The 72,089-nt window shown below is 42.4% G+C and overlaps 2 protein-coding genes across 2 annotated transcripts in view; both read right to left on the bottom strand.

Annotated features, from left to right (window-relative positions):
* Positions 1 to 30,737: 30,737 nt before the first annotated feature.
* Positions 30,738 to 61,326, bottom strand: LOC308286736 (protein Wnt-7a-like; the record flags this gene model as incomplete). Its single annotated transcript, XM_080727855.1, has 5 exons — positions 30,738 to 31,028; positions 32,970 to 33,158; positions 46,748 to 47,019; positions 58,175 to 58,401; positions 61,256 to 61,326. 5 exons carry the CDS (start codon positions 61,324 to 61,326, stop codon positions 30,738 to 30,740), a joined length of 1,050 nt encoding a protein of 349 aa, XP_080583981.1.
* An 8,750-nt stretch (positions 61,327 to 70,076) lies between these two features.
* The window catches only part of LOC308286826 (inter-alpha-trypsin inhibitor heavy chain H3-like), a gene marked incomplete at both ends in the record, with an annotated part of 20,170 nt that continues 18,157 nt past the window's right edge, over positions 70,077 to 72,089 (bottom strand). Inside the window, 2 exons of the mRNA XM_080727949.1 lie at positions 70,077 to 70,215; positions 71,287 to 71,398. Coding sequence (XP_080584075.1) covers positions 70,077 to 70,215; positions 71,287 to 71,398 — 251 coding nt within the window. The remainder of the gene's footprint in view (positions 70,216 to 71,286; positions 71,399 to 72,089) is intronic.

Genomic DNA, 72,089 nt, shown 5'->3' with positions numbered 1-72,089 from the left:
TCGTAATTTAACGCCCCTTCTTCTTCTTCTTCTATCCCATAACCCTGGAGGGTCGTTGAGGCACCACAGACAATCTTTTGTCCAGCTCTCTAACGCCCCCTACATGCTCACAATACAGTGGTTGTGCAAAAGCATAAAAATCTGCCACCTTGAATCCTGAAAACTAACTGTTTTGGACATACGAGGTTTCCATCGGACAATGAACATTTGCGAGTATTGCAAACCTACATTGCAATGCTGCAATGTAGAAATACTCTGTTAGGGTGCCCTCAGACCAAAATACCTATGAGAGTGGAATCCGCGTTCCGCCAATGCATTTCAATGAGAAGGGAGCGTTTTTTGCAGAAATCCTCTGCTGGCATGAAACCGCTTCACTCTCATTGAAATGCATTGGCGGAACGCGGATTCCACTCTCATAGGTATTTTGGTCTGAGGGCACCCTTTAAGTAAAAGGGCTTGCATTGAAAATGCTATTTGGCAAAAAAGGTTATTTTGTCGGAATACACTTGCAGTATGCCTACTCGTTATATAGAGAATGTCCACTCACAATTATACGTAGAAATGGATAAATTGTTTAAAATGACTGTGGTGCTGTAACACATTTTGCTGGTGACCCCCTGGAACACCCCCAAGGACCCCTGGGGGTCCCCCAGACCCCATGTATTAAACCAGTGTTCTAATCGTTCAAACAATACATAAGGTGTTGATTTGTCCATCGTGTGTGAGTAGAGACGAAGGTCAGTGAAATGGCACAGCACGGCCTGACACGAGTGTGGAAACTTGGAGATTAGTATAAATAATAACCATTATTAGTCATTTTTTGCATGCGTTGGCATCATTACCATGATCATCATCCCAGGACGGGATCAGGTGAACTTGGAGCGGAGCTCGCCAGAGCTTTGCTTTATAGAACAACAAGTTTCAACAGGTGACAAGACATCGATTCCACTTGGAAAAGAAGGTGGTGTGCCAAGCATCCTGCTTTTGGGAAGTGGAGTGGAGGCACCACTGTGGTAAATGCAGCGTGTGAAAATTATGTATGTGCAGCTCCTACTGTATATCGTTATGTCAGCCCGAAAGCTTGTATCTCCATATTTTAACTTTTTTTGTATTATTATCTTAAACTAATGCCCTGCTCCATCATACAACTGTGTTTCATAAATTGTGAAAATAGGATTGTAGGTCAGCATTTCTTTTTTTCTTTTTTTTTGTCTTGTGGGAAGTGAAAATGGTTTGCCATACACTTAAACCCCAAAAGATCCCTATCGTGGCAAAAGCTTTCGCAGAAAATGGCATATATATAATATAGACAAGTTGTGAGCTGCTATTTTCACCTATAAAGCTTTCCCCCACAATAACAGAAAATACACTAGCATGGAGCCCTGAGGGACTCCGGTCAGCCCATATATATGGTGTGAGTGTTTAAAGGAGCAAGAAACCCTGCCTCTTTTTTTGTTTTATCAGAATTCAGAATATGAAAAGAAATCTAAAATGTAGGAGTGGTTTCTAAAATGTAGGAGTGGTTATCTGCAGTTATATATAAAACAGACGTTAATATTAATTAGATAAGCCACCTCACACCAAACTAATGGTAGGCTGAGAGCAAATATGTAATGAGTGGCGCCAAATATTTCTTTTCTACCCAGAAACTGGAAGAACACAGAAATAGCTACAGAGACAGCAGAGATGCGCGCACACACACACACACACACACGCAGGCACGCAGGCACACGCACACGCACACGCACACGCACGCGCACGCACACAGGCACACACACAAACACACAAACACACACACACACACACACACACACACACACACGCATGCACGCACACACAAACACAAGAAGGAACTACAGATGAAAACCTTTTGAAGACCCATAACACAATTATATGCAGTGGTGTTAAAAAAGTACTTACATTCTTTACAAGAGTAAAAGTATCAATACTGCAATGTAGATGTACTCTGTTACAAGTAGATGTCCTGTATTCAACATTTACTTGAGTAAAAGTACAAAAGTATTGGTATCAAAATGTACGAAAAGTACCAAAAGTAAAAGTACTTGTTGTGCAGAATGTCCCATTTAAAATTATCTAATGTATAAAAATCTTTTGAAAATAGCCGATCTACAAGCTCACAATGTGTCGCATCGCGACGCATTGTGAGCTTGTAGATCGGCTATTTTCAAATGGCAAAAATGTATATATGGCTGAAGTGGTTAATGTATGTTTTGTAACAATCAAGATCTACATAGTAACAAGTAACTGAAGTTTTGAAATAAATGTAGTGGAGTAAAAGTACAATATCAAAAGTGTACAGTACTTCAGTAAAATGTACTTAGTTAGTTTACACCACTGATTATATGCTGCCTGGGGGTGGAAGAGATGACGGGAAGGTGCTGGGCTCTGTCATTTGCAGATGGAATTTGCACACTGTATGTATGGCGACAGACCTGCCTGTGGCACACAGCAATTCAGGTAATGGAGGGGGCAGGGGCGTCAATTGGGTATGGCAGGGATATGCAGCTGCCATACCCTGGGTCCAGGGGGGGGATTATAAAAGCTACTTTTAAATATAAATGGATGAATGTCTCTTTGTCTATCTGCGCTGGTTATTATGTTGTTAAATTACAGTAAAATAACTACAAATGCAAAATGTTACAAAATGGTCACTTTATCAAGGTATTCTCCCCATTTTGACAAAATGGTATATTCCCAGGTTCCGCAGGTCAGCTGCACAGGTGCACTTCATTATTGTTAATTGTGGCACGTTTACTAACACACTTGAACAACCGTTCCAGGCTGCCATATCCAGCCCAAGAAACCGTAGAAAGGGGCGAAAATGGAATGTACTTCTTAAAATAAATGTATCATGCCTGTTGCTAAGGTATGGCAACATGACTGGTGTCTTAGACACCAGTCATGTTGCCATACCTTAGCTTTTTCTGAACTGACGCCACTGAATTCAGGTAATGTATGAGGGGGGAGGGGGGGGGGGATCAGACCGGGACCCGCCGTCACATGTGTCACATCATGTAAAGCCCTTTTTTGCTTTTATGCCTGTTGAATAGCTGATATATTCAGATTGAACATAATTACGGCGTCTATTTGAAAAGAAGATGAAAGGAGTGACAGTAAAGCCGCACGTTTGATATATCAAACAATTTTTATTTTTTTTTAAGATCTAAAGACTGTGTACGTCGCATTGTTTCGTAATGAGTGCTTGCGAGAGATGTGTGTTTGTGTGTACTCGTAAATAACAAAGTAAAATAGAACAAAGTTAATTAGGAAAGCCCCCCCCCCCACACACACACACACACACACACACCCCTGCACCTGTCAAAATCCAGAAGTTAAGCAAACAACGTTTTTGTGTTTTGTGGGAATGTAAGTTTGGAACTTGGAGGCTGTTGTGTTTATGCTGCTGCTCTTCTTTCCCAGGCCGGCCTCATGTTGCTTGTTGGTTTCCAGCCTCTGTCATTGTTTAGACAGCTTGCCCAAGCCTCTTCCAGAAAAGGAAAGTTGATATTTACGTAGAAGGCTTTTCTGTGCGAAGTCTGAATTGTAGTTTGTCACGCGCTGGTGTCGCGCGTGGGGGGAGATAGCCGATCTATATGATCTAGCTCGACGTGGCCTATTAGGCCGGCGTGACGCCGTCGTAGGAGTGACAAGGATTGATGGGATCAGAAATGACTAGTGGTTCTCAAAGTGGGGTCTAGGCAGGGACATGCTGGGCCCCTGATTCAGCCTGGGAAAAAGAGTTGGAGAGGCCCTCATTGCGCGCTATAGAGCTGCTGCTACTCAAAGATTTGCCATTTCAGATCACAAGCCAGTGGGCCAATTACATGAGTTATATTTTGTCGTTGTCGGGTGGAAACCTTGTATGTCCAAAACCGTTTGTTTTGTATTTATCGTTTTAAAAATGATTTAAACTAGTGAAAACAGCCGATCTACAAGCACACAACGTTGTGTGCTTGTAGATCTGCTGTTTTCACTACTTTTGTGCAACAGCCTTGTATGATGAAGCAGGGCTTTGCTTTGCGAAAAAAATTACAAATTTGAAACTTGGAGATACAAGGTTTCTGCCCGACAGTGATGATTTACTTTGTTGGCCGCCCAGCCCCCAAAATGGAACGGCCTGGAAAAGCCAGGAATGAACCGGCCGTTCGGGAGTTGTCCCGCTTTTCCCAATGGCCAGCACGTCCCTGGGTCTAGGGTTCCTTGAGAGTGTTCCATAGGTACCCTTACAGATCTGTAACCCTGAGAGCTTGGGTACAAATGGGTCCAGTAGTTGGTTCCATTTGTACCCTCTCAGAGTTATGGGTCCTAGAAATAAATACCAAGTTTGAGAACCACTGCATTAGAGCATTAGCCTATAGGTTAGAGGGTTTGGGGGTGAAACATGAGAGGCGAGGTTCAGATGGTTTGGAGATGTGCAGAGGAGGGATGAGGGGTACGTTGAAAGGAGAAGGATGCTGAAGATGGAGCTTCCAGGCGAGAGGAGAGGAGGAAGGTCAAAGAGGAGGACTATATGGATTCAATTCAATTCAATTTCAATTCAAAGGAACCTTATTGGCATGAGAAAACATATGTTTACATTGCCAAAGCAAATAAATAAATTGGGAACATATATACAGTTGGAGGGGGTACAGCATTGTATAAACAGAGCTATGTCGCATTGTGAAATTTTATATATACAATAATATACAGGGTATAAAGCTTTTGGAACAAATAGCAGCATTCTTTTTTTCTCAAAATGCATTTAAAGGTATCAGCTCTGTTTCATACTGTATGTGCAGTAGGTCTAGATGTCAATCCATGGTTTGTAGTCCTTAGGGTGGTTGTGTTTCTAGCCTTCTTTTGTCGCAACAGTTCACAAATCTTGCTGCTGTGTTCGCGTATTGTTGTATTTCTCCCAGTAGGTATGGGAGTTTTTCATCATTGGTCATGTTTTCAGTGAGAGATGACATACGGGTGGCTGGAGAGACCGAGAAAGACGCAGAAAACAGAACCAGACGGAAACAAATGCTGTGGTGTCACCAATGGGGATTAGCTCATGTTGCGACACTTTCTAAAACGGATAGTTCCATTCCTTGATTCTGATTGACTGGTTTCCCTTTAATTGCTGTGGTATATGAGACTATAATCCACACCTTGAATCAGTTTATATCAAACCCAGGTGCGTTATTTATTTCCACAGTGCTCACCAGTGCACCAATTATCTGCACCTGTGTTGTTGGCAAAAAAGCTGGGCACTTACTTTCTTGTAGCTGGAAACTACTTCCTTGCAGACCTTGTAGTGAATTATTAGTGAAATAGAACAGTTTTAATTGGTAGATGTCTATGATTTTTCATGTTGCCATATTGTAACGTTTTAGAATAGCAATAAGCCACGCGAGGCATGTGGTTACCTGTATTTTATAACGGCTGAGTCGGTTGGAGACACTCGGCTTCGCCTCGATCGTGTCTCACCACGCATCTCAGCCGTTATAAAATACAGTTAACCACATGCCTCTTGTGGCTTTCAGACGGACAGACATTCGGTAAATTAATCGTTAGATATATTACATTGTTGTGTCGTGTTGTATAGGCACTGGAGCATGACGTGAAGTCAGACACATGTGAAGCCTTGGGTCCATCGAACCTTGACCACGTGCCAACCAATAGGACAATGCGTTGACCCCACTTGACAGCCATTTTGCTTGTAACTTAATTTCAGTGAGCCGACACTCCAACGTATGTGAGTCAAACAAACTTACGTCGGACTACGCACACTACCACCGGCACTGTCTACAGCCCGCGAGATGACATGGGAAGCCCTCTGACTGATATTTCAGATGGTTTTGCAGAAACACACAGCGGCTACACGTTCTTCCCTGGTGACATGGGTTGTATTTCTAACAGGTGAAGCTTCCATCATGTCCGTCTCTCTCTGTCGGGCTTGTCGGGTTTGTGTCACCGCCCGGTCGCTCCGATGACGCACACTTTCCATGAAGATGTTCCGGATGCTCCAGATAATGTGTGGGTGTGCGTGCGTGTGTGTGTGTGTGTCCATCGATCTGGCAAGAGAAATTCCATCTCCGCTTAGCTCTTCAGTGTGTCGGAGCGACAGCTATAGCTCTGGCCTCGGGGGCCGGCCTCCCTCTAGCTGCCGCCCGATTGGCTGCCGGCCCCGGTTCAGAGTGAGGTCAGAGGTGTCTGTCACTGTCGGAACAACACAGCTGGCCCGCGGAGCTGCTGATGTCACGGAGAACATGCTAATTAAATAAGTGATGCTGCCCAGGCTGACTGACATGAAATTAACTGCTGCACAGGAGGACAGAGGGAAAGGACTACTGCTGAACCTGATGTGCATGCACCTTATTATCTCACATACTGTACTAACAATGTCAGTCGCCTCGATGTACACAAGTCATTTTAGAACTGTCCACAATTAAGGCCCATTCCCACTGGGACAGATAACAGATAAAAACATCTCTTTCTCCAGATATTTTTCCATTCAAAGTGGATGGTAGATATAGATAACAACAATATCTGCCACAGATATTTCTTTTATCTGTGGCAGGTATTTTTTTTTTATCTGGAGAAAGAGATTTTTTTTATCTGTTATCTGGCCCAGTGGGAATGGGCCTTTAGGCAGGCTATAGGCTAAGCCAGGGGTCTTCAACAGGGGGTCCGGGACCCCTATGGGGTCCTCAGAGTTACATCGGGGGGGCATCAAATCTTTGTGTGATAGGGATCATTATTTTCAATTAACAACTTGACCCCTCACATCCCTATCCTGAGGAGAGCTTCAGCCAAAAATAGCCCATCTACAAGCTCTCAACGCTTGGTGTAGAGAGTGAAAAGGTCAAATTAACTGAATATCTGCGATTTGGTTAACTGTCTGAAAAGAAAACCACAAATCCCACATAGACTGATGACAGTGCTTTCATGAAATCGATGAAAATCTGCAACACAATTTTATACAGTATGTACTGGGGTTCCCTGCTTTATCTCCCTCTCAGTTAAGGGGTCCTTGGCCTGAAAACGTTGAAGACCACCTGGGCTAGGCATTAAGGCAAGGCAGTTTTATTTGTATAGCACATTTCGACGATGAGGAAATTCAACACGCTTTACACAGAACAACAAGCATTTAGATGAATGGACAGACAGGCGGACGGATGAATGGACAGACGGACAGACAGACAGACAGACGGACGGACGGACGGACGGACGGACGGACGGACAGACGGACCAACACAGTCATCCATGGAGCCTTGCCACTAGTGCAGTGCAGCTACCTCAGGGTGACTTGCGACCTCAGGGTGACATGCAATTCTTGGCCATCTGGCCAGTGATGTATATGGGACCAGTTACTCATATATGGAGACCCCTTCATGATAGTTATGTTATGTCAAAACATGCCCATATATGGATATTACCAAATATGGGCATTCCCATATATGTCCTTAATATTGATAACATAATATCCTTAATAATGTCCTTAATATTGACAATATAGGAATCTCCATATGGGCATAAAACGTATGTTAATTAGTAATGCCAAGCAGGGCCTTGGTGAGTTAGGGCCTTGGTTTGATGCCTGTGGATCTCCATATATGGGCATAATGGGGTACCCTAACATTCTCATTTTCGGCCTGGGATTTATGACATCAGAAATCTCCATGTATTGGGCGCCCGCTGGCCTGGTGGTCAAGGCGCATACCACATACTAGGCTATGATGCCTGCTGGTGTCGCCGGTTCAATTCCCGATCCGGACGACCTTTGCCACATGTCATTCCCCATCTTTCTCCCCATTTCCTGTCAGTCTACTGTCCTATCAATAAAGGCATGAAAAGCCCAAAAACAAAAAACAAAAAAAAGAAATCTCCATGTATGGGCATAAAAGTTTTTTTTCTTTTCCTGGGAATGACCATATATGGACTTTTATACCCTGAGAAATCTCCCAACTATAAAATACAATAAAAAAAGCATTGCAGAAGACTATTGCAAATCATCATCATCAGAACTTGTGATGGGCACGACGAAGGGCTGCTTGTAGTTTACATTTCAGATGTCCTCTCCCTAAGCATCCATGTTGACAGATCCACTGTTAAGTGCACAGGGGTGTCGCACCAAATTCTGGGCCCTGGGTAGAAGGATTCACTTCAATTATTCTGTGCTTTAACCATTGAAAAAAAGCAGATATACAAGCTCACAGCGCGGCACCGAGTGCCGCGCTGCGAGCTTGTAGATCTGCTATTTTTGAATAATTGTGAAAATTTGTGCAAGTCTTTGAATGTTTCAAATCCTTCTAAGGTTTTTTGAAAAACATGTTTCTATGTCAGTGGCGCTCCAAATTTGCGTTACAAATGTTTGCTTAAAATATATTCAAAGATTTGCACCCATTTTCAAGACTTTTTCAAAAATAGCAGATCTACAAGCTCGCAGCACGGCACTCGGTGCTGCGCTGTGAGCTTGTATATCTGCTATTTTTCAATAGCAAAAGTAATGAAATAATGACGCCTTGTGACGCCCCTGTAAGTGGATCTGTCGAGTGTTTTTGATTCGTCATCCCAAAGCGGTTTTATCATTGCAGGACCGTTGATACGGTGTTGTGTAAGTCTGTCGTCAAGCTCTTCATTTATTGCTCACACTCACTTCAGTATGACTCCCTCAAACTGCCAGCCATGTTTTACCCACTCGTCTGTGAGTGGATGCGTCGCATTCCTAAACCCAAAGCAACTGGAAACGTTGCCTGCTGATGAAACAGACGAGAATAAGAGAACTTTGTGAGGTTTCATGCGTCGTCAAAATATCTCCTTGTTTCTCATTCTTTTTGTTCTTTGAAAACTATCAACAAGAACTTGTGACTAAAGATAACTACAATGGATGCATATTACGCAGGCTTTTTTTCTTTCTTTTTTCAGTTTTCTGAAAAGTAAAGGGGGTTCCAGACGGTACGCGGTCACCGTCTCCTAGTAATTCATTTTCAATGGGAGGCGGGCGGCTATTTCGGCCGCGTGGAGAAGTTTAGAGGCGGCGAGGCGAGCAGGCGCAGTACCGTGAAATCCTCACGAGCGTGCTCGTTCATGCATGCGCACGCGGGCGGCGAGAGACGGATTGTGTTCATCTTTGTGAAATACCGCACAGCGTTTACTCACTGAGCGAGTGTGTTTGTGTCACGGCAGCGCGGCCGCCGCTGATCCTAGCGGGAGGCCCTGCGGCAACCGCTGCTCTTCTGAAGGGCCCTTAACAGTTTTGGACATGCTAAGATCTCCACCCAACAGTGACAATGTAATGTATAGCACCTTTATCACAATGTGTGTTACATTCACCAACTCACACAGAACCATCACACAGCTCATTGGGAGCAGTTAGCGGTTGGCAGGGACATGCTGGGCCCCTGATTCAGCCCGGGAAAAAGAGTTGGAGAGGCCCTCATTGCGCGCTATAGAGAGAGAGAGATAGCTATAGCGCTGCTGCTGCTATTCAAAGATTTGCCATTTCAGATCATGACAAGTGACAAGCCAGTGGGCCAATTACATGAGTTATATTTTGTCGTAGTCGGGTGGAAACCTTGTATGTCCAAAACTGTTTGTTTTGTATTTATCATTTTAAGAATGATTTAAACTAGTGAAAACAGCCGATCTACAAGCACTGCTTGTAGATCTGCTGTTTTCACTACTTTTGTGAGACGGCCTTGTATGATGAAGCAGGGCTTTGCTTTGCGAAAGAATCTACAAATTTGAAACTTGGAGATACGAGAATGGAACGAAGGCCGACATTTTATTTTTTATTTTTTCCTAATGGCTGGCCTGGACCGGCCAGGAATGAACCGGCCGTTCGGGAGTTGTCCCGCTTTTCCCAATGGCCAGCACGTCCCTGGGTGTATTGCTCAAGGACACTTCGGTACAAACCCAGGGGAAACCATTTGATTCCCAAGCAGCCGCTATACCCTATCAGGGTCTGACCAGTGTTCATTTCGTAGACTAAAACTATGAAAAAATTGTTTGCAACTACCTTTTTTCACTGATGAAAACAACATAAAAACGAAGCTATGATGACTAAAACTATCGATTCCAATGTTAGGGAGGGTGGAGACGAGATCCAGTAGAACTAAGACAAGTCATTTAATGCTTGTGCAGGTGTCGGTGTTGCAGGTGTCGTGTGCTTAGCCAATCTACAAGCTCACAACACAGTCGACTAAAACCTTGATTAAAATATGATTGAAACTAAATGGAATTTTATTTAAAACACTAAAACTCATTCCAGATTTGCTGTCAAAATGAACACTGCCTGTCAGCCCCTGTCATCCTCTCGAGGGCTGACTCAAAGCTTTCATCCGACAGAACTGTTGATTATCGCTCGTTCAAATCGACCTCAGCGCCCGCATGCATGCATGCAGGCCGCTCCAGGCTCCAGAAATGGGAGTTCTAAGCCCTCGAGCTCCATGAATTCTGAGAGGATTTACATCTCTTGTATTTTTAATTATAGCTTGCAGAGCGCGCGCAGTGCGGGAAGTTGTTTGCATGGCTGATAGATTGACTACGAGGTTCCTTTGTTTTTTTTGGCCACAGGGACATATACCTCCCGTGTGCTCTCTGTGTGTGTGTGTGTGTGTGTGTGTGTGTGTGTGTGTGTGTGTGTGTGTGTGTGTGTGTGTGTGTGTGTGTGTGTGTGTGTGTGTGTGTGTGTGTGTGTGTGTGTGTTTGTGTGTGTGTGTGTGTGTGTGTGTGTGTGTGTGTGTGCGCGCATGCTCGTGTGTGTGTGTATTACTAGGATGAGGACCATTTTACTGGTCCTCGCAAATGGTGGTTTTATGGTTGAAAAAAATGATTTTTAGAGATACGTTTACAATTAGGAAGATATTCAGGTTGGAACTTGGGGTTACGGGCCTATAGGATTAAACATTTAGAAGTTAGGTTTTGGGGTTGGAATTAAGAGTAAAACATGATTTATACCTATAGTTGCGTGTCTGTCACGCACTGAAGAATAGCTTGTAGCTCCTTTGCATTCAAATCGCTGTCCTAAAACGTTAACGTCCTCACAAGTTTAGTAATACAAACATGCATGCGTGCATGCGTACGTGCGTGCGCGTGTGTGTGTGCGTGCGTGCATGCGTGTATCATTACCACATTCTTCGCACACTTTTACAGCCATGAAGGTGCAGCGTCTGATGTAAGCCCCTTAGAGACACCTTACCTTTTTTCTGCCGGGGTGGGGGCTGCAGTAAACCAGTGGTTCCAAACCTTTCTGACAAACAGACAATTAAGGCGTGGTGAAGTCCCGCCCTCCTTGTGATCTTTTTTCCGTCCCCTAAAGCTGTGGTTCTCAACCTGTGGGGGTCCACAAATTATTTTAGGGGATCCTCAGATGATTATTTTAATGTGAAACATTTGTTTTCTCACTCAACAGTAAACAAACAAACATAATGTTTGAGTGTACAGAGGGTATATATGCACGTTTCTAAAGTAACAATTTAAGCACTTTTTAATACCGCTAAAATGACAAATTAAACATTGGCCAAATTGTCAAATGTTAGAGGCAGAAATTGTGAAAATAGCAGATCTACATGTACACAACGCCTCGCAGCATGAGGCGTTGTGAGCATGTAGACCTGCTATTTTCACAATAGAACCGTGTTATACAAAATGTTATGCCTCAACTCTTGGGTTAGTGCTCGTCAGGGTGGGGGGTCCCCAGTTAAAATATGATTATTTTGGGGGTCACGGCCTGAAAAGGTTGAGAACAACCTCCTAAAGAAGAGGGGTCCGCGTCCCCACTAGGTTGGAAAACACTCGCTGTATAAAGCTCTAATGACAGCAGCGTGACACTCTAAACTATTCCACAAATCGGTATGAATTGCAAGATAACACAAGTTGGGTGTGCGCACGCGCGCGTGTGTGTGTGTGTGCGTGTGCATGTGTGTGTGTGCGTGCGCGCGCGCGCGTGTGTGTGTGTGCATGCATGTGCGTGTGCATGTGCGTGTCCGTGTGTGTGTGTGAGCGTCTCTCCATACATGGAGTGTAATTTCAGATACATGCCACACATGTGGTAGGTCGGCGCTGGCAGGAGGAACAGAGTGTAATTAAGTGCGTGGCGATGCTGCTCCCCTGGGCTTCACGGGGATTTAGAAGAGCCTGTCAGTCATTCTGGAGAAGGAGACAAAAGGCTGTTTTTCTCCTCCTGTGTGGCTGCTGGGTGTCACCATGCAGGACCATGTCTCACAGTCAGCTTTATTGTCACATCACAGGTTTACTGGTGTTAAGAGAGAGAGAGAGAGGAAAAAACATGTTTTTGTGCGCACAAGAATGTTGAGGTGGGGGTTGGGGGACGGTTGGCGACTTGGCGGCGCAAGGGAGGGGAAAAAAGCTAATCGACAAAAGATATCTACATCCTCAGTTTGAGGTCACGAAGGACCAATCCATTATGGTGGCAACCTACCCTACTTTATCATACTACAGCGTTCAAGCCTTTTTGATCATTTAGAGCAGGGGTCTTCAACAGGGGGTCCGGGACCCCTTGGGGGTCCTCAGAGTTACAACAGGGGGTCCTCCAAATCTTTGTGTGATAGAAACCTTTTTTTCCCCTCTTTTTTATATTAACCGCTTGAACCCTATGGCGTCCATATTCGGTGAACTTTAGCCAAAAATAGCAGATCTACAAGCTCACAACGCTTCGCGGTGCGAGGCGTTGTGAGCTTGTAGATCGGCTATTTTTGGCAGATTAATTACAGAGTGAAAGGTCAAGTTGATCAACTACTGACGGTTCAAGTGGTTAAATATCTGAAAACACAAATTGACATGAATCCAAAATACACTGACGATTGTGCTGTCAAACGATGAAACTACATGGAATCTATGAAAAGGTCGTGGGCGTGGGGGTCCCTGCTTCATCTCTCTCTAAACTAAGGGGTCCTTGGCCTGAAAACATTGAGGACCCCTGATTTAGAATTTGAATCCTGGAAAGTCACAGTTTTGGCCATTATGAGGTTGGGTTTCCACCAGACAGAGACGATATCCGGTAGATGAGGTTAGACGTAAGGTTCATTGACATAGTAGCAAATATATACTGTACATGATATTACACATTAAGGTGCACAATTATATTAGCCAGCGAGTTGAGTATGAGATTAAGGTGCAGAGAGTGTCTGTGCAATGTTAGGTTCAAACATCATAGTCCATCAAAAGTAACTTTCACGGGTACAATCCACATGGTAGAGGTGGGACAAAGTTGCTGTTTTGCAACTACAAGTAGCCTACTGGTATATAAGACTAAGTCTCAAGTCTACAGGCTCTCAAGTCCTGACTCAAGTCCCAGGTCAAGACAGGCAAGTCCCGAATCTTGTTTTCTTTGTCTTTGTTTCGAGTCCCAAAAAAGTCCTTGTCTCAAGTCAGTCTCAATCCAGTCAACAATCTTCTAATGCAACACAGAGTCTGTAACTATGCCTCCTGAAAGCCACGCATAGACAAGAAGCTGTGATCAGGTACGCAATTTCCGTTGAATATTTTTTCTTTGATTTCCATTCCTGCTAAGTAAGTAGCAAGCTAGATAATGCTTTGATACATTTGATTTACAGCAGGAGTTATTACTGCATAGGCGGAACGAGGGGATCACATCCGCTTCATTTTCAACACATTTTTAGCACTGAAAACAAGTAGGACTATAAAATGTTTAGATTTGTTTTCAAATGCCAAAGCATTGGAGTGATACTCCGCTTCGCCCCCTGTACCTGCCTGGATAGATACGCGGGGTCGCACTGTGCTCCTCATGTGAATAGACACACAGTTCAAGTTTTGACATGGGCGTGTGCGTGAGACTTCTATAGACGAGCAATGGGTCAAGTATGTCTTGCTTAGGGGCATTTCTGGCACATAGATCGGGGCTGGGAGGCAAACAGGTGATCTTCCCGAATACTTTTAATCTGATTACCTTCTGATTAAATGGCATTTATTCTCAACCAACACTAACGGTGTCTCACATGCATATTCACACAGATGCAAGTGACATGTTGCAAAACATTTTATGCACTTTAATCTTATTTTATACTTTGGGTAATATATTAGAAACATTTGGAAATATTTGGAACGATTTTTGACAGAAATGAACGCCTCAAATCTTCTCTTATATGAGGTCCATTTGTCTTTTCAGATTGGGGTCCCCAGCCAAATACATATACATTTGGGGGTGCTTGACCTGAAAATGTTTGAGAACCACATGGGACTTTGCAAAAAGGAGCATGTTAACAGACGGGGGAATAAAAAACATCCTTGTTTTGGGCCAAAGAAGCAGTTTTCTCGCATGGGTGCAACACCAAAAGCCCACATAATCTCATAAATATAGAGTCCAATTGGGTATTTACATAAAGTGCTCAGTCATGACAGCCCATGTGAAAGAATGCACCCTGCACACAGCTATGTGCCTCTGGCTCAGGTGAGATTAGCAATGAAACCATCCAAAAATGTGTGTGTGTGTGTGTGTGTGTATGTGTGTGTGTGTGTGCGTGCGTGCGTGCGTGTGTGTGCGTGCGTGCGTGCGTGCGTGCTTGCGTGCGTGCTTGCTTGCTTGCGTGCGTGAATGTGAAACAAATGACATAATTTTCTTTATTCCTATTTTTTTTTATTTTTTTTTATACCGATAATTATGTACTTAAAAGTATACTATGTAAGGGGGCACGGTGCTGCCGTCGGTAGCACTGTCGCCTCACAGCTAGAAGGTCCTGGGTTCGATTCCCACTGGGTGGCGTGTTCTCTCCTCCGCGTCAGCAGTGCTTACAGCTGAGGTGGGGTTGGCGAAAGGGCATGGATGTTCTTCCTGAGTCCCCTAGAGTAGGTACCCTTAAGGTGCATTCAAATCTGGATAGTTCGAACGTTGCGATTGCAAAGACGAGCCAACGCAGAACCGGATGTGGTGTGAATGAGCCAAATGGGGCGATGTGAACGGTCGCCTCGGTATCTTCGCTCCATCTGGAAAAATCCAACTGAAGCCAGTATGTTTGAAAATGGGTGGCATACTTCTACCAACACTGCATGTTTGTTCAGAATAAGGGACGTGCAGAGAATGTTAGAGAGGCAGGGGCTGACATTTCTAAAAGGGCCTTTTGGTGAAAATATAGAAAAGAGCAGACCTCCAAGCTCTCGACGCGCCGCGCTACAACGCATTGTGAGCTTGGAGGTCGGCTATTTTAAGGCTATACTAAGCATAAAAAAGGCAATACTGGAGATGCTGGGCTCTATTATGATCCAGGTCTTATGCCTTATGCCTTAACTTTTTTTTACTATTTTGAAAAACATTTTTAAATACTTCAAATGCTGATCTACATCTGCACGTTGTAAGCCTGCAGATCAGCTATTTGAAATATTTTAAAAAATGTGTAGTAAAAAAAGGCAAAGAAGTTAAGGCATAAGGCATAAGACCTGGATCATAATAGAGTCCGTGGTGTCAGCATAAGACGCCACATTAGATGCTGCATTCAAGTTCAATAGAGTTTGGACAAGGCAATTCTCTTGAATGTTGCCTTCAGGTATGGCATGGAAAGAGGGCATTTGCATTTATTTTACAATAGTAAAAAACTGCATTCATGGTCTTGAGAGGACACCTTTTTACAGATGGATAAAAGGGCAGGGGCTCGCCGCTCAAGCGTCTGTGTGCACAACACGTGTCTGTTCATATGGCGCAAGCAGCTTGCAGCTATGTTATCGTCTCTATCGGGTGGAAACCTCATATAGACTATCCAAAAATATTTCAGGATTCAAATAAAAAAATAGCAGATCGACAAGCTGAAAGTGAGTCGCTTAGTTGGCGTCGCATTTCAAGCTTGTGGATCTGCTACTTTTTTATGCTTATGTGTGATGCTGTAGAGCAGGGTTCCCCAGTTAGTTTTCCCCAAGGGCCGAATCATGTCTAGGGTACCAAGCCGAGGGCCACAACATTGCAGGGGACGACGGTGGCGTTCCCACTACTCCAGTGACAGTTCGGATATCGTCGTTGTCGGGTGAAAATCTTTTATGTCCAAAACCGTTCGTTTTGCATTTATCATTTTAAATGATTTAAACTAGTGAAAACAGCCGATCTACAAGCACACAACGCCTCGCACCGCGAGGCGTTGTGTGCTTGTAGATCAGCTGTTTTCACTACTTTTGTAAGACGGCCTTGAATGATGAAGCAGGGCTTTACTTTGCGAAAGAACGTACAAATTTGAAGATACAAGGTTTCCACCTGACAACGACGATATACTAGTGTTGTTGCTGCTCTTATACCACCTTTTTTACTGGGGTTGGTTGGGGCCTGACAGTAGCAAATGGCCCGCGGGCCGCCTATTGGGGAACCCTGCTGTAACGTGATCAAGTAGGAAAAAACAAACACAAACAGTTAGAATTATGGAGATAAGAGGTTGGACAGAAACCCTGATCGTTATGTAAAATAAGATGGAAAAGTTGAGCTCAGGGGGAAAGGGTTGTTATTATCTGACATGCTCAAACCATGGAATCATTTAATCAAACAAATCACACGTACAACAACAACCATTATTCAATCACTTCAGAGCCAGAAACAAAATATATTATGGATGCGCTATAAAACAGGGGGAGTAAAAGTAGCAATTCCAGAGTATAAAATACTCTGTTACCAGTGAAAAGGCCTCTGTTATTAAATTGCCAAAAAAGTGCCATAAGTGGTTAATGCATGTTTTGTATTAATAAAATAAATATGACAAAAATACATTTAAGCTGTCAAATAATTGCAGTGGAGTAAAAAGTATCAGTTCAGTATCCTGGCGTCTGTATGGTCCGGGTGACGGTGTCCTGGTGTCAGTTTCCTGGTCAGTATCCTGGTATCAGTAGCCTGGTTTCAGTATCTTAGTGTCAGTATCCTTGTGTCAATATCCTAGTGCAGGGGTCTTCAACGTTTTCAGGCCAAGGACCCCTTAGTTGAGAGAGAGATGAAGCAGGGACCCCCACAACCTTTTCATAGATTCCATATAGTTTCATCGTTTGACAGCACAATCATCAGTATATTCTGGATTCATGTCAATTTGTGTTTTCAGATATTTAACCACTTGAACCGTGAATACTCAATAAACTTGCTCTTTTCCCCCTTAACACCAAACCTCTTTGTTTTATCAAAACCTCCACCGGCTATCAGTCTGTCTGTCTGTCTGTCTGTCTGTCTGTCAGTCTGTCAGTCAGTCTGTCAGTCTGTCAGTCACACGTCACACATCACACTTTTGCCCTACGCATATCTCCACCACAGTTGCCCCTATCCATGCCAAACTCTGCACACACTCCTTGGCTGCAAAACCACAACCTCATTTCTCACATGGCCCTCTTCTAGCGCCACCATGAGGCTGATTCTTGCAAAACACATTTTTGGACACTGCTCCTACGGATTTTGCCCTGAAATCACGCAAAGCGCAACACAGTATCTCTAAAGTCATGTTATCAACATGGATCTGTCCCATTTCCCATATTGCCTCCTGATTGCCTACCATTGCCTTCTAAAGTTTGCGTATGCAACCTGACGGTCCGTATTCTGATGTCAGTATCCAAGTAATTCAATAGAACCTCAAAATACTACATACAGTAAGTCCAGTACTTGAGTAAACACACTTAGTTACTTTCCACCACTGGAAAAAAGAATGACGATAAATGTTTGATTTACGAGTGCTTCAATTTGAATAAACCTTTGTGAGTGCCTTCAGGTGTAGTAAAGTATGTGCTGGTTGTTCGCGGCTCATTCCTGCGTTATCACGTCACTGCTCCCAGGGTTGTAGAACGCCATTGGCCCTTCATTTAACCCTGCTTGTGAAGGTGCAGGAATAATGATAGTTATTAAGCCTGCTCCGTCTTGAACGGTCCAACCTGGGACAGACAACTTCATTTTGAACGATGCCGCTTACGTGTTTACGCTCAATTTCCATGAGACAGTTAAAGGTGATGTAAGTGATATTATTTAGATTTTCTTTTTTTTTCTTTTTTTTAAGAGAATGCTGTATCGTTCTGACAGTAATCATTGTTATAGAGTCGTTTCTGGATCAGGACCCACTGGTAAATCTCAAGAGTTCACAGCCCACCTATCTGACCACTAAACAAGTGTCAGAAGAAATATTATTCTATACAGTATATTATATATGGACATCTACAAAGCCCAACTGACATCACTACAGTGCCCAAATTTGGAGATGACATGACAGACTGGCCTGGACACGGAACACCATATATGGGCATAAAAGAGTGCCAGCCAGACGGATACAACGGGATATTGCACAACTGGATATGGATGACTATTCTGCCTAATGGGCACCGGTCTGGTTTCTCCAAGAAAGATTACTTCTGAGACTCTAACATTCAATCCCTCATCGCACCCCCCCGGGCACAGGACTAGTTATATATAAATGCACCATTTACTCTCAGAATATGGAACCATCTAACACAGCTGTAGCTCAGCAGGTAGAGCAGGTTGACCAATGATTCATGGGTTGGAGGTTCAGTAACTCCTGTCTACATGTCGAAGTGTCCTTGGGCAAGACACTGAACCCTGAGTTGCTCCCGGTGAGCTGGTTGGTGCCTTGCATGGTTTCCACCTCCACGGCGGGTGAATGGGTGAATGTAATGCACATTGTAAAGTGCTTTGGATGAAAGTGCTATATAAATGCACCATTTAACAACAACAAAACTTAAAGGCCAGACCGCACCAATGCAACTAGTCGCAACTCCTTGCAACAAAACAGTTTTAAGGCCTGTCCATGCCAATGTAACTCCTTGCAACTGCTATTGGGGATAATGGTTGCAGGTAGTTGCAAGTAGTTACTGTAAGTACACAGGTAGTTGTGGTTGCATTGGCGTGGACTGGCCTTTAGACCACGTTTAATATAAACTATTAAATGTGTGTCTAGATGAGGGGTTTTCAAACTTTTTTGACTCAGGGCACCCCTGTAAATAACTTTTTCATCCATGGCACCCCTGAATTACACTGTTCATTTTTAGAATCTTACATTGGAGAAATATCCGTTTCCATCAGAACTGACTGAAAATAAAGTTTATACTTGACGTTTAACCACTTGATCCCCAGCATCCCTATTCTGGGGGGAAGGTAAAATCACTGGAAGCTACGTTATTTCACATTTGTTGGCATCTTCTTAAAAAGCAAACTTTCCTTTCCCTTTGTGCCATGCAGGTTCTCAAACATTTTCACATCAAGGACCCACAAATGAACATGTGTTTGTCCGCGGACCCCCATCTGAAAACATTGTGTGCCAGGAACCTCCAATGATTTTTGAAGCCTTTCGTCTTTCCCTTCACGCCGTCCTTCTATTGAAGCAGCGTTTAGCCTCCGGAAGGTTTTGTGTCGATTCTTCTGGGTTGTTAAGACCTTCTTCATCGCTGTGCACATTTAAATCCGTCTTGACATCATCCCTGACCCCCCGTCTCTCTCTCTCTCACACACACACACACACACACACACACACACACACACACACACACGCAGGGGCGTCGCACCAATTTCTGGGCCCTGGGTACAAGGATTCACTGCGGGCCCCCGATGAATGTTCTTCACAGGGGGAGGGGTTTAACCCATTTAGACTGGGAACGCATTATTACGCATTATTTTGTGCTTTAGCTATTGAAAAATAGCAGATATACAAGCTCACATGTGGCACCAAGTGCCATGCTGCGAGCTTGTAGGCCTAGATCTGCTATTTTTGAAAAATCTTGAAAATGTGTCAAATCCTTCTAAGGTTTGTTTGTAAGGTTTCTATGTCAGTGGTGCTCAAGTGGTGTGAAGGACCCCCAAAATGACATGTATTTGGCCACGGACCCCCATCTGAAAATATTTAGTTCCAGGGACCCACCCAGAATCAAAAAGTTCGCTTAAAAAAAAAAAAAGATTTGCACACATTTTCACGACTTCTCAAAAATAGCTGATCTACTAGCTTGCACTGTGAGCTTGTAGATCTGCTATTTTTCAATAGCTAAAGAATAAAATAATTAAGGCCCCCTCCACCTTGGGCTCTAGTAACTCAGTCCCACTCCCCCCCCCCTTGTGACACCCCTGCTCACACACACGCTGCACACCCCTCCCTTCCTGTTTGCTCTTGGCACTAAATAAATAGCAGCCCAACACAAGTGATGTGGGCCTGGCATGCATGGTAACCGACGGTTACCGTCCCGCTAATGGGGCAGCCTGGCCTCCTCTCGGAGACCGGCGAGCATTTCTGGGGGGCACAAGTGTGGTCGCTGTGGCAACGGAGCCAAAGCAGTGAATGAGGCAGATGTCAAAGTCATCCATCAAGACCGACCGACCGCGCGACTCCAACTCCCTCCACTCCTCCTCCCCCCAGAGCATCGCTGTCGTCGGCCAGAAACCTCCTATGTTCATCTTTCAACCTTTTTTTGGTAAATTAATTCCCTACTTTGTTGAACAAGTCCAGGGGCGTCAATTGGGTATGGCAGGGGTATGCAGCTGCCATACCCTGGGTCCAGGGGGGGAAATAAAACCTTTAAATATAAATCCATGAGTGTCTCTTTGTCTATCTGTATTGTTGTTAAATTGCAGTAAAATAACTAAAAAATGTAACAAAATGGTCACTTTAACAAGGTATTGTGGCACGTTTAACATGCCAAGTTTAGCTGCACTTGAACGACCATTCCAGGCTGCCATATCCAGCCCAAGAAACCGTAGAGACAGGGGGAAATAGAATGTACTTCTTAAAGGTGATACACCATGCATTTAAAAAGTATTTATGTCATATTGTTTATGTCCCAAAAACGTTTTTCAAAAGGTTTGAGGCTAAATTACCACTCCTGAATAGAGAGCCTCTCTCATTTTGAAGCCTCTCTCATTTTGAATGGCTCTCAGAGCATTTTCAGCTGCAGTACCACCTTTGGTACTATCAGCGGTTTCATTTAATTTTAATAATTGAAGACCATGATACAAATGAACAGAGTACAGAGGGGGATTATTAATCCTCCATGGTGCCCGGTGCAACGTCCCGTATCGACCCCCAAATTGTCAGTGGGGGAGCGTCTTGTCTGCAGTGAGAAATAGTGTAGTGGTCTTGAGGGCAGTCTATCAGTTCAGAGATTCTATTTTCAAATCCCAGTTCTCACACAATTTCTGGAGTGCTTTGACATTTTCAAGGCTAAAATACAAGAGAAAAACTCAAAAGCACTGGAAACTATTGGCTGTGAGAGATGATGCAGTGGTTTAGAGATCAGACTCTCAGCTCAGAGGTTCCATGTTCAAATCCCAGTCCACCTATACAGTTTATTGCTGGAGTATTTTGACCTTTTCAAGGCTAAAATACAAGAGAACAACTCAAAAACACCAGGAGGTACATGTTGAGGGCAGGTGCCTTGGTTAAATGATGTGGTGAGCTTGATCGTCTGCCTCTGCTACAGACAGATCGCAGGTTCAAGTCACATGCCATCAAGGTACGTGGAGCACCATCGGGGGGACCTTGTCCCTCCCCTATTTCCTGAGAGGTAAAGGTGCAGGGCTTATGTCTGAAAAAACTCTGCACAGCTGAAAATGTACAGGTAGAAATTCAGAGATGAAGAAAATGTTCCAAGTTTTCAACAATGGCATGTACTTCCCAGCTGTAATTTTACAGCAAGATGTACTCAAAAGCGCTATGATTCTGAATTTCTACCTATTTATCTACAGTGTGACATGGTGTAGTGGTCTACAGATCAGACTCTCAGTTCAGAAGTTCCATGTTCAAATCCCAGTCCTCCTACAGCTCAAGGCTGTATTTCTTTGACATTTTCAAGGCTAAAATACAAGAGAACAACTCAAAAGCACAAGGAGATACCTGTTGAGTTGAGGGCCCAAAGGTGCCTTGGCTAAATGGTGTGGTGCGCTTGATCGGTTGGCCCGGTCCTCGGTTTCAGACAGGTTCAAGTCTGAACCCAAGGTACACGGAGGAACATCGGGAGGGGTGTCCCTCCCCCTGTTTCCTGAGAAGTAAAGGTGTAGGGTTATATCTGAAAGGACTCTGTCCAGTTATACTTTTACAGGAAGAAGTTTTAAATGTAGAAATTCAACTGACCTTTTCTGGATTCCAAGAATTGACAGTCACATGAAAAAATCCATTGAATTTCACCAGTGGTCCTCCGTGTACCTTGACAGCATGGGACTTGAACCTGCAATCTGTCTGTAGCAGAGGCAACCGATCAAGCGCACCACACCATTGAGCCACGGCACCTTTGGGCCCTCAACAGGTATCCTGGTGCTTTTGAGTTGTTCATTTGTATTTTAGCCTTGAAAATGTCAAAGTACTCCTGCATCAAATTATAGGAGGACTGAGATTTGAACATGGAACCTCTACACTGAGGGTCTGATCTTCAGACCACTACACTATCTCTGACTGCAGGTGTTTTCTAGAGCTTTTGTGTATTCCTTTAAATTTGTAAGATAACCTTGAAAATGTCAAAGTATTATTGCAATGTAGGAGGACTGAGATTTAAAAACAGGATATCTGCAATGAGAGTCTTATTTAGACCACTGCACCATCTCTCACTGCAGGTTTGTTCTGGTGCTTTTGAGTAATTCATTTGTATTTTAACCTTGAAAATGTCAAAGTACTAGAACAAGTCAGGAGGACTGAGGTTTGAAAAGAGTCAGACCTTCAGACCACTACACAATCTCTCACTGCAGGTTTCTGCTGGTGCTTTTGAGTAAATCTTTAGTTTAACCTTGAAGATGACAAAGCACTAGAGCCATGTTTTGTAGGAGGACTTAGATTTGAATCATCTCTCACTGCAAGTGTCAGCATCAAAGGCCGGAGTGCAGTTCAGGAAGTGACCTCACAAATTGTCACATAAAAGCACAGATAGGTGTCATTTCCATCCTGAATGAGAAGCATTATATCAATATAAGTCTCACAGCCTCTATTTGCTACTCATCTGGATACAGCCTCTGTCTGCCACCCATCTGCATGGCGTATTATGTTCGTCATTCGACTCTCAGTCTGATCATGTTCCCGCTAGTTTGCCGGTTCAAATTTCACTTAGGGTAGCCAAATTCCAATTTAACTTCTCCTTTTATTTTATAATTTTTTTTATACATTTTCTCCTGTAGTATCCCTCTTTAAAAAAACGACCTGTCCCTTATTGGTACCGGTTATTGTCAGTTGGATCCACTTTGATCTTTAGACAGAGTGGTTCTCAACCTTTTCAGGCTGTGACCCCCCCAACATAATGATATTTGAACTGAGGATCCCCCAAAATAAAGCTATTTAAACTGGGGACCCCTCCACCCTCACAAGCATTACATTTAGTTTGACTCGGTTTCACAGATATAGGCCTACATATTGTGAAAATCTTTCTAGCATTTGAAATGTTTTATGTGGTATAGTTTGTTGATTATTTCTGATGCAGTAATGGTATTTATTTTCTATTTAATTCAATGTTTTTTCACCCCCTTTTTAAGATATTAGGTATTAAAAGCCCTAAATGACACTTAAGTGTCATCTTTGATTAGACGGCAGTCTGTTATTGAATTCAGCGGCTATTATTCAACAACAACACACAGATGAATTCAGCGATTGGCCAATCAGAATCAAACATTCAACCAAACCGTGTAATAAATTGTACTCGTACTCCACACACATTGGTTAAAATGACCTTTTATTCATTCAAATTACGTTCCAGAATGCAGCTCTTAAATGAAAACTCAGGGTTTTACAGTGCAGTAGTAGCGATAAAAACTTGACATGAGAAAATCCCAAAATTTGAACGCTATAAGTCTGTGGATTGCCGAAACATTGTGTCTGAAAACATGGAGCTCTTTTCCACTACGACGAGGAACACAGAAACCTGTGAATAGGTTTAATGTTGGAAAGACATTGGGCCTCCTACCCTTCCTTCACCAATGACTAATGAAGGCACTGATCCGTTCTGGTCCAACTGTTCCAACAGAGTCAGGGTGCTGACATTGTGCATGCTGGCTTATTGTGAACACTACTCTGCCACACCAGTGGGTCTCAGAGTGTGGTGTACCCTTCGTGGTTCATTGAGGGGGTTCCAAATTCGTTCCATTTGTACACTCTAGGGCATTCACGAATAGTGATTTTTAGTATTCGAATTATTCTACCTCAAAGTATTCGAATAGTCGAATATTCGACAGGACTGGCCAAACTGTCAAATATTAAGTAAGCAAGAGGCGAACGTTGTGAAAATAGCCGATCTACATGCTCAAACGCCTCGCAGCGCGAGGCGTTGTGAGCATGATAGATCTGCTATTTTCACAATATTTATCTGCGGAACAGTCACATTAAATGTAATACCTAGAATTCCAAGTGCTTGTCAGGGTTCTTATGACTTCCTATCTAGCCAAGCTTTATAAACCATGAAGAAATATATATATTTTTTTTTAAAGACAAAACAATAAAATAATAAAAATAAGCGAATATTCGACTTCGGTGAACAAAGTCGAATAGTGACTTTGATTTTCGAATATTCAAATAGTCGAATATTTGGTGAATAACCTAGCTCATTGTGACACTACTCTGCCACACCAGTGGGTCTCAGAGTGTGGTATACAGGGACCTTCGTGGTTCCTTGAGGGGGTTTCCAAATTCGTTCCATTCGTACACTCTTAGTTATGGAGGTCATTGAAATTAAAAAAAGTGTGAGAACCACTTTGCAGCACTAAATGGAACAGAGCCTTCATTAGTATCATTGGTAACACCTGTGAGGGAATTAAGGACTAATTTCAAATTGCCAAAGTGTGTGTGCATACATACAGTATATATATATATATATATATATATATATATATATATATATATATATATATTATATAAGTCTGAAGTGGTTTTAATAATAATAAAAATCTACGAAGTAACAAGTAACTGACATTTTCAAATCATTATAGTGGAGTAAAAGTACAATATCTGCCTCTGAGATGTAGTAAAATTGGAAATGCTCAAGTAAAAAATACCTAACAATTGTTCTCAAGTACAGTACTTAGTTACTTTCCACCACTGGTAGAAATACATTTGATATAACATTGTTCTTGTCAGTAGAAAAGAGCTACAAGTCTCCAACCAAAATGCAGCTGTTTTGTCAGCGCTGCGTTCCGTAATACAATGCAACACATTGTAGGATAACAATGCATTCTCTGGGATACTTTATATTTATATTTCCCTTACATAGACCAGTGGTTCTCAACGTGGGGTTCGGGGACCACCAGGGGTACCTGAGGGGGTTCCAGGGCGGTCCCCCAGCTAAGTGATTGATCAGTTGGGGAACAAAATAGACAGGTGGTTCCCCAACTTTTTAGCTCAAGACCAAATTTTGAGAGAAATCGTATGTTTGCCCGGCTCCCAAACTAGTGAAAATGGCTGCTATTTTCACTACTTCTTAACTACTTCCTGGAAGGGAAAAAAACAGAAACAAAAGCATAACAAATGGGGGTCCGTCGTGACCTTAATGCATTTCAGACTGGTTGAGAATCACTGCTCTAGAACTCAACTACTGCATACACTTAGTCAAGCTAACAGAATATCTTCGGAAAAAAATTGAAATAAAAAATAAATAAAATATTCTTATAAAAATAATCTCTTATAAAATATATTCTATCAATGAATATTAAGGGATTCTCTCTTTTTTTCTGTCTTTTTTATTTTTCGTCTGGATGCTCAGTCCAGCAAGAGCCGCTGATACAAACGACCTACGGCCTGGTCGCGACTTAGGCCACGACTTGGAGGTCGTAGGTCCCGGTTCTGGAGGTTTTGCGCGATCTCGGTCGTAATTCAGCGACCTGGGAAGTCCGCGATCGAAACTCTACGCTTGCTAAGGGAAGGGACGCGAGTTTAGAAACTCTACGCTTGCTAAGGGAAGGAGCGCCGCGATCGAAACTCTACGCTTGCTAAGGGAAGGGACGCGAGTTTAGAAACTCTACGCTTGCTAAGGGAAGGAGCGCTCGTTTTCAACAGCGTCGGCAGGTTAGCTACTCAGTGTCGGCAGGTTAGGGTTAGGGTTAGGGTTAGGGTTAGGGTTAGGGTTAGAGTTGGGGTTAGGGTTAAGGTTAGGGTTAGAGTTAGAGTTGGGGTTAGGGTTAAGGATAGGTTTTGGTGCACCTCGCGCGGTCCAAGTGACTACAATGGAGCGCTTCCTACCTCCGGTTCAGCCAATCACAAGCTTCAAAAGGTTGAATAGCGCTGCTGCTCTAGAATATTCTGCAAAAAGACGGCCCGGGGACGACCGAGGTGGCGCAACCACGGCCGGGGGTCGCGAAACTAGACCGGCCGCGACCTAACAAGTATGTACCGCGAACTACGACCTCCAGAACCGGGACCTACGACCTCCAGGTCGTGGCCTAGGTCGCGACCAGGCCGTAGGTCGTTCGTATCAGCGGCTGTCTCTCGCTCAGTCTTGTTTCCCAGTTCGCTCAGGGTCACAACCGACCCCGGGCGTGGTTTTTCCAGACAACATAGCAGCAAACTGGAGGGGAAGGGAATAGAAGCCAGTATGAAATAATAATAATAATAATAATACACCCAACCCCCACGTTTCAGTAGTTCAACGTTCTGATAAGACACTCTAAAGCCTCGGTCCACATCAAAGATTCGCAACGTGTCGAAAACAGTTGCAGGACCTCGCAGAGACACCGCCGCAGCCGTCTGGATGACCCCGTTGCAGGCTGGCTTATTGTGTCGCAAAATGCACAGATAGCATGAGCCAGTGGGAGAAAAGAAAGGAAAGCGTGTCATATCGTCGCTGTCGGGCAGAAACCTCTTATCTCCCTATCTTTCGTACATTTACACCCTGCTTGATCACACTACGGCCTCACACAAAGGCATTTCCAGCTTGCGGATCATCCACTTTTGAAAAGTAACAGTTTCCACATGACAGAGATGATATTTTTGAGTAGGTTATATACAGTATTGTAGTGCTAATATTGTGCCCTGGGATGCTGGGATCGAATCGGGACCTCCAGACAGTTTTGATTTTGACAGGACATTTTTATTTGATTGTTATTCTAGTTTGTATTTGTTGAAATTGTCAATGTTTAGTCTTAGTCATAGTTTGTGAAAAAAAGATAATAGTTTTAGTCGACGAAATTAACACTACTGGGATCGAATCTCGACCTCCGGCTCACCTTCACGCAACGGGAAATGCCAACGGGCAATGCCAACGGGCAATGCCAACGGGCAACGCCACAGGGCAACGCCAAGAGAGCTATACAGTAGCTCCTTTGGGGAAGCGAGTAACAGCCAGCTCTTTTGTGGTGGTCGCTACAATATTACAAATATTACAAGTTTTTGAAAAACTGAGAAAATTTGGGCAAATCTTTGAATATGTACATTCTTTTAAAGCATTTACATTTTTAACTTGCTTCTGGGGGGTCCCTGGAACAAAATATTTTGAGATGGGGGTCCTTGACATTAAAACATTTGAGCACCACTGACATAGAAACATGATTTTTTCAGAAAACTGGAAATCTTACAAAAGACATTTGTAAGATTTGGCCTCAGGTAAATTGGGTAAATAGGCTGGTGGTATGGAAACGGTAAACTATCACTGCTGCCTTGTCTTGATGTTAACTGTCAACGTCTGTCACTGTCCAGCTAAGGGTCTGTTGCAACGATGACGTCATTGAACGCGTGCCGGAGCGTAAAAACAGTATTTCGTATAAAAGGAAAACACAAAAGGCTCGAGTCAAAACGGACAGGGCTGACAGCTCGAAGGAGTTTTTCTCGCCCTTGTTACAAGCGGTATTTGTGTTGCGGAGAGAGAAGGGAGTGGAGTGTAAACGGTAAAAACAGTATTTCGTATAAAAGCAAAACACAAAAGGCTCGGGTCAAAACGGACAGGGCTGACAGCTCGAAGGAGTTTTTCTCGCCCTTGTTACAAGCGGTATTTGTGTTGCGGAGAGAGAAAGGTGTGGAGTGGAAACGGTGAAAGGAAAACACGATTGATTGACGCCTCACATGCGTCATCGGAGCGCTGGAATATGAGTTGAAGCCAGCTCAACTTTGGGTCAGGCGTCAGCGCGTGTTTTCACGGTCGCTTTGTCCAGGGCCGTCAATTGGGTATGGCAGGGGTATGCATAGGGATGGGTATTGTTCACCTTTGAATCGATACGATACCTTTTTCGATACCTGGGAATCGATACGATACCCTTTTCGATACCATTTTCGATACTTTTTATTTAGCAGAGGTGATGATGATGATGATCACACAGTGTGGCAGAGCGGAGTATAGACGTTGGATAATCATCATAATAATAAACATTATAGGCTATTGTCGGCTATTTTCCACAGTAACGAGTGTAGCCTACTAAAGCAGTCATTAAACTCTCAGTAGCCCAACTGTTACAGATGCGACCGGCCAGGGGTGCGTTCCAGAGTATCGAAACGAGGTATTGTTCGTTTTTACGTGAGCCGATACCCGATAGTATCGACGTCATGCAATCGATACCATTAAAAGTATCGCAGACGATACCCATCCCTAGGTATGCAGCAGCCATATCCTAGGTCCAGGGGTGAACATAAAAGTTACTTTTAAATATAAATCCATGAATGTCTCTTTGTCTATCTGTACTGGTTATTATGTTGTTAAATTACAGTAAAATAATTACAAATGCAAAATTTTCACTTTAACAAGGTATTATAATTATATTCTCCACACTTGTATTCTCCCAATCTTGACAAAATGGTACAGGTGCAATTCATTATTGTTAATTGTGGCACATTTACTATAGCTTATGCCAAGTTTAGCTGCACTTGAACAACCGTTCCGTTTGCCATATCCAGCCCAAGAAACCGTAGAAACGGGGGGAAAAAATGTTATGTACTTCTTAAAATAAATGTATCATGCCCGTTGCTAAGGTATGGCAACATGACTGGTGTCTTGCACGCTCGCACACCAGTCATGTTGCCATACCTTAGCTTTTCCTGAACTGACGCCACTGGGTTTGTCACCGCCAGTGTGAGCGCAGCACAGGGCACAAAGTTGCATTGTGCAAAATGCGTTGTTCGTTTGGTAATTAAAGGAGTAGTTCACCCAAACTATTACCGATTTTCTGAAGCCTTGAATTTGCGGAGATGTATTTATGGCATTCCTAAACGAATTATCTGATGACGATTTTCACTACTTTTGTGCGGCACTCCTGTACGATGAAAGCAGGACATTAATGTACGAAGAAAAATGATCTGGCGATCCAAGGCTTCTGCCTGACGCCGACGATGAACTACAGTATATATATATATAGCTGTACACACATCTCCAGTGTTTAAGCTGTGTCTGTTACAAGAAGAACACATCAGCAACATTTCACTCTCACACACACACACACACACACACACACACACGCCGCACACACGCATGCACACACATACACACGCACACACTCACACTCATACAAAACATAGATTACTACACCAGATTTGCTCACCAGAATTCAAACAAATACAGAAAAAAGAAAAGAAAAAAAAGAAACAATCAGTAGTTTCCTCGTTACTAAGTTTCAGTGTAAATGACCAGAGAATCAAACAGTTTGGTAACACTTTCTAAGACGCCTATCATTATAATAATGCACCATTAATAATTATCAACCGTTATTATTGTTATTCCACAGTGACAACTTATGAGTGCTTATAACTGTAATTATACAGTGTTAAAAGCAGATTACAAAGCCTTTATAATTGACCTCGTGAGTCAATACAAAATGCTTTATAATGGGCAATGATTGTTATGAAGCATCAGGAGTATTTATAAGTGCTTATAAGTATAATCATTAATTTAATTATACGGCGTCATAAAGAATATAATGCATTAATAAACATGGGCTTAATAGACAGTGTTACCAGCATTTTTATTAACGTTTGAGCCGATTCCAGGACTTCCATTAAATAAGTCCAAAAAAGTCAAAGAACGACTTCAATGATTTCAATTTCAACGATGGAGACACGACTCGATCGAGATGCCAGAGACAGGAACCACTTTTAACCCGGTGTCTCCGTTGTATGCTAGGAATGCAGTGTTAGTATGTTGGAAATATAATTAAGAGCAAAAAAATAGCCAATCCTCAATGTCATAGATTGGCGATCGGGCGATCTCGTAGATTGGCAACTTTCACGCCGCGACAACGCCGTGCAACAAAGTATCACGTAAGACTCAAGTGCTTTCACACTCCTGAACGTCTTCCCAGACGTTAAGCCTTGTCAAGTACCGTGTGACATTATCCACTGACATCAGTGTCATCAACGCACAACCGCGTTGGACCCTCGGCCCAATATAGTCCACTTGGTCCACTTGCTCACTAGACGACTAGTGCACTAATCCCCTTGCCCGCTGGTCCATTAGTGCACTAGTGCACTAATCCACTTGTCCATTAGTCCACTAGTGCACTAATCCACTTGTCCATTAGTCCACTAGTGCACTAATCCATCTGTCCATTAGTCCACTAGCGCACTAATCCACTTGTCCACAGGATCCACGAGTGCACTAGCCTAACTTGGTCCACTATTCCACTAAATGCACGAGTGCACTGGTCCAGGCTGTAACCGTTCAAAGCAGGTCTCAGGGTGGAGGCTGGTTGTGGATGGAGACCTCCATACATGGGGTGTTTTTTTGTCTTCCTCCACCCTCTCCATTATCCGTCAGGCCAACATAACCCTGTTTACTCAAAAGATGTGCACAGCAACACACACACGCACACCGATCCGCCATGCCCCCGGCGGTCGCGCGCGTGTGTGTATAAATAAAGCATCCAATAAAAATAAAAATAAAATCCCTTTTTTTCACTTGCAAGTGTAAACCTCGGTCCGCTCGCTGCAGGTGTTGCACTTGACGTAGCAGCACCACAGGAACTTGCAGTTGCACTGCCAGACGCGCGAGTACTGGTGCGTGTTGTAGCCGCGGTCGCAGCACATCATGTTGCAGCTGTTGGGCTGCGCCGCCGTCTTGTTGCACAGGCGGCCCTGCGTGCCCATGCTGCCCGTCAGCGGGTTGGCCTCGCAGTAGTTGGGAGACTTCTCCAGGTACACCAGGTCCGTGTCCTTGGGCTTGCGGTACGACTGCGGGTCCTTCACCTGCAATGGGACAGGGGGCAGTGGATGGAGAAAAGAAGCAGTGGTGGGAAAAAGAAGTGGTTTTCAGCAGGGAAAAGAATCCGGGATGAATCCAATAACCTGGAAGTGATTATATTTGGAAAAATACATTTATCTCGGATTCTTTTCCCAGGTTGTGTCTTTGGTCAAAATTCAAAACTTTTTTTTTCCCTTTTTCTTTTCTTTTCAGACCCTAACTAAGGAAAGCATCATCTGCGATACAGTTTTTTTATTATGAAAAAAAACTAAAATAAATCATGGTGGTGCGTTCCTGAAAATAAGGTAAAAACACTGAAAAACCTGGCAGTTCAAAAGCTCAAAGAATAGGGTTTTACCTGTGACGTCATGACATACTTTTTATTTTTGTTTTTTCTATTCATTTGGTCATTAAGGTACACAGAATGAGAGGCCCGCTCTGCCGGAAACTCTGCGAAAAAAAGTTATGGCCATTTGTATATTCACTCCATCGACAGGAAATAAACACACCAAAGAAAATATGCTTTAAGTAGCATGTGAGGGGTCAAACTAGGGGTTCTTGATGATTCTGAATCCATTGCAAGCATTTGTTTTGCATGAAAAACATTCCTTGGGCTAGAAAACGGACCAAAATAACGGTGAAAAGTGATGACTCATCACTTTCACAGGTTTGAGAGGCTGAAATCTAGCCTAAGGAATGTTTTTCATGCAAAACAAATGCTTGCAATGGATTCAGAATCATGAAGAACCCTTAGTTTGACCCCTCACATGCTACTTCTTTTGGTGTGTTTTTTTCCAGTATAGTGAAGTCAATGGGAAACTTCTTTTCGCAGTGTTTCCGGCAGAGCAGGCCTCTCATTCTGTGTACCTTATTGACCAAATTAATAGGAAAAACTAAAATTTGGAGTATGTCATGACATCACAGGTCTTCTCTCATTTTGGCACAGTGGCTCCCTGGCTAGTATCCATAACACAATTTAGAAATACTCTGTTACAAGTGAAAATCTGTTAATGTACCCGAGTAGTAAGTATTGGCATCAAAATACACTTGAAGTACCAAAAGTAAAAGTACTCATTGTGCAGAATGTATATAAGGCTGAAGTGGTTAGTGTTGTGTAATAATCATCAAAATATACAAACCAGTAACTAAAGCTTTCATATTATTGTAGTGGAGTAAAGGTAAGTAAGTAAAAGTACATTTTCCTCTGAAATGTAATGGGGCAGAAGAAAATTGTAAATACCGAAGAAAGTAAAAATACCTACAAATTATACTTAAAGGGGCACTCCACCACTTTTCAACCTATGTTCATATAATTGGTCCTCACTCAAAAATAGCTTTCTTTTTTTCTTTTTTCTTTTTTCTCAAAGGAGGGCTGTGGGCAGGTCAGAAACCCATCGTCTTGTGACATCATCGATTGCCATTCCATCTTATAGAAACTGCAGGCTTTCTATTCCTGAAAAGTTGCAATTTTAAAGTGGAAGCCATTGTTCTCGCGATAATAAAAATCTAAATATTTTTTTCAAAAATATTTATAAATATTTTTTTTTGTGTGAAAATGATGATGTCACAAGACGATGGATTCTGAACTTCCCACAGCTCTCCTAGGAGACTTGGACCGAGTAGAAAAAAATTGTGATGTTTTATCATGAACATTAGTGAGGACCTATTATATGAAGCCAGGTTGAAAAGTGGTGAACTACTCCTTTAAGTACAGTACTTAATTTTTTTTTATAGAGGGTATGCGCGTGACATCATCATCATACCCGGAAGTTATGCGGGAACGCCTACCGAGTGGCAAAAACTTTCTGGCCTTGACAGCCCATACATCCAAAAAGTAAAGTCCTATCTGATTGCATTAAACGACGTTAAACTCACTTTGCCACGCGATTTGCCATTCACTTTTTTGCATGCGCATACTCTATACTTGGTTCCTTCCCAGCACTGACCTTGAGGAACTTGGGCCTCTTGTTGCGGCTGGCGCGGACCGGCTCCACGTGCATGGCCTGGTTGTAGCGCTCCTTCAGCATGAAGCCCAGCTGGCGGAACTTGGGCAGCGTGGTCCAGCACGTCTTGGTGGTGCAGGAGCCCGACACGCCATGGCACTTACACTCCAGACGCATGTTCTTCTCCAGGACCTGGGGAGTCAAGTGTGGACAGTCAAAGATTTTCACCATAAAAAAAGAAAATCCCACCCAAGTGGGAGTGAGCGGTAGGCCTAGAATTATTGAATGCTTTAACTATTGAAAAATAGCAGATATACAAGCTGCGAGCTTGTAGATCTGCTATTTTTGAAAAAGTTGTGAAAATGTGTGCAAATCTTTGAATATAGTATGTATTTTTAAAGCGAACGTTGGTAACCTTTTCTTTGACGATGGCTGGCCAGATTGCTGACATAGAAACGTAGGTTTTTCAAAAAATCCTTAGAAGGATTCAAAAGACACTTATAGAATCGGGTCAAAATTCTAATTTTCACAATTTTTCAAAAATAGCAGATCTACAAGCTCGCAGCGCGGCACTCGGTGCCGCGCTGTGAGCTTGTATATCTGCTATTTTTCAATAGTTAAAGCATAAAATAATAATACACATTAATGTGTACCCGTTCTAAATGGGTTCATTTAAGCCAGGGGTCTTCAACAGGAGTCCGGGACCCCTAGGGGGTCCACAGAGTTACTACAGGGGGGCCACCAAAATCCTTGTGTGATAGGATAGTTCTTGAACCATCGCATCCCTATTCCGAGGAGGACTTTAGCCAAAAATTGCAGATCTACAAGCTCTCAACGCCTCGCAGCTTGTAGATCGGCTATTTTTGGCAAATAGGTTTGTAGAAGTAAAAAGGGAGCAGACCAATTACATAGTGAAAGGTCAAGTTTACAAAATATCGACGATTTAAGTGGTTAAATGTCTGAAAATACACATTAACGTGAATCCAACATAGACTGATGACAGTGCTGTCAAACGAGTCTATGAATCTATCTATGAAATCGATGAAAATCTGCTTCATCTTTCTCTCAGCTAAGGGGTCCTTGGCTTGAAAACGTTGAAGACCCCTGGCTTAAGCCTCGAACAGAGTCGGGTCCGCGGTGGAGTGCGGTGTAGTCTTTTTGAGCGTTAACGTTGTAGTTTTATGACTCAAAAAGACTACACTGCACTACACCGCGGTGGATAGCCTTCCACCGCGGACCCGACTCTGTTTGAGGCTTTAGGCTACTCAACAGCGCCACTTGAAGGTAGGTCACCCAGCGGTATTGCAGCTGTTGAGGCCGTACTCATACATACATAGGGAAAGACATACACACTCGGTCAAACGTTGGAGCGGTAGGCGCAGCTCATAACATAGCAAGATATATAAGCTTGTATATCTGCATTTTTTTGTATTGTATTATACATTACTTGTATGTATTAAAATATAGTTAAAGTGGTTGAAATGATTGTGAAGCTGTATCAACTAATCTTTCTGGGTGACGTCTTGGTAGCATTTTCAACAACATGTTTATTTTAACGATCAATCGGTCGATTGTGTTTCCGGCCTGGATGAATGGAATCAATGTAGTATGTACTTTATTTGTCTGTATCATTTTTTTCTTTTCTTTTATCCCAATACAACAGAAAACAGCTGTGTACCGTTAAGATTTTAGCTATTCAAAGTTATTCATTGCTATATTTTCACATTTAGAGAAAAAAAAAGTTTTTGAGGGTCCTTGGTACGAAAATAGAAGGCATTTGTAGAATCGGCCTCAGGCCTTAATGTTTTAAAGAAGAAGAAAAAATACCATGAGTATATTACTAGCTCATTTGCTGCCAAAAACGAGGAACCCGAGAATTTCGCGATGTACCTCCCTGCCATGCCCGAGGAACCCGAGAATTTTGAAAAAATAAAAAAAATAAAAAAAATAAAAATTAAAAAAAAAATTTGACCCCAAAAACTATAGTAGGCATGATAGCGATCGCGAAATCGCATGTTTAACCCCCATAGCAACCCCATCTTTCAAGCATGGCAGCCATTTTTGTTTACATATTAGGAAAACATAGTGGCTGTTAACTCATGAATGCCTGAACGGATTTCCATTCTGACTTTTTTGTTTGAAAGCTGTGAGCAATCTGCACACACGTGGTGCATGATCTAGGCATGGGTGTGCATGATCCGTGCACATTGAATTACATGGAAGTCTATGGAGATTTATGGCAGGATTGGAGTACGAAGGTATTGTTAAATGGCAGCAAATGAGTTCATCGCTAAACTTTTGTGTTTTGCCAATTATTTGGGGTCCCACTTGCTAATATCCTCGCGGCTCGCCAGTGGGCCCTCTGCCCGCATGTTGGCGAAGCGCTGCTGTAAGTAACCCATATTCCTGGGAATGCTGGCATTAATAATCTGTGGGCACGATCCTGTTTGATATAGAAAGCTTCTATTGAGAAATTAGAGTCAGGGAGACAAGCAAGAAATCCCCGAGTGCAGGCTAGACCCTCGCCTGGAGCAAGAGATGTCACATCTGATATGAGACACACACACACACAGGGAGCAGGGGTGTCACAAGGTGGGGGGCGAAAGTTGGACTGAGTTACCAGGGCCCCAAGGTGGAGGGGCCTTCAGTATTTTATACTTTAGCTATTGAAAAATAGCAGATCTACAAGCTCACAGCGCGGCACTGAGTGCCGCGCTGCGAGCTTGTATTTTTTGAAAAGTCGTGAAAATGTGAGGAAATCTTTGAATATATGTATTTTTTAAGCGAACATTCATTTTGTAACTCAAATTTTGCTTCTGTGGGGTGCCTGGAACTAAATATTTTGAGATGGGGGTCCGTGGCCAAATACATATCATTTTGGGGGTCCTTCACATGAAAAGGTTTGATCACCACTGACATAGAAACATAGGTTTTTCAAAAAACCTTAGAAGGATTTGAAATATTCTAAGACTTGCACAAATGTTCACAAATTTTCAAAAATAGCAGATCTACAAGCTTGCAGCGCGGCACTCGGTGCTGCGCTGTGAGCTTGCAGATCTGCTATATTTCAATAGTTAAAGCACAAAATAATGCGTAATAATGCGTTCCCAGTCTAAATGGTTTAAACCCCCTCCCCCTATGAAGAACATTGATGGGGGGCCCGCAGTGAATCCTTGTACCCGGGGCCCAGAATGTGGTGCGACACCCCTGCAGGGAGGGAGACAAAAAACACACAATGGCAGATCCTGCATTCTCAAATGATGCACCCAAACTAAAAGGAAAACAAACTTCCTAAAGACATCAGAGAGAACTGAAACGTTCTACCACTTAAAACTGGTGGTGGGGAGACGAACATCCTGCGAAATACACCATCTATGAGCTCACATTACATACGTAAATCCATCAGTCCGTGAATACTGTACATAGATAGAAAGGGACACACACACACGAACATGCAAACACACACGCACGAACACACGCGCACACGCGCGCACAAACGTGTCATGCACACACACACACACACACACACACACACACACACACACACACACACACACACACACACACACACACACACACACACACACACACTAATGATAAACTTTAGGTATTGTGGGACATACACACAGACGTTATCCTCAATCCTATGTCTCACAGTGTACTGCAGTGTCTCACAGTGTACTGCAGGGGTCTTCAACGTTTTCTGGCCAAGGACCCCTTAGTTGAGAGAGAGATGAAGCAGGGACCCCCACAACCTGTTCATAGATTCCATATAGTTTCATCATTTGACAGCACAATCAGTGTATTTTAGATTCATGTAAATATGTGTTTTCAGATATTTAACCACTTGAACCGTCAATACGTATATAAACTTGACCTTTCACTCTGTACTTTTTCCCCTCTACACTAAACCCCTTCGCCTAAAATAGCCGATCTACAAGCTCACAACGCAAGTTCTCAGGAAAAAAGAAATATTTCTATCACACAAAGATTTGGAGGACCCCCTGTAGTAACTCCGAGGACCCCCTAGGGGTCCCGGACCCCCTGTTGAAGACCCTTGGTGTACTGTGTATACCGACATACAGTCTGTGTTGTAATGCTTATGTGGACATCGTGTAAACATACAATGTCTGTGTTTAGCAGACGCTCTTATCCAGAGCGACTTTGTTTACCTGTGATCCTAGATTACTATTTCCATGCGTTTGATGTATTACTGTACCTGCTTACTGTAAGTCACCCAGGTTTAAGAGTGTCTACTAAATTGAATTGTAAATGTATTTACAATAAGCCAGGTAAACACTTACATCAAAGCAGAGAGACAGTGTAGTCCCTCAGTAAACCACGATACCAGCTAAACCGAGCACCTAATGTCAGTCTAAACAATACTATCGAAAATAATAATCAGTACTTTGAAACTTTAGGATACCAGGTAGTCAATGCTTTAACCAGTGAAAAATAGCAGATATACAAGCTCACAGCGCGGCACCGAGTGCCGCGCTGCGAGCTTGTAGATCTGCTATCTTTTTTTAAGTCGTGAAAATTTGTGCAAATCTTTGAATATATGTATTTTCAAAGCGAACGGTTGTAACTCAAATTTTGCTTCTGGGTGGTCCCTGGAACTAAATATTTTGAGATGGGGGTCCGTGGCCAAATAAATATAATTTTGGGGGTCCTTCACATGAAAAGGTTTGAGGTCTGACATAGTAGTCCCTCAAGAACAAACTAACTGACCTCCAGTTATGTGAAAAGGACCTTTTCTTTGACGATGGCTGGCCAGATTGCTGACATAGAAACATAGGTTTTTTTTTTTAAACCTTAGAAGGATTCAAAAGACACTTATAGAATCGGGTCAAATTCTAATTTTCACGACTATAATGTGTACCCGTTCTGAATGGGTTAGCCTAGCATCTGTACAATAAAAACATCTCAATTAAATTTTAACCTTGTGGTAAAAAAAGGAACTAGCCTAAAGTAGCATTCCACTAGCTCTCATGTTGCTCTCAGACATCGAGGAGTCTTCTCTGGAGGTAATTGTCAGAAAGCATGGATGCCTAACAGCTTAGTGCGGTCATGCCCTCCTCCCCCAGCCCCCACAAATCTTTAATTTATCCACTTCATTCAAGTCAAATGGCCACTGTTTGCTCAGCAGAGCCCGATTGTCTCCACCAGGCCGAAGACTATGTTATCGCCCCGTCCATCGATCCGTGTCTGTCCGTATGTACGTACGTACCTAAGTCTCTTGACAGGAAAGCGCCGTTGGACCAATCGCTGAGAAACTGTGTACACACAGAGGCCACAGCAGAACTAGCCTGTTCGGCACATCGGCCTGTTATAGCGCCACCGCCGGGCCGATTCTTGCCAAACACATTTTCGCTATTACTCCCACAGATTACACATCATCTCTATAGTCATGTGATCAAGACAGATCCGTCGGATTTTTCATATGGAGACCTGCCCCGTTTTGAACAATGCCTCAAAATCAAGAACACAGCGTGTGATGGCCATGAAACTTTGCATGCACATTCACTGTCTTTTTATAGTGCCACCAGGATAAATTGTATTAGTCCTATACATTTTGTGCAAACATCACGCAAATCTGTAAACATGATCTCTATAGTCATGTGATCAATGCGGATCTGTCCGATTGTTCATATTCCAGCCTGATTGGCTAAGATGGGCATCTAAAGTTTGCATGTCTGTGCAATAACTTCATCAACATTAATCCCTCAACTTCTACAGATTTCACTCCCCCTATAATGACTGAATTGCCAACATTGCTAGCCCACAATGACCTACTGTACCAGACCTGGGGAGACCTGTGCTCTTTTTCTAGTTCATATCTTGTCTTTACCACGGTGTCAAGCGCCGAAAACAGCCCACGTACAAGCTCATAACAGGCCTCGTCCGCGGCGCGCTGTGAGCTTGTAGGTCGGCAATTTTTGCATGTGACACCGTTATACAACAGAGTAGAAATTAGGCTTAAGCCAACCAACCAACCCACCCATCCCGCCACCCATGGCACCTTGTACATTCCACGTTTACTCCTGTCAAGAAAATGCCAGGGTTGGTGCTTCAAAAACATTGAGACATCATTTTGAAATCCTACATGAAAGGCATACTACGATAATTACAGTGAGATCTCCTTCAGGGAGCCTAGTTAAGATATCCTCAAACAGCACCTGAGCAACGCAATTTGGCTGACACCAAATTGCCCCTGAAGAAAAGTCAATAAGAACAGCCTGTTTTATAGTCCGTAGTACGATGGTGTCACTCGCAGACAAGCATTTACATTCAATGCAATATATAAATGACGGCAGCACTCTGTAACTTACAACTTACAACTTACAATTTCGCTGTACAATTTGGGTATTTAGCAGACACTCTTATCCAGACCAACTTACTTAAGTGGGAGATGGGAATAATCAGAGTAAACATAAACCTTAAATCAGGGTTATTCAACGTTTTCAGGCCAAGGACCCCTTAGTTGAGAGAGAGATGAAGCAGGGACCCCCACAACCCAGAGATATCATATAATTTCATCGCTTGACGGCACAATCATCAGTGTATTTTGGATTCATGTCAATTTGTGTTTTCAGATATTTAACCACTTGAACCGTCAATACTTAATAAACTTGACCTTTCACTCTGTACTTGGTCTGCCCTTTTTCCCCTCTACACCAAACCTCTTTGCCGTAAATAGGCAATCTGCAAGACATTGTGAGCTTGTAGTTGTTTTTGGCTAAAGTTCTTAGAATATGGACTCTATAGGTTTCAAGTGGTTAATATAAAAAAGGAGGAAAAAAAAAAAAGTTTCTATCACAAAAGGATTTGGAGGACCCCCTGTAGTAACTCTGAGGACCCCCTGTTGAAGACCCTTGCTCTAAATCAATAAACAACAAGGTAAAGAGTGCAGAGAGAACAGTTTAGTGCCTCAAAAAATGAACCTAGCATCTGTCTAAACAACATGTTCTAAATCCTTTTATAATTTTTTTATATATTTGTGTTTGATAAAAAACTAATCTAAGAAACAAAAACATGAGAATTAGTGACCAGGATATGTCAGAATGGTAGCCAATCTAGCCATATCATAAATTGAGAGTGAATCTGCAGCTCTGACAGCAAATGAGGAGTTTATTCCACAGTTTGGGAGCCAGGGAGAAGAGTCTGGGACACGTGGAACGTTGTCCCGGGTGTTTTAGGGAAGGTTCCTACAGCAAGCGTTCCTATCTGTGTTAGCGAATACCAATTGTTTCGCCCGCCTGGCCGTTCGCCCAGTGCGTCTATCCGCCGTAATGTTAAAATGTAACATTAAAACCTACGCTTTTAAATAAATGTAGTGGAGTGAAAGTACAATATTTGGATCTGAGTAGAAGTGAAAGTAAATACCTAAAAATTGTACTTTTGAACAGTTAAGTACAGTACAGCCCCACCGAGCGGTCAGCGCGGTGAGCGTGAGACCGGCGGAAAAGATTTGGGCGAACGGCCAAACGGGCGAAAGGATCTGTTACCGTGTTAGGTGATCTGAATGAATTTTAGGATCAGGCTTTGACGGTATGGAGGTGCCATGCCTTTTGCATGGGTGTTTTGTACTCGGTGTGGGCAGCAAGCGGGAGCCTGTGAAGGGAGCGGAAAGGGGAGAGAGACCTGTGAAACCTTTGGCTGGTTCAGGACCAGGTGTGTTGCATTCTGCACCGTTCGGAGGGGCTTATAAGCGCACATGGCGGGAGGCCAGTAAGGAGGGAGTTCCGGTAGTCAAGCTTTGAGATGACTGAGGCCTGGATAAGGAGCTGGGCTCAGTGGGATGACTCCTGCCTGGGTGATAATCCTTCACATGTTATAAAGTGTAAACTTCCAGGAGGAGCGAGTGACCCGCTGCGTTGTGTGCCTTGAAGGACAGCTGGCTGTCCAGGACAACAGCCAGGCTCTTGGCAGTTGGAACAGAAGCCACCAGGGAGTTTGTCTATGGAAACAGTCAAACCCTGCATGGGGCACAACTTTCATGTCCTACCCTGGATCTGAACCCAGGCTCCCCGCTCTAACAGAGAACACATTTGGGAATTTATGTATTACTTGCGCCAGCAGAGCACACAAGTAGAGTGATGATAGCTGTCTGTGGGTGTATACTGTATGTGGCTGCTCCCTCATTAGCTAATGAGGGAGCAGCTTTCTTGGTGATATCACCACCAGCTATCATCACTTCATCATACTTCCCAGCAGCAGATGAAATTGGACGATGAGGATGGAGATGGATCGGGCACACGCTGTGCGAACCAGTGTAAAACACCACCAGACAGGCTCTGACTTGGAAAAAGTCTTCTATGTTTTTTTTTTCTATGTCAGTGGTGCTCAAACCTTTTCTTGTGAAGGACCACCAAAATGATATGTATTTGGCCACAGATCCCCATCTCAAAATATTTAGTTCCAGGGACCCCCAGAAGCAAGATTTTATTTACAAATGTTCGCTTGAAAAATACATATATTCTAAGATTTGCACACATTTTCATGACTTTTCAAAAACAGCAGATCTACAAGCTCGCAGCTTGTGAGCTTGTATATCTGCTATTTTTCATTAGCTAAAGTATAAAATCATTAAGGCCCCTCCACCCCGGGCCCTAGTAACTCAGTCCCACTTTTTCCCTCCTTGTCATGCCCCTGGTCACAGACAGAAAAGAACGCCATTGACCGAGAACTCTGGGGGTCCCTTGTCGACGGCCTATACCCTAGTAGGGGTGGAAGAAGTAAGTAAAAGCCTGAACGCACAACACAACTTTGTATTCTCTTTCACAACCTACCATGTAAGACTATGCAATTGTAGTGGAATAAACCCTTGCCGTTTTTTTGTCTGGAGATTGGCCACTCTACAAGATCAATCCTCGTTTTCCATGACATTGTGAGAGATTTGGGAAGCAGTCATACATATTGTGCATGTAGTGCACATGCATAGGATATCATAGAATCATATAGAAAGTGCACTGCCAGGGTCAAGTGTATGATGCAATTATTTAGCAAAATAATGTTCTGATTGGAAGAAATCTTCATATTTTATAAAAGTATGGGCTATTTTTGGGCTTTATAAAAAAAGATTATGCACAAAAGTGTGATGCGGTAAACATAGAACTCACATGACGATCGATTTTGCAGTAATTAATATTTGTATTAGAATTAGTATTATAAGTTGGCCTATTATCAGTTTGAAAACATTTCCATATCAAACCATTTGATCAAACACGTTTTCCAGAACGCGTGCATACGCCTGCATTTCAATTAGGAATACCAAATAATAAATTCAGATGATAGAATTAATGAATGCCACTGTATGTTCATGGCCATGTTCTAGTATAGCCAGATACTAACAGTAGTATAAACGGATAGCCTACTAGAAGGGTGGGCACTCATCCAAGATGCCCAGAATTCCCTTTAGTGCCCACAGTGTTCTATGTGTGCGTGCGTGCGTGCGTGCGTGCGTGCGTGCGTGCGTGCGTGCGTGGGTGCGTGCGTGCGTGCGTGCGTGCGTGCGTGTGTGTGTGCGAGCGTGCGTGCACCCGCGCGTGCATGTGTGTGTGTGTGCATGTCACTCACTTGGATGTCTCGGAATAATGAAGTCGAACCAAACGAGATCCACATGGAAAACGTTTTAAAAACGCCTCAATAAGAATCCAAACAGCCTACAGCGTGTCAGTAAGTTAAGTATCAATAAGTTAACAGAGTCCCCCCGGCCCCCGACCGAACAGGAAAATAAAAATAAACGCCCCTCATGTGAATGAATTGATGAGCCCTGACCCTGTGAGTAATAACTCTGGCATTTGGCATTCATCAGCTGTATTCCAGAAATAGGCCTACAGTATCCATATCAAATGGGATCGCACGATATGAGCCATCAAACAATTCAGGTCTCATAGACATGAAATTGTATATCTCTAGTTCAGGGGTTCCCAAACTTTTTTGTGTCACTAGTTTTGTGCGACAGTCTTGTATGATGAAGCAGGGCTTTGCTTTGCCAAAAGACGTACGCATTTGAAACTTGGAGATACAAGGTTTCTGCCCGACAGTGACGATATTTTAGTGATTAAGTTGCCAGGAAAACGTTGAGATAATAGCCATTTTGGTTAGAACTGACTGAAAATAACTTATCTCGCGGCACCCCTGGACTGCCGTCGCGGCACCCCAGGGTACCCGTCACCCACTTTGAAAACCCCTGCTCTAGTTCCCCCTTGCAACAGGTGTTGTTTCCATGTCAACCAATGGATCCATAATCAATAAGGTCACCCAACCACGGACAAAAAATATCAAAGAAACAACATCAGGGATGTAACACATAAAGGACGCAGCATTATAAATTAATCACTTTAAACCGTAATGCTTTGGTTGTATAATAAAGTTAATAATATGACTGGCATGTTCATTTGGCATGGGCAGGGCGGCTGAGGGCGCACTGGAGATTCTATGGTATCATTTGATCAACAGCAATGAAAGGGTCACAGGATATGTCACACTAGGCGAGGAAATAACCCCCAAAATGTACAATGTGTTGTCGTGGCCGAATGCTGGTCTTCTGACATAAAAAAACTACAATTATTTAAAATCTTTAGTCACTAGTTACTTTGTAGATTTTGATAATTATTACAAAACATACATTATCTACTTCAGGCCTGTCTAAAAATTGGTATTTTGGTATATAAAACATATTATGTTTGTTGTGAAGTTGTGAAATGGGACATTCTGCATAATGAGTACTTTTACTTTTGATACTTTAGGTATATTTTGATGCCAATACTTTTGTACTTTTACTTAAAAACAGTTAAGGACTGCAGCTGCAAGCTTAGCGCAACAACCTCCTCTTCCCTGCAGAACCATACTGTAACTGATCCTCAACGAAAACAGAGATGTCTCAATATAATATTTATCTCAAGTATGCTTCACTTGAAAATGATGTACAGTAGTTATACGCGAGCCAGGAAACTCTGAAACAGACAAATGTGTGTGTGTGGCACTCATGGAATTAGAAGGGGAAAAAGAAAAAACGTTTGAAATTATAAGAGGACAGGAGGCGTACGTGAGCCGTGTACGAACCTGAATCCTACGCAGTAATTCCCAACCTGTGCCTCACGGCCCACCGGTGGGCTGTGAGGGTATTGCAAGTGGGGCCCCAAATCATTGGCAAAACACTATTCTAATGACAATATAACATGAATTAATATTCATGTTAAAAATAAATTGCAATGTCTTTAAAACCTTGAAAAGTTAGTTTTCATTGTGATACTGATAAATAGTAACTTAAAGTACATATTATGTTAAACCCTCAAATTGTTATGTAACAGAGAAGATTTGTGTTAAAATTATTCAGAATCCTTTGCACTTTTTTAGAATTTTCTAAATGTTTTTAAAATAGCCAATCTACAAGGTCGACTAGGTGTCTATTTTCAAATATCAAGGACCCCTGGGGGGTCCCCAGACCCCACTTTGAGAAGCAGTGCTCTAGACCAGTGGTTCCCAAACGTTTTAGCTCAAGACCTAAAAGGGAAATTAGACGTGTAGTGATGCGTTGTGATGCGTTGTGAGCTTGTAGATCTGCTGTTTTCACTAGTTTGGGTCCCTGGCAAACGTCTAACGCCTAACGAATTTCGGTTCGGCACTGGCCAGACCCAAATATGGGTCGTCGTTCCCGGTTCGGGGAGGCGTCAACCGACTAAACTCGGCTCCGCGGTGCTGGCGAAATGTTGTGACCTCCCGACTTAATTTCGGTACTCAGCGGTGTCTTCTCATTCATTCAGCCCGGCTTCACATTCATATTCTCGGCTGTGAATCCAAGGAAACACCGGTCGTTTGGGAGGGAGACACGCCGACTTCCAAATGATTGTGGACGCCGTGTATTGAGTGTTTCATAGCGAATACAGACAGTGCAGCTGGGTCTCGCTCCAAAGTCCAAAGTTATTTGGACACTTGAAAAAATATTTAGTATTGAAGTTCAAAGTTATTTTCAGTCAGTTCTAACCAAAATGGCTATTATCTCAACGTTTTCCTCGCAACATAATCACTAAAATATCGTCACTGTCGGGCAGAAACCTCGTATCTCCAAGCTTCAAATGTGTACGTCTTTTGGTAAAGCAAAGCCCTGCTTCATCATACAAGACTGTCACACAAAACTAGTGAAAACAGGCGATCTACAAGCACACAACGCCTCGCATCGCGAGGCGTTGTGTGCTTGTAGATCGGCTGTTTTCACTAGTTTAGTACATTTTATAGATGATAAATACAAAACAAACGGTTTTGGACATACAAGGTTTCCACCCGACGACGACGATATGCTACAAATATAAGCTGCTGGGAGTGAAAATTATTATGCCTCGGATTAAAAAAGAATATTTATGGGGTGCCCTGAGACAAAAAAGTTTGGGAACCCCTGCTCTAGACGGCAGGGCCTCTGCAGGTAAGGACACGGGGTCAGATAAGGAGGCTTGGAACACAACGGGGCCAATATGGTGCATTGAACACATTGAACAGGCCCCATTGTAAAGTCTGTACAAAAAGACGCATTTTCACAACAGCTCCTGTTACAGTAGCCTTGTGAACCAGACCAGCCAGCTCCTCACCAGGGTACAGTTACACTGTCTCTGATACAGTACTCTGTTTTTTCTTTTTTTCTTTTCTTTTTTTTCTTTTTTAACTTAATAATAGCACAATGTAGAAATACTCTGTGTAAATGTCCTGTTCTCAGACTTCTACTCGAGCAAAAGTGCAATAGTATTGGCATCCGACTATACTTACAGTATACCGAAGTAAAAATAATCAATTTTTCAGAAAATAGCGGATCTACAGTACACGCAGATCTAGAAGCTCAAAACACGTAGTGAGTTTGTAGATCTGCTATTTTCGAAGGATTTTCTTTTTTTCTGCCTTTAGTGATAGGGGTATAGTGGAGGTAGAAAGGAGACAGGGAGAGAGAGAGCTGGGGAGTGACACACAGCAAAGGTTGTCGGGAACGGGATTCGAACCTGCGACACGCTGTCAGGCTGCACGGAGCCTACAGTATATGTGGTATGCGCTTGGACCACTAGGCCAGCCGGCGCCCCTCGAAGGATTTCTTTAAATACATTTTAGACATACTGTATGATAACTTGAGAAACATTCTGCATAATGAGTGCTTCTTGCAGAGGAGAGAACACGCCACCAGCACCCATAGCGCCCCCAGCTGGAACCGTGAGGTCGACAGCGCTACCGACTACGCCACCGTGCCTCTACACTCATTGGCGTTGCACCAAATTCTGGGCCCTGGGTACAAGGATTCACTGCTGGCCCCCCATGAATGTTCTTCATAGGGGGAGGGGGTTTAACCCATTTAGACTGGGAACGCATTATTACGCATTATTTTGTGCTTTAACTAGTGAAGAATAGCAGATATATAATCTCACAGCGTGGCACAGAGTGCACATTGAACATTTTGTGCAAGTCTTTGAATATTTCAAATCCTTGTGTCAGTGCTGGTTCTGAAACTTTTTCATGTGAAGGACCCCCAAAATGATATGTATTTGGCCACAGACCCCCATCTCAAAATATTTAGTTCCAGGGACCCCCCTGGAACAGATCTACAAGCTCACAGCGCGGCACTTGGTAGCTTGTAGATCTGCTATTTTTCAATAGTTAAAGTATAAAATAATTAAGGCCCCTCCACCTTGGGCCCTAGTAACTCAGTCCAAAATTTTCCCCCCCTTGTGACGCCCCTGTTGTTACTTTTACTTAAGTAAAAAAACTTGAGTACTTTTTCCCCACCACCGGGTACATACCCTGCGTCCGACCTCGTTGTTGTGCAGGTTCATGAGCGTGCGGGCGTTCTGCTTGATCTCGCGCGCGTCCACGAACACCTTGGAGAAGCCCAGGCCGTAGCGCACGTCGGCCGAGCAGCCGCCCCACTTCCAGCCCTCCTCCTGGTTGTAGAAGCCCTGCTTGTCCTTGTCGCAGCCGCAGCCGCTCAGGCTGCCCTGCGTGCACGCCGCCGTGATGGCGTGGGCCACGCCCGCCGCGATGATGGCGTAGGTGAACGCCGCCTCCTTGCTGCCTGAGAGAGAGACAGAGAGAGAGAGAGAGATTTGTGAGCTGCTGTGATAGGAGAAAGATATCACATGGAACACAACCTCCATAGGGATATCCCTTTGGCGTAATGGTTAAGATATTGGGCTTTCGCGTGGGAGACCCGGGTTCAAACCCGGTGGGGAGGTTCGGATCACCTCTGTTACATTGGTGCCGTGACCCAGATCCGGGCTTCCCCGTGGAGGGAGGTCAAAGGGGGTCACCCCTTGCGGAGAGAGTGGCGGAGAGAGTCGCAGCCCCAGCCTGAAGCCTCAAAAGTCTAGTATCTGCTCTCGTTCCATAGGGATACCCCTTTGGAAGATATTGGACTTTCACATGGGAGACCCGGGTTCGAAGCCGGGTAGGGAGGTTCGGATCAACTCTGTTACATAAACATCCCCTCACTGTCTGCATTGAGTAATCTCCATACATGAAAACTGCTCCACCCCTTTCAATTGTACATATTATTTTGATTGTATTATATTGGATTGTATTGTACTGTGTACTTCTGCCTTGGCAATGTAAACGCATGTTTTCTCATGCCAATAAAGCCCTATGAATTGAATTGAATTGAATTGAATTGAATTGAATTGAATTGAATTGAATTGAGAGAGAGAGAGAGAGAGAGAGAGAGAGAGAGAGAGAGAGAGAGAGAGAGAGAGAGAGAAAGAGAGAGAGAGAGAGAGAGAGAGAGAGAGAGAGAGAGAGAGAGAGAGAAGGAAGGTGAAGACATTTTAAAACACCTTTGCTGACATAATAATACAGCAGTGTGGTTCTCAAACATTTTGATCTCAAGGACACGAGGACCCCTATCTGATTCTTTTTTTTTCCTTTTTTTTGTGCCAGGGACCCCCAGAAGAGAAGATTTGTGTTTTCTTTTTTGTGCAATGCTTCTACTTTTGTAATTTATACGCCCCAAAAAATACCAGATACCTTTGCCACAGTATCAGTCTGGTAAGCCATTCAGTAAAAGAATATGCTGGGGGGGGCACGACCAGCTCCTTAACCGGACACTCGGGTTTGTCTCCTCCCCCTTTTTGAGCCGTGCTAACCGCTCCTACATCTGGCTTTGTGTGTATGTATGTCCGTCCATATGTTCCGCACAGCTTGGCATTGGCCAAGCTTCGGGGAAGTTTTGAGCATGTATATCAGGGTTCCCCAATAGGCGGCCCGCAGGCCATTTGCGGCCCGCGGGGGGCTACTGTCTGGCCCCCACCAACCCCAGTAATAATGGTGGTATAAGAGCAACAACAAGACTAGTATATCGTCATTGTTGGGTGGAAACCTCGTATCTCAAAATGTGTACGTTCTTTCACAAAGTAAAGCCCTGCTTCATGATACGAGGCCGTCGCACAAAAGTAGTGAAAACAGCCGATCTACAAGCACACAACGCCTCGCACCGCGAGGCGTTGTGTGCTTGTAGATCTGCTGTTTTCACTAGTTAAAATTGTTTTTAAAATGATAAAATGCAAAACGAACGTTTTTGAACATACAAGATTTTCACCCGACAACGACGATATCTGAACTGTCGCTGGAGTAGCGGGAGCGCCACCGTCGCACCCTGCAATGTTGTGGCCCTCGGCTTGGTACCCTAGACATAATTCGGCCCTTGGGGAAAACTAATCGGGGAACCCTGATGTATATAAAGGCACCGCTCACTTCACACTGGGTGTGATTTTCTTTACTCCACCTACACGTCCCCCTACACTCAGGAACCAATGCCACTTACAGCCCTCTTTGTGTATACATGTCACCTGACGGTCGCTTATCTCCCGATTAGGGAGTCTTACTGGTTATAACTCTATAACCCACTAAGGCGGTAGAGCGTCTATTCCTTTAACAACAACAACATTACATGTTCATGGCAGTGGTGCTGCTGACAGATCTCGAGAGATTACCACGGTATAAACATGTGATAAAGTGGCTAAACTTTTTGATAACGCATTAACTCCTTTTTGTCGAAGGATCCCCCCCTGGAAACCCCCTTCGAGGGGCCTCCCGGGGGTCCCCGGGCCGCGCGTTGAGAAGCAGCGATATAAAGAACTCCTTTGCCAAGCCTCCTTACATACCTGGCATAACTGCTTCCAAGCCAGTCATAAAAATAGTCCAGATGAGCCAAGTGTGACTGATTCATCACGCTTTCTCTCAGAGGGATTAAGGCTGACAGGTAGAGGAGCAGCGCTAGGTGATAGTTCTACCAATAAGGCTGGATTAAAGCCGCTATACAATGTAACGTATAAAGTCAATATAAAGTCATATAAAAGTCAAGCTCATTCATTCACGTTATGAGGAAATGCACTGCTAAGGCAGATACGTTGAGAGAGCAAACAAATGTATTTTATTTAATCACTTGAACCCTATACTTTGTAGGCTGGAGTCCCCCAGGGGCCTAGACAAAGCCCTCCTCCTTTTTTCCCTCTGCAATGCATACCAAATCTCACTTTTCGCCAAAGCTTTGCTCCAGAAAACAGACGCTTGGGATTCCTGTGGTGAAGTTATAAGGGAATGTTTATGCAATGAAAATGCAAATAGAAAACTGAATAGAAAACAGAATAAAATATTATTATTACTTTTTTGAATCTGTTTTCTATTTAAAGGTATAGGCAGAGGCCTTGTATACATCCTTCACTTTCTACTTTTTTTAGTATACCATGTGTATTTCTGTATGGTATTGTAAAACGCTGCAAATTAAAACATAAAATATAGGAGGGTCATTCTACTGGGAGACCTCTAACGTCCCAAGGTGTGCGCAGTATTCCAGTGAGCCGGTGCATGTGCATGGGGGCGGAGGAGGGGTGGAGGGAGGGGTGGAGGGAGCGCTTTGTCTATGTTTAGACATCAGTCTGGCTCTTGTCCCAGCTTCCGTCACAACGGCGGATCCACCCAGCATGCACCCTGCCCGGGGAGAGGTGAACCCCGCTGGAACGCACCCATCCTCCCCTGCAAACCCAGGCCCACTAGATAGATACAGCTGATCTGGAACGCACCCATCGTCGCCGTCGGGGGAAGAAAACTCGTATCGTCGTATTTAGATCCGTTAAGACCTGAGGCTGATTTTTACAAATGTCTTCTGAACCCTAACAGTTTTCTGAAACGGAGACGAAACTCAGTTTCTGAGACGTATGTTGCTATCAGTGTTATTTTTTTCAGCAATTTTTCATTTAGTCTAAAGGCTCATCCCCACCGGACGCGATAAAGATAACGATATGTCAGCGTTAATCAATTATGACGGCTTTATCCATCCACTTCAATTGAAAACGATATCTTTTTTTATCAATTATTGCGCCCAGTGGGAAAGGGCCGTTAGTCTTAAATAACACACCATTTAGTCCTAACCCTGTCTAAGGCCCATTCCCACTGGGCCAGATAACAGATAAACAAATCTCTTTCTCCAGATATTTTTCCATTCAAAGTGGATGGTAGATACAGATAAAAAGAAAATATCTGCCACAGATAAAAGAAATATCTGTGGCAGTTATTATCCACTTTGAATGGAAAAATATCTGGAGAAAGAGATTTTTGTATCTGTTATCTGGCCCAGTGGGAATGGGCCTTTAGTCTTTTGAAATTGTTTTAGTCTAGTCTTAGTCTTAGTCGACTAAATATCAAATTAGTCGTTTAGGCTAAATATAACGACATAACTCAAGTCATTGTCTTTTACTGTCTGTTACTTGGTCAAAAACAAATAGTTACAAAAAATACAGTGCAATACTGTGTTCTCAAAAAAAAGAATAAACAAAACACATGCCTTGTGTATGTCATAGTGCCACTGCCAGGTACAAAATCTCTGCTCTGCAAATAATATAGTAACAGTATCAATCACATCTGACACTGTCTGCTACTCTCTGTGCAAAACCAACAAGACTTGAAAAGAACAGATGAGTGCCATTCTCAATTTCTCAATTTCATTGCAGTTAGAAACCAGTGTTAATTTTTACAGCCATTAGTCTTAGACTTAGATTTAGTCTTTTGAATAACAAACATAGTGTCTTAGTCTTCTGAAATAGTTTTAGTCTAGTCTAGTTTTTATAAAAATATATAAAAAAAAAAAAATCAAAATCTTGTAGTCTTTTAGTCTTTAGTCTTAGTCGACAAAATTAACACTGGTTGCTATGTCAGTGTTGCTCAAACTTTTTCATGTCAAGGACCCCTAAAATGATATGTATTTGGCCACGGACGCCCATCTCAAAATATGTTGTTCCAGGGACCATCCCCCAGAAGTAAAGAACTTGTGAGCTTGTAGATCGCCTATTTTCGCTATTTAAAAATGCTCTACATAATGATAATAAAAAAGGAAGGGTTTAGGACATACAAGGTTTTCCGACCCCCCGACAGTGACGATATATCCTCCCCGCACCATGCACACTGATACTAGCTGATCTACGCTCTATAAATCAGCTGCTTCGGGTCAAACGGTGTTCTTCATTAAAAAGAGAAATGGAGATAAGTCTGCAATAGGAGGAAACAATATAACAAAATGTATAAAAGCTAGCAGCTGGGCCTGATTATGACCATCGGTGCGTTGAGTTTTAGCAGGTTTCCATTCACGGTACCCGTGCTCTTGTTGTTTTTAATGCTATTTACTTGTCTAAGTATGTTGAAATTGCGTGAATGATATATTCATTATTGATTCGATTTTTCGGTCTCTGTTCTCTCCACAGAGAACTTGCAAGGTGCAAAGTTGCCTTAGGAGTGCCGAAGGAGTTGCACCCAGAACAGTTATTGGTGGCATTTAAATGGCACAAACCCAACCTGTTGATATAAGGCAAAGATTGGGATTCAGCTGGAGTGGAGTGGGGCTGAGGAGGATCCTAGTATACAGGCAGTGTGTGGTCTGTGGTGAAATTCTTCTTAGCACTGAATGCATGAAAACAGGCCGTCTGAGATGGCATCTTACAACCAAACGTGAAGTGCTGAAAGACAAACCACTTGATTTCTCAACGAGAAAAACGGAATCAGGCCATGTTGTCCATGATTAAAAACTCTGTTACACCTGTGGCTAATTAAAGCAAATATCATGCGAACGGCATGTTTGAGCGTCCACATTGCAAAAGCCGGTGAAGTTCAACTTCACATTGGCTGTGTGTGGCTGTGTGTGTGTGTGTGTCTGTGTCTGTGTCTGTGTCTGTGTCTGTGTGTGTGTGTGTGTGTGTGTGTGTGTGTGTGTGTGTGTGTGTGTGTGTGTGTGTGTGTGTGTGTGTGTGTGTGTGTGTGTGCGTGTGTGTGTGTGTGTGTGTGCGCTAATGTATTTTAACATCAGTCATAATGTTGGTGCTTGGAGAGACGTTTTCTGACGTGGTACAGTATCAAAACATATCTATATTGTGAATAATATTCACAATATAGATAACCTTATCAGAGCAAATGTTTATGTTTTGATCAACAAAAATATCAATTATAAATTCCCCCTTGGGATAATAAAGGTATCTATCTTGTGTTCCAGTTAAATAGTGTGTCCGCTCATTTCTTTGCGTCATCATCACTTCCAATTTCACTGGTTTATCCTGTATCCTGTACGAGTTCTCCCACCTGATTGGATACATTTGGTATCCTGACCCTGAAGATGTGTTTTCTGTTTGTCTACTTAATTAAGAGCCTGGAGAGACAGAGAAGACTCGTTACTGAACAAACACATCGCGTCTATAGCGATGATTACAATCGGAAAATTTCACACTTATTTCATGAAGCTTGACAACTGGCTATTTTCTTTTCTTTTTTCTTTTTCTTTTTGTGTGGGGAAAGCTTTGTTCTGCCTAAGCTTACCTCACAATACGGATGCTGGGGTTTAAGTGGTTAACTGTGATTCCTCATTAGAAAAGCTTCCCCTGCCAAAGCTGCAGCGACAGACAGGAGCTACATTTATAAAGCAGCGAGCTACCATGCTGCCTGTCTGGACATGAAGCATTTCTGCTTTTAGGGGGGAAAGTATTTTATGAACACATGAAGGAGCTTTTCACTGAACTTACTAGGATCTTTGACAAGATCAAAAAATATATATATATCGTTGCTGTCGGGTAGAAACCTCTTATCTCCATATTCATAGTCTACAGATGGGGTCTTCAACGTTTTCAGGCCAAGGACCCTTTAGTTGAGAAAAAGATGAAGCAGGGACCCCCGCACAACCTTTTCAGAAATGCCATATCGTTTCATCGTTTGACAGCACAATCATCAGTGTATTTTGGATTCATGTCAATTTGTGTATTCACATATTTAACCACTTGAACTGTCAATACTTAAAAGTTGGCCTTTCACTGTGTACTTAGTCTGCTCTTTTTCCCCTCTACATCAAACATCTTTGCCAAAAATAGACGATCTACAAGCTCACAACGCCTCGCACTGGCTACATTTCTCATAATAAGGACACTAGGGTTCAAATGGTTAATATAAAAAAGGAAAAGTTTCTATCACACAAAGATTTGGAAGACCCCCTATAGTAACTCTGAGGATCTCCTAGGGTTCCCGGACCTCCTGTTGAAGACCCTTGGTCTACAGCATCAGACGAAAGCATCAATAGCACATCTGCAAGCTTTGTGCAGTGTTTTGAGCTTGTAGATCTGCTACTTTAGCTATTTTTGAATTTGAAGTGCAACAGTTTTGGACATAATGGTTTGAGAGACGATATCAACATTATGGTGAGAAAGCCACGGTATGAATGGGAGGCCTGTTTAAAAGGACTAGTCCTGAAACACAATGATGAGATATTGAAATAATACCATTAGGATTACTCAATTACCTTTTAGGTGAACTTGAACCTAGATTTACAGTAGTTGCCAGAAGTGCCCCAGGGCTATATACTAGGACCACTCCTGTTTTCACTGTACTTTGTTGAAAATAGAGCTGATCTACAAAACACAACGTGTTGTGAGCTTGTAGATTGGATTATTCACGCTGAATGTTAGCCCCAGGAAACACCCAGGAGCAAATAAAACAAGACAAATAAAACATGGCTTACAACCACTAAACAAAGCAGATACGTTGCTTGTGTAACATCAACTTGTTGACTGTACTCGCTACTCGCACATCTTACAAACATGAGATTTAAGTCGATGTAAGTGCATGGTTCTGGCAATGTGAGATCAACAAATATAAATTATTAAGTCAAACAAGCCGCGACCCCCTAAACTAATCATATTTTAAGTGGGAACCCCCCCTGACAAGCACTTGGAATTGTAAGAGTTGAGGCATTAAATTTAGTTTGACTCGGTTCCACAGATAAACATTGTGAAAAATACTGTGAAAAAAAAAAACAGGGGTCCCGACGCACAGTTTGAGAAACCGTGCACTAGAGCAGTGGTTCTCAACCATTTCAGGCCATGACCCCCAAAATAATCATATATTAACTGGAGACCCCCCCCCCCCACCCTGACGAGCACTAAGAGCTGAGGCATTACATTATGTATAACACGGTTCTATTGTGAAAATAGCAGATCTACATGTTCACAACGTCTCGCAACGCGAGACGTTGTGAGCATGAAGATCGTCTATTTTCACAATTTCTGCCTCTAATACTTGACAATTTGACCAATGTTTAATTTGTCATTTTAGAGGTATTAAAAGATCGTCACTTTAGAAATGTGCAGATACCCTCTATACACTTAAACTTTGCGTTGGTTTGTATACTGTTGAGGGAGAAAACTATGTTGCACATTAAGTTAATCATCTGGGGACCCCCACCAGAAATCATTTGGGGATCCCTTTGGGGGTCCCGACCCGCAGTTTGAGAACCTGTGCACTAGAGGTTCAGTAAGTGTGTGGAATGTAGGGATGGGACGATATGAACATTTCATATCACGATTATTGTGACAAAAGAAATCGCGATTTACGATATTATCGCGATAATCAAAATCCATTATCCTGGGGCGCGCGTAACATTTGCCAAATAAATAGCTGATCTACAAGCTCACAACACGACGTGTTGTGAGCTTGTAGATCAGCTATTTTTTTGGCAAAGACATTTGATAGAGAGTGATAAAAAGAACATATATTATAAGTACCTTTGAACAATAATTATAGAGGGTTTAAGTGGTACCAGATATGCAGATATGCAGCTCGGCAAATAAAAGGTGAATTGATCCTAGTGAATGACGGAGGACGATATCACGATAAATGAAATCTCCGCGATACGATTATCGTGAGTGTTTTTTTTTATCACAATAAACGATAATATAGCGTATCGTCCCATCCCTAGTGGAATGGTAAAGTATTAAAAAGTTTGAGAAACTAGTGGTACAGTACAGTACAGTACAGTACAGTACAGTACAGTACAGTACAGTAAGTGTGTGGAATGGATGTGCTGCAGGTAAAGTATGATCTGTGATCATTCATTGTGTCAGTGGAGTATCCATGGCCTCCAGCTTAATTCCACTCTCAGTGCAGGATGTCTCTGTCTCATTCATCACCAACAACACCTTCAGTCAATGTCAAAATCCTGATTAAACCCGTTTAGAACGGGTACACATTATTGTGTATCATTATTTTATGCTTTAACTATTGAAAAATAGCAGATATACAAGCTCACAGCACGGCACCGAGTGCCGCGCTGCGAGCTTGTAGATCTGCTATTTTTGAAAAATCGTGAAAATTTGAATTTTGACCCGATTCTATAAGTGTCTTTTGAATCCTTCTAAGGTTTTCAGAAAAACCTATGTTTCTATGTCAGCAATTTGGCCAGCCATCGTTAAAGAAAAGGTCCTTTTCACTTAAATGGAGCTCAGTTGGTCTGTTCTTGAGAGACTACTATGTCAGTGGTTCTCAAACCTTTTCATGTGAAGGACCCCCAAAATGATATTTATTTGGCCACGGACCCCCATCTCAAAATATTTAGTTCCAGGGACCACCCAGAAGCAAAATTTGAGTTACAAAACGTTCGCTTTGAAAATACATATTTTCAAAGATTTGCACACATTTTTACGACTTTTTCAAAAATAGCAGATCTACAAGCTCGCAGCGCGGCACTCGGTGCCGCGCTGTAGCTTGTATATCTGCTATTTTTCACTGGTTAAAGCATTCAATAATTCTAGGCCTAAATGGGTTAAAAAAAAAACTAAAAAAAATAAAAAGAATTATTCAATAGCAATTCTTTTCCAGTAAAAGTTTACCCTACTTTAAGCTATAGCCTTATACATCGCCGAACGAGGAAGAGCTAAAATTGTACATCTACAAGCTCCACACAGTGTCACGATGTGAAGACACTGTGAGCTTATTGATTCTCTTCTATTTGTGACTATTTTGGACCATTTTCAACACCTTTGCCCACATTGACATGACCAAAATAACCTGGGTTTAGGATTCAGTCTGAGAATAGTATGAATCATGTTTCACTGTCTCAATATGAGCACAAACACATCATACATACTGTAGTATGCACAGTAATATGCAATAGCGTTGCAACAATGTTGATAAAACCTTATCATATCAGATATCAGAATAGAAAGATTATACACTGTTGCAGAAGGAATCATAGTATCAAGGTTTGCAATTCTCAGGAACTATACATGGGAAAAGGGGGGAACCACCCAAATAGAAGGAACTTGCTTCACTTAAAACAAATCTACATTATGACATCTTATCTTAGTATGATGGCCAAGCTGTCAACAACTTTATGATGGAAGACAGTGGTTCTCAAACCTCCCCCCAATCATCATATTTTAACTGGAGACCCCTCAACCACCCTGACAAGAATGGTAGGAGTTGAGGTATGAAATGTTGTTACTCGGTTCCACAGATACATATTGTGAAAGGTTTATACTGTATTAATAATCAAAATATAAAAGTAACTAGTAGTGACTAAAGCAACAAACAGTTGCAGTAAAATTTACAATATCTGTGTCTGATATGATGGTGGAGTAGGAGCATAAATTGCAACAAAAATCAAAAAGGGAAACAAAAAAAGATAATAATCCAAGTAAAGTAAGAGCACCTCAGAATGTTCTTAAGTACAGTACTTGGGTAAATATACAACGTTACTTTCAACCACTGGCGGGATTAGTGTCCAAAATTGAGGAACCGGAATCGGTATTCGGTATTCGGTTCATGTGAAGGACCCCCAAAATGATATTTATTTGGCCACGGACCCCCATCTCAAAATATGTAGTTCCAGAGACCACCCAGAGACCACATTTGGAACTGTTTCCGGAACCGGTTTTATCACACTGTCAGAGCTAGACATGTGGACTAATCAATTCTGAATTCTGAATCAATTCATTGTCAGTGGAAACATTCTGAACTGGTTCAAAGTTAGGCAGAGAAAAAGCCCTGTGGAAAAGGGGCCAGACTGTAACCTGTAAGGGTCCATTTGGTTCCATGCGTAGGCACTCTCAGGGTTACACACCTGTAAGGATCCATTTGGAACCCCTTCAAGTAATCAAGAGGCCTGGACCTGACTTTGAGAACCACTACAACAATATGCACGCAATAGTGTGTGCATGGTTGAATTTGTGTTTATCAAAAAATGATAATGACGGCCAAAATCATATATATTTCTCCCAAAATACATTAAAACCTATTTAGAACGGGTACACATTATTGTGTATCATTATTTTATGCTTTTACTATTGAAAAATTGCAGATATACAAGCTCTCAGCGCGGCACCGAGTGCCGCGCTGCGAGCTTGTAGATCTGCTATTTTTGAAAAATCGTGAAAATTAGAATTTCGACCCGATTCTATAAGTGTCTTTTAAATCCTTCTAAGGTTTTTTGAAAGACCTATGTTTCTATGTCAGCAATCTGGCCAGCAATGGTCAAAGAAAAGGTCCTTTTCACTTAACTGGAGCTCAGTTGGTCTGTTCTTGAGTGACTACTATGTCAGTGGTTCTCAAACCTTGTTGATGTGAAGGACCCCCAAAATTATATTTATTTGTCCACGGACCCCCATTCAACATATCTAGTTCCAGGGACCACCCAGAAGCAAAATTTGAGTTACAAACGTTCGCTTTGAAAATACACATATTCAAAGATTTGCACACGATCTACAAGCACAGATCTACAAGCTCGCAGCACGGCACTCTGTGCCGCGCTGCAAGCTTGTATATCTGCTATTTTTCACCGGTTAAAGCATTCAATAATTCTAGGCCCTAAATGGGTCGTTAAACCCCATATATACGGGATCATATAAACTAGAACGGAGCATTGTTTTGTGACATACCCACTTTCAGTTCTTTCCCGAAGACGGTCCTCTCGCCCAGCGCCGAGCAGTTCCAGCGGCCGTGCTTGAACTGGAACTGGCACTCGTTGATGGCCATCTGCGCTCCCTCCCCGATCACGATGATGGCGTCCGGGCGGCTCTGACAGATGGTCCTCTGGCGCGGCGCCAGCCCCGGGATCTTGTTGCAGATGATACTGGCTCCCAACGCCACCACGGACGACAGACCCCTGGCAGGGTGGACCGGCGTCCACGGAATGAAGCAAAAGAATTAAAATTAAATCTCACGAATGATGAACCATTTTTGTTAGGCCACGTCCTAATGTGTGATTTGTGAAAGGAGCCTGTTCACTTAAAGCGGCACTATGTAACCTTTTTTGGATTAATACATTTTTATTTTGTCCAGTCTGTATGGGATGCAGGGATCTTCAACGTTTGCAGGCCAAGGACCCCTTAGTTGAGAGAGAGATGAAGGGACCCCGACAAACCTTCTCATAGATTCCATATAGGCCTACTGTAGTTTCATTGTTTGACAGCACAATCATCAGTGTATTTTGGACTCATGTCAATTTGTGTTTTCAGATATTTAAGTTAAATATCTGAAAACACAAAACAATTGGTTAAATAATGTAACCATGTGAACCGTCAATACTTAATAAACATGACCTTTCACTCTGTACTTAGTCTGCGCTTTTTTCCCTTCTACACCAAACCTATTTGCCAAAAATAGACGATCTACAGATTGTCTATTTTTGGCTTAGGTTCTCAGAATATGGACAATAGGGTTCAAGCGGTTCATATAAAAAAAGGAGAAAACAAGTTTATATCACAAAGAAATTTGGAGGACGCCCTGTAGTAATTCTGATGGCCCCCTAGGGGTCCCGGTCCCCCTGTTGAAGACCCTTGTGGTAAAGTATTGGGGGGGTTGTATTTTGTCTCCCTGCTCTTCTATTGAGACATTTAGATTGTGTCAAATGTCATGTCTCACCTAGACACAGGATCTGACCTGTTGGTCAAGCTTCAATTTATCCCCTGAGCAAGCAGGCAGGCTCAGTAGTAAAGATTTTAGCGCTTGCGCAGGAAACCGGGTTCAAAACCGGCATAGTAGAAGATGAAAGTTACATCTTACTGCTTTAACAATTAACACAATATATATAAGATAATAGCTACCTAACTTATCCCATGGGGGAACTTCAGTTTTCAGCTTAACGCAGCAGAGGAGCAATTAGGGGTTTTAGGTGACACTTCAACACATTGCTGTGAGCTGGAATCGTACCCGAGACCTCCGGGACCTACAGGCGGGCTCACTAACCACTCAGCAATGGCCTCCTCAAAAATGATGCTGTCTAAGTATCATCTTCTTTTTCTTTTTTTAAAGATAATGTTTTTGAGCTTTTATTGATAGGACAGTAGACTGACAGGAAATGTGGAGAGAGATGGGGAGTGATACGCAAAGGTAGTCGCGGTCGGGACTCGAACCAGGGACAAGCTGTCAGACTACACTGAGCCTAAGTGGCACATGCCCTGACCGGTAGGCCAGCAGGCACCCCATATCATTCTTGTTTTTGGTAAAGTACACACTATCACACACATTTAAACATCATCACTAACACACACACACACACACACACACACACACACACACACACACACACACACACACACACACACACACACACACACACACACACACACACACACACACACACCCTTGGACTAGCTTAGTTTTCAAAAGGAAAAAAATATAAATAAATCAAATAAACATTAAATGAAAAACAAAACACGTTGTTTAAGCATCATCATTCTAAAGCTATGTTATCTGGCTCAACTCAGTTGTGGGGACTGAGAACTTTAAACCATAGGGATGAACTCCATGTTATTGTCAACCTTTAGCATTCCAAGGACCCCCAGTTTGTTAGGCATCAGGGCGTGGACCCCCATCTGACACGATTACCCCCAATCTACACTGAAAATGGGCATGTATTTAACTCTGAACCAAATGGACCTGTGAGGGTCCATTTGTACACCTGCATCAGCATGGATGAAGAGAAAACATTGGTGCTGAAACTATCAATTATTGTCTGTTACGATTAATCGAATAATCGAGAACTTTTCTGCAATTTATTTTTACTTTTCACTTCCCAAAATCCCCAAAACAGTGATTATTGTAAAAACTTTTTTTTTTAGATAAGGTTTATGTTCAATTTTCACATAACCCCAGCCCTATAGCCTTACAATTAAGAAATTAAGTGATCAATTATACATTTTACACAATTAATGAATTTAGCAATTAATTAACAATACCTAGGCTATTACTTTACCAGAGCAACTTTCACTTAGTGTTTAGTAATATTTGATCAGGAGGAGTATTTATAGTCTACTTTAATTCAAGTAGGCTTACTGGAGCCTATATGCCCATCACTGACTATTACATCTAGGCTATGCCATGATGGATGGTATAGGGGTTCTCAAAGTGACAAAAGAAGCAAAAATAGATAGAAATAAAATAAATTACATTTGCCAAAATGTGTTAATATACAGCATCAACTTAAATCAACCACTTTAACCCTACATCAGCTAAGCGATCTTGCACTCATTGAGCTTGTAGATCAGCAACTTCAAAATGAAAAATTATTATAAAGAAAATCCACAAAATGTTTTTGAATTTTTTTTACACAAATCTTCTCTTACTGTGGGTCCCTGATTTTTTTCCCCCTTGCAGATAGGTGTCCACGCATCTACATATTAATTATGGGGGTCCTTGACCTTGATATGGACAAGACATATATTTGTTGCGCACAATGCTCATCATCCCTGTTTTACATGATCAATTGGCAAAGGAAAAAAGGACCAATCGGGTCATAGAATCGTGATTGTTCATTGTGGTTCCATGCTTAAGAAATACATTAATAGTCAGATATAATAGGCCGAGTTTCAATTAGTTGTTTTAACAATATATAGGCCTACAAAATAATAATAATGGATAACGTCACATTTGAGTTTTACAGCAATTTATCATTATTATTTTTTTAAGAAAAAATGTGGATGGCTTATGGGTCTATTATTACGCCGTCAACAACTTACCCGATTTTCAAATATACAATTCCAAGGCAAAGGAAGAAATGGAAAATCCACCGTCGCGTCTTCCTACTCATGGTTGAAGTGCGCGCTTAGTAAACGGCTCTGCTTTGATCAAACTAGGAGATGTTGCCGGACTCTGTGCCCTGCTGCGGGTCACTGTAGAAGCAGCTGGTCCAGGTGTTTCCAGATGAGAAGATGGTGAAGATGAAGATGATGTCCCCAGGACAAAACTGCAAAGTTTGCCTCAATCTCATTGGATCTGTTTCGTCGGCAGAATAAATCCGTCTGGTGCAGTATCATTAGGAAGGCTTTGCTGTTGTTTTCTCAGGTATCTTCCCTGGGGTGTTTTTCTTTTCCTTTTTTTTCCTATACCCTTTTTCTTTTCTACCAGGGCGTGTTCCAAAAAAAAGGTGAAAAAAAGACAAATTCACCCTAAAGGTAGAATACTCGGAACATACAAAACAAGCGCATCAAAAGGTGTTTTAGTGATTGAAATGCATGCACTTTGCAGCGCAACCCGCAATCAGACCAACACACTACAAGTAAAGATCGGTTCCCATTAATAATCCCTTCTTTCTTTCCTTTTTCTCCGGCAGATCATCTCTTTCAGAGCTCCAGTGTTGATGTGTTGAAGAAGAGTGCGATCCGTTCCGTTAATAAACAGTAGCAGTGCAGCTATCATGTGCAACACACAGCCTACCTACCGCCAGGTTTTATGTTCTCCACTAGTAATGCTCCTCCCACGGGGAGAGAAGATAGCCTAGAACTCTGAGATGGGGGACAGCATGTAACCAAATGGACCCTAAATGGTCCATTTGGTCGAATGTTCTACGCTCCCCGAGTTAAGTTTAAAAATGGATAAATTCCTATCACAGGATTAATAGGCTATAAAAAAGTTAAGCACCCCCTCAGATATGCATTTGTAAATTCGATGCACAAAATATTGCCATCGCATTCCTCAATGAAGAGGTTGGTTTTAAGATTCGCGTATTTGTTTGAAAGGTTGCGTTAATTAACATCAATTATGGACAATTGTGCAATAATTGACGCTGGTTTGAGATTAAATCCAAGAGTCTTGCTTCAAGACAGCTGTCATGATGCCTGTCAAATGGCGCCATCTCCTGGTGAAGTTGTCACTACCATGGTAAAGGCTTTTAATGTGAATATAGAATTGCATGATTATAAATCAACTTCTTGAAATTCCAAACTGAAACAAGTTGACAATTACGAAATGGATATATCTAACCATTTAGGCAAAACTGCAATTTGCCCATGATTTGAAGAGAGAATACGCATACATTATAGCCAAGCTCAAATGTATTTACACTTGGTTTCAAATGAAGACACACACAAACAAATGCCATAGAAATGTATTTTATTATCTAGTTTGACAATCATAACTGATAAACAACATGAATACACAACACTTTAAACGTGCAGCTACAATTTAATGAAACAAGACTTTTAAATGAAGCAGTAACCAAGGAGCCATCATCACATGAAAATGTGCTCAACAAAACCCATACCACCTTTTTAGGCAGTATACTGATTGTTAATATGGAAATCAATCACGAGGTCATAAGCTTTTACAAAACATTTCTGCCAAAATAGTGACTGGCACAAATAGGGCATTAATTTACAAAAAAAAAAAAGAAATATATATATATATATATATCATATTAAGTAAAAAGGCAATTACAGTCATGTTTCGACCAGAAGCTGGCCATCATCAGGGCATATAAGGAGTGACTATATACTGTATATATTTGTGTGAGTGACCAGGGTACCTAGTTGGACTGTGAAAGATGACATGTAGTGACATGTGACATCCTTAAATAAAATATTGACACTTTTGATTACCAGTGTGTGGCTGCATTCTTGTCTTTCAAAGACTGCCATTGATTTATTCTGCCATTGGCCGGCACCACTACAAGGACTTCTTGTGCGTAGCATTCTCACGCACAACGTAGTGACATGGAAACAAGTGGTTGGCTTCAAACATCAGCCAAGCTGCATCATCTAGGCACAACGAGATGGTTATTCTTGACAGGGACTGCTGTCCCTCAAACCACATTTTGACAAGAAAACCTCAGTCAACTCACAAGTAATCATCAATTAAAGATTAGTCTCGCGTGGCCAGACTGTTGACTCCGCGATTTGCAAATGCTCCCGCCATACAGTCTGGGGTAACGTAAGAAGAATGATGAGTACCCGGTTAAAGCGGAAGTGAAGCCTCCTCCTCACTTCCGTTTCCGTCTCACATCGCGCACATTTATCATTATATAAATACAAATCATCTAAGCATATTTAGCTTGCTGCTTAGCAGAAATGACATTTTAAAATATATTTTCTTGAACGGAAATGCCAGCTTGCATTACTCGCCGTTCAGGAGGTGTAGTTCCAGACTATATAGCATTCGAAGTCTTGTGGAATAGTTGTCTGGCTACGCGAGACTAATTAACTAAAACCCCTTTTCAAGAGGATATGTATACAAACACATACAAATCCCTAAAACGGTGACCAAGCTCTCTGTCACACTTAGTAGGAAGTATTGCTACAAGTAGAAACTTCTTGACTCCTCTTTTGGTTCACACTGGGACCCAGGGCTGCATTTTTTTAAAACCAACATTACATTTCAGATCAATTAGTTGCTGTAGAACTCCACAGGGAAGGCAATAGATTGTATAGTTATCTTCAGAACAGGGCAAAATCACTACCCCACAACTATACAAACTACTACCTCACACCGCATGAGCACATTTCATAGTACGCTCAGAAAGCGGTAGGTACGTATGACACTCTTCCATCTCACCACAACGCAACAACGTGGTTCATGGGTCATTGTATGGAGCGTGTTTCATCAAAACCCCATTATGAGAATAAAATGTTTGGAACTATACAGCAGTGCTTGGAACAATTTCACGATTTAATATCATGTTAATTATTCCCCGTTTACAACCAGTGATCCATTAGGCTTGTGGTTCTTAAACGTGTCTGGCTTCAGCAACCAAACCTTAACAGACTACAACATTTTGTTTAGAAATCTGCAAAAGAGAACTATAGCTAGCTAATAATACTATGAATGAATGCGTTCTAACCAATAACAGTTGTACTACTCGTCAAGTTTGTTTTAATTAATGTAATTTGGTTTAACACTTTAGTGTCCGTGTCCACAGATAGTGTTAAAAAACATTGAGAAATGCTTTGGATATACAGCAATGCCTATTAGAGCTCGCACTTATTGATGGTCTCAAATTATTGATGCTCGCAATTATGTGACAAAAGATATTTGAAAAACGCAAAAAATGTAATACATTAAATTTATATAAATATATTTTTTGTCAAATAATCAAATGTTTTCTGGTCATGGCTCACCAGGAGCCTGGATGGCTTGGTTCCAAGCTTAAAATATTTAATATAAATATTTTTGGAAAAGAAAAATCACTTTATCTATACAACCACAAAATGATTGATAGTTATAGGAACCAAATGGACCCGTATGGGTCTTTAACTCTAGAGAGTGCACAAAAGGAACCAAATGGACCTGTTACTCTCTCAAGAGTTAAATTAACACCAGTCTGTAGGTATCAATGGTATCAAATGCTATAACTGTAAATATATTCTCTTATGGGGTTCCCTGGCCTATCTTTTCAAATATAATAATATAATCTTTTTGAGAAGCACTGTTCTAGTAATCTAGCGCTCCACCACAACATGCTGGATACAGCAGCAGCAGCGGCGGCATGTTTACCGTAGAAATGCATGGCAGAAAGGCTCTGGTGGCTTTCTGTTGACACGGCCCCTTTACAGATCAGTTTTATCATTAAAACACAACAGCAAAAATATACCTCCATTTGAGAAACCAGCAGTGCATTGGACGGAGACAATCCGTCACATGGACACGTGAAGCAGGGAGGACCCAGAAGTTGTCAGTGTCACTTTGAGAAAGATAATAGGTTGAATAGTTATCTCCCAGTGTGGGTTGTGACCCTAAAACTATACAACCTACTACCTCATCCCACAGCGCAGCAAACCCGGCCGCTCGCCTCCGTCCTCTTCATGTAGAGAGCTCCAGGACTTCTGACAACCACCGACGTCTGAGACCCTAACTCTACGGAGAGAAAACATGTATTTGGTTAGTTTGATTGTTATGCAAGCAAAATGTTAGGCCTTTCACTAGTAGGGCTGTCACGATCATGACATTGTGCTTGACGATTCATTGTCGGACGAATAATTGTGATTAACGATTTGTGTGTTGATGGGTTTCTTTGCCCCTCGAAGACTCGCGACATGGCATCTTCTCCAAGGTTTGAGACACTCAGTTGGGCTCTTACACAATTTAACCAGAAATTTCTCATGGATTGGTAGATTGCAGGTGTCAGACAAGCTCACGCACACGTACTGTACGTGTGGGGTTGCCAACCACACCTTATTTGGAAACTAAAAGATGTGTCCCTCATTGAACTGATAATGGACACACTTTGTTCCTTCTTTTTGGGAATCAATCAACAATGACACACATCTGGATCTAACAAGTTCAAACAGCGCATATACACTATAAATACATACAGGTTGTTATTAACCACACTTAGTAAACTAGGCCTGAGTGGTCTCTGTACTTAGACTGCTACAGACCATACCAAATGTCTTTGCCAACAATGTTCCTTCCGAATATGGATGTTGGGGTTCAAAGTGCTTAAAGGAGCTATAGTCAACTTTTTCATTGTAGGGCCGACACTTTGTTTACATCCTAGTCTATAGACTACTACAATGGAAGCAAATGGACCCTTACAGTTCTGTAACTCTTGAGAGTGTACAAATGGAACCAAATGGACCCTTACAGTTCTCTAACTGTGCATTATTTTAATGTTTTCCTGCTTTTGTTATTGATATCCTATATCCTGTGTTCTGTCCATCTGTTCAGTTCAATGTTATATGAGATATATAAAGTGGGACCTGTTTAAATAAGCTGTAAAGCTTACTAGGATCTCCTTTTAGTTGATCTTGTACCAGTGATTTGTACTGTCATGAAACTGTACTTTTTCCTATGCAACCTTCTAATGCATTCTTCAATCAATCAATCAATCAATCAACCAATCAATCAATCAAAACCCTTACAGGTCTGCTACTCTGAAAGTGTATAAATGGAACCAAATGGACTCTTACAGGTCTGTAACTCTGAGAGTGTAAACTCTTGAGTGTATAAATGGAACCAAATGGACTCACAGGTCTGTAACTCTGCTAGTGTACGAAGGGAGCCAAATCATTCTCTCAGAGCTATGGGAGGGTCTTTGAAACTAAACAGCTTTAGAACCACTGCAATGATATGGAATATGAGCCATTCTGGGGCTGCTAGGCTGTTAGCTATAGCTTTATTTCGTCATGTCCGCAGCGAGCTACCATGGACACACATACAACATTAGCTGTAAAATGACACGGACACGCGTTAAATATGTCTCGTATCTGGTCGAGAGCGTTTAAAGCAGCATTTATGTGTCTTCTTCTTAGCTCACAGTAGGTTAGCTAGCCGGGGAGGCTAACGACATTAGCATGAGTGCACTAGGGATGGGACGTTCACAAACGAATCAAGTCTTTTGAACGGCTCTTTGAAATGAACGACGGGATCCTTTCTAATGAACAGTGGTGGCCTGGTGGGAACTGGGAAAAGTACAGAAATTCTTTACTTAAATAAAAGTATCAATACTGCAATGTAGAAATACTCTTCCACAAGAAGAAGTTCGGAATTTAAATATATTTGAGTAAAAGTACAAAGGTATTGGTATCAAAATGTACTTAAAGTACCAAAGTACTATGCAGAATGTCCCATTTCACAGGTTTTCCAATGAATACAATGTAGGAAAATGTAGCTATTTTCAAATGGCAGAAATGTATATATGGCCAAAATGTATAGGGTTGAAGTGATTTGAAATTATAATCAAAATCTAGTAACTAAATAACCAATGTAACTTAATAACTAAAGTAACTAAAATGAGCAAGTCTTTTGAACAGCTCTTTGAAAGGAACGGATCCCAGAGATCCGGCTCACTTCAAGTAGCCATAAATCCCATCTCTAGCATGAGTGCAGCATGTTGGTTCATCCAGCTGCTGCTCTCGCTGTGTGGAGGACGCAGAACATACACAGTCACACACACATATAGGACGTGTTGTGCTCACTATTGTTTCCCCATGTTTCCATGAGCGCCCTTAAAAAGATGTTTCTATGAATGAACCCACCTGACGGTGTGTCGTGTTGGAATCTTCTTCTTCTTCTTCTTTTTCTTCTGACTCCGCATCGCTCTTCTTCTATCATAGTAATTCGACGCACATCACAGAGTTGGAGGAGGCGTGTTGCATTACTGACATCTACTGGCGCACACACGTCCTTCCTCTAGTTTCTTGTAATAATTAAACAAATATTGATACATGACGTATTATTATCCCTGATATGAAACAGTTAGATTTGTTTTGTGTGGACCATTGTTACTTATCCTATATTAAAATTGCCTTGTGGTTGGACGGCGGACAAATATTGTACAGCATGGCCATGGGTATTCAACTGGTGTCAGACCGCCATTCCGAAACACCGCCATTCCGAAACAGGGTTAGGGTTAGGGGTAGGGTTAGGGGTAGGGTTAGGGTTAGGGTTAGTTAGGGTTAGGGTAAGGGTTAGGGTTAGGGTTAGGGTTAGGGTTAGTTAGGGTTAGGGTTAGGGTTAGGGTTAGAAGTCAATGTTCGGAATGGCGGTGTTTCGGAATGGCGGGGTGTAACCCGCTGGCCAAATGGCAACACATTCTCACCCCCAAGGTGTCAGATGATGCTTACTTATTAATCACAACACTCCTCAATCATATTCCATCATATTCAAGTGAAGTGACTCCAAGTCACTTCAGTTTATAGGCCTGGGGCCAATTCTGATATCTTCACAAATTGGTACCACCCAAGGTAGTCTCGCGTGGCCAGACTGTTGCCTCCGCGATTTGGTCAAATGCTCCCGGCAAACAGTCAAATGATGAGTGTGAGATAAAGCGGAAGTGAAGCCTCCTCGTCACCTCCGTTTCTGTCTCACATCGCACACATTTATCATTATATAAATAAAAATCATATAAGCATGTTTAGCTTGCTGCTTAGCAGAAATTACATTTTAAAATATATTTTCTTGAACGGTAATGGCCGTTTCCATTACTCGCCGTTAGGGAGCTGCTGTTCCAGACTCTATATAGCATTCAGAGATTGTGGAATAGTTGTCTGGCTACGCGAGACTACACCCAAGGTGACCGTACATTTTTTACATTTTTGACTTCCTACATGTCTCTAGTTTACATTTTGGTATGATAACCCTTTCTGAGACCCAGCTTAATTGATGTTATCAGTCGCTAGAGTCGGACTCCCATCGACTTTCTATACAGGAAGAAAATACCCAGAAAACATTTTGTGTGACCTGTACGCTTGTGCTTCCCAAAGGAAGTTATGATATATTCAGTCCAGCAGCCCCTCGCCCGGTTGGAAAGTCGTCCGTGTGGAAAGCTCTTGGAAAAGTGGAGATATACACGTTTTCAGCCAGGAGAAACTGGCCCAGGACCGAGATGCCTGGAGAGCTCTTGTTCGTGGCCTATGCCCAAAGTTGGGTGATAGGCGTAAGTAAGTAACTTCCATATTCTATCCTGGATTTGAACCCAGGTCGCATGCGCAAGAGCTGAAATCTTTACCACTGAGCTGGTAAGGGCCTAAAGAGAGAATGTGTGTCAAACCAGGAACAGGATCAAAGGTCATGTCCAACCTGTATAATTGCATCCTTAAGACTGACAGGTTAAGAAGAACACAACAGGAGTCTATAAATCTTCCTACCACATTTAATTTCTCAGACCAGTATTTTGTATTTGCATTGTGATGTATTTTGGACCCATACTGTATATGTAATCTGTATCATAACTCTGCATAACATAATATACAGTAGATATGCGTAGATATATAGATATGAATTCATGATAAACAACTGTATTGAATGGATTGTTTAAACCTGTGAACTAAGTACCAATTCATCGCTGCAAACGTAAATAAATGCAAACGTAAATAAAGATGTAAAATAGTTTTTCTTTTTTTTGTGTGACTGGCATTTTTATTTGTTATCACCAGACTCCAACCATTGCCTTTAAAAAAGAATTATAATATACAGTTTATAATAAAACACTTTACATTCACGTCACTGCAAGGCTTTGAAGAGAAGCATCGTGGTGATGGGGTACAATTACAATTACAGTTTAGGAGGGTTTAAATTGGTATTCATTAACATTTTGTTCTATAAAATAATGTGGAACCCGGTGAATCCTGGCATAGCCTATGACCTACAGCAGGGTTCCTCAATAGGTGGCCTGCGGGCCATTTGCGGTCCGCGGGGGGCTATTGTCTGGCCCCCACCAACCCCAGTAATAATGGTGGTATAAGAGCAGCAACAACACTAGTATATCGTCGTTGTCGGGTGGAAACGTTGTATCTTCATATTTGTATGTTCTTTCATAAAGCCCTGCTTCATCATACAAGGCCGTCGCACAAAACTAGTGAAAACAGCAGATCTACAAGCACACAACGCACAAGATCGGCTGTTTTCACTAGTTTAAATCATTTTTAGAATGATAAATGCAAAACAAACGGTTTTGGACATACAAGATTTTCACCTGACAACAACGATATCGGAACTGTTGCTGGAGTAGCGGGAACGCCGCCGTCGCCCCCTGCAATGTTGTGACCCTCGGCTTGGTACCCTAGACATAATTCGGCCCTTGGGGAAAACTAATTGGGGAACCCTGACCTACAGTATGAGCTTCTATCAGTAAGCGTTGAACAGGCCAGACACTCTGTACCCGGAGGCATCTCCGTCTATGAGACCTGTTCCATTACTATGAATGAACCAGCAGGGAATGTTTACTCCATTCTTCACATCATTCCTGTAGTCCTTCTGCCAGCCTCTGTGGACCAATGGAGAAAAGAGACATAGTTAGTTGGACATTAGAGGGACTAGTGGAGAAGAGATCCATCACCCAGTGGTTGCACTCTAGGGGTCGCACTCTGAAAAAAGCAGATCTACGAGCTCACAACGCGGCACGACCATGGGCACGACACGTGAGCGTGTAGATCTTCTATTTTCAAGCAAGCAACCAAGTGTAAGATCAGGCATTACGATACCGTCAAGGCCCGCCATAATAATACATTTGTGTCGACAAAATCGACTTTACATTTAGTTGTCCAAAATCTTTAGTCGACTAAATCAAGACTAAAACTTTTCAGATGACTAAAATATGCAGGGGTGTCGCACCAAATTCTGGGTCCTGGGTACAAGGATTCACTGCGGGCCCCCCATGAATGTTCTTCATAGGAGGAGGGGGTTTAACCCATTAAGACTGGGAATGCATTATTACGCATTATTTTGTGCTTTAACTATTGAAAAATAGCAGATATACAAGCTCACAGCGCGGCACCGAGTGCCGCACTGCGAGCTTGTAGATTTGCTATTTTTGAAAAACCCTGAAAATGTGTGCAAGTCTTTGAATATTTCAAATCCTTCTAAGGTTTTTGGAAAAACCTATGTTTCTATGTCAGTGGTGCTCAAACCTTTTCATGTGAAGGACCCACAAAATGATATGTATTTGGCAACGAACCCTCATCTAAAAATATTTAGTTCCAGGGACCCCCAGAAACAAAATTTTAGTTACAAATGTAAAACATACATATATTCAAAGATTTTCACGACTTTTCAAAAATAGCAGATCTACAAGCTCGCAGCACCCCACTCAGTGCCGTGCTGTGAGCTTGTATATCTGCTATTTTTCAATAGCTAAAGTATAAAATAATTAAGGCCCCTCCACCTTGGGCCCTAGTAACTCAGTCCCACCCTCCCCCCCCCCCCTTGTGACGCCCCTGAAAATATGAAAAAGACTATGACTAAACTAAATAGAAATAAACACGGCATTGAAACAAAGACTTTTAATTACATCACAGCACAGTTATTCCTATTCATTTATTCAGACAGTGGTGTGTACCTGGTCACAGTGAGCTCGTGTCCCTTCACATACATGGTGGCATCAGGTTTCTCAGGGACCTCTCCTGGACGCAGCTCTCCCACCTCAAACTCAACCCCATGGTAGAACTGACCTGGAGGACATCCATTGGTTGATTTTATTAAAGGGTTCCCACACATTTTTACCAATTAATTTCCTAAAACTATTCCAGAATATTAACCCAATTTCCAGGACTAGCTCAATAACAAGTCGCTTACTCCTATGAGCAATGCCCCAAAACAGGTAGTGTATGCCAGTGGTTCTCAACCTTTTCAGGCTGTGACCCCCGAAATAATCATATTTTAACTGGGGACCCGGCACCCTGACGAGCACTAAGAGTTGAGGATTTTGTATAACACGTTTCTATTGTGAAAATAGCAGATCTACATGCTCACAACGCCTCGCGTTGCGAGGCGTTGTGAGCATGTAGATCTGCTATTTTCACAATTTCTGCCTCTAATATTTGACAATTTGGCCCATGTTTAATTTGTCATTTCAGAGGTATTAACAAAATCAATAAGCAAAGACAATGCATAGCTATTTTTCCCAGGACCTTCCAGGACCCTTGATCAATTCCAAAACTTTTCCAGTACTGGAAAAATATTTTTCTAATTTCAAAATATTTCCAGGAATTGCATGACCGTGGGAACCCTGTTATTAATAGTTCGCAAAAAAAGGCACAGTTATACAGTGATGCTGAAAATGATGACACAAAAAGCCCAGAGGGCTTGTTTCCCAGCCCTCAAGACTGTGTAATCAATGCATCAAGACATAAATACATAAAA

The sequence above is a fragment of the Nannobrachium achirus genome (genome assembly GCF_963921795.1).
Source record: "Nannobrachium achirus genome assembly, chromosome: 6".
Taxonomy (NCBI): domain Eukaryota; kingdom Metazoa; phylum Chordata; class Actinopteri; order Myctophiformes; family Myctophidae; genus Nannobrachium; species Nannobrachium achirus.
This window is presented reverse-complemented; position numbering and strand designations above follow the sequence as displayed.